The 68,670-nt window shown below is 33.7% G+C and overlaps 3 protein-coding genes and 1 pseudogene across 4 annotated transcripts; 2 read left to right on the top strand and 2 right to left on the bottom strand.

Moving 5' to 3' along the window:
• Positions 1-12,896: 12,896 nt before the first annotated feature.
• On the top strand, positions 12,897-13,002 carry LOC137808876 (small nucleolar RNA R71; annotated as a pseudogene).
• Positions 13,003-32,978: 19,976 nt separating this feature from the next.
• On the top strand, positions 32,979-39,178 carry LOC137806630 (actin cross-linking protein (DUF569)). Of its 2 annotated transcripts, XM_068606842.2 has the most exons (4): positions 32,979-33,574; positions 36,385-36,975; positions 37,472-37,763; positions 38,662-39,178. In XM_068606842.2, the coding sequence occupies exons 2-4, from the start codon at positions 36,403-36,405 to the stop codon at positions 38,694-38,696; spliced, it is 900 nt and encodes a 299-aa protein (XP_068462943.2). In that variant the 5' UTR covers positions 32,979-33,574; positions 36,385-36,402; the 3' UTR covers positions 38,697-39,178. The 2 variants fall into 2 exon arrangements, with proteins under 2 accessions (XP_068462943.2, XP_090156356.1); XM_090300230.1 differs by lacking the exon at positions 32,979-33,574 and having other exon boundaries at positions 36,083-36,975.
• Positions 39,179-39,670: 492 nt separating this feature from the next.
• CRR28 (Tetratricopeptide repeat (TPR)-like superfamily protein) lies at positions 39,671-41,825 on the bottom strand. Its single transcript, XM_068606841.2, has one exon. The coding sequence runs from the start codon at positions 41,696-41,698 to the stop codon at positions 39,866-39,868; it is 1,833 nt and encodes a 610-aa protein (XP_068462942.1). The 5' UTR covers positions 41,699-41,825; the 3' UTR covers positions 39,671-39,865.
• Positions 41,826-42,574: 749 nt separating this feature from the next.
• On the bottom strand, positions 42,575-44,318 carry LOC137806628 (toll/interleukin-1 receptor-like protein). The gene is made up of 2 exons (XM_068606840.2): positions 43,709-44,318; positions 42,575-43,497 (listed from the first exon to the last, which is right to left on the bottom strand). Exons 1-2 carry the CDS (start codon positions 44,221-44,223, stop codon positions 43,095-43,097), a joined length of 918 nt encoding a protein of 305 aa, XP_068462941.1. The 5' UTR covers positions 44,224-44,318; the 3' UTR covers positions 42,575-43,094.
• Between the last annotated feature and the right edge of the window lie 24,352 nt (positions 44,319-68,670).

The following is a 68,670-nucleotide window of genomic DNA, read 5'->3' as shown; positions in this document are numbered from 1 at the left end:
AAAAACTAAGTCTTCAAGAAAAAATTAGAAGAACTATTAAAAAGAAATGTAAAAAAAAAAATATATGATAATATAAAAGAAACTTTTTTCATGAAGAAAATAATGAAAAGAGACAGAGTAGTAATTCCTATAATAAATTATTCTAGGTTAGAATATGACTAAGAATGTGTACTATTTATAATACAATGAATGACTAAAAGTACAACCACAAGGGAGGCGTGAATTGGTTGAAAAGTGACTTTTATAATTTTAAAGATTTTTTAAAACCAACAACAAAAATAATTCAAGATCATAAGAGCAAGATGAAAAAGAAAGACACACCATTTTATTATGCTTCAATTTTTTCTTAATCTATACCCAATTAATCCAAACAACCTTAGCTATATTTTTAACTAAAATATTGAATTATTCAATTACAAGTGTTCTTATGTAACTAACAAAAAATACAAAACATTCCTTCAACATTCAAGAAGCTTTGGATAAGATAATGAAAATACTCAATTATCTAAAGTTCACACACCAAACACCAATGTCAGATTAACAAATCAAAATTCAAGAAAAATGGACAAATATCAATTGGAATGTCAAAAATTTACAATTGAAGAACCCATGATAAACCCTTCTTGATGAATCTTGAGCATACAAGTTATAATTTGTAAAAATACACTCATAATATCTCTTTAGAACATAAAAAGCTCTTCAATTGTATTATTGGATGAGAGAAAGCTTCCTTTTTAAAAGAGATTTGAGATAAATGATCAAAATAATCAATTATTGTTGATGATTATCCATTATTATGTTCCTTCATCAAATTTGAGAAACCAAATTTTGAAAACACATAATTGATTATTTTCAAATCTTGTGAAAACATTTTTGAAATAAAATAATCAATTATTTCTTAACAATTGATTATTTATGAGATCAGTAAAACAATTTTGGCTCATCTACACATAATCGATTATAAACTTATCATAACAGATTAAATGTTCTTGAAAGATGGAAAAACAGTTTTAAATCAAGTTTTATCTCAAAAACATCTTATAAAGTATATTATTCTTTACAATTTGATCATATTACTATAATAATCATTGGAGATAGGAGATCAAGTTGCAGGCAACATCAAAATCACCATGCTTTGCCAATAATAGCATTTTAGGTGGTAGTTTAAGTCCCACATGTTTAAATAAGGATTGAATGCTCATGGTTAAGAGTTAAAAACAGGAAACTATGAGTTTGTTAAACTCACGCATTAAATATAAATCAAATTTGAGCTTTGAAAAGCTTTTTATGTTTCTCTTGTGAGAGTGTTGTTTTCTTAGTTGAGTTTTCCTAAGTGAACTTTCATTTACTTGCCATCTTAGAGCTACCAAGAAGTGCGTTAAGAGACCCTCAATGGTCTTAACTCCATATATTATGTTTATTTAGTAAGGTAAACACCGCCATATCTTATCATTTTTCGATTTAATTTTCTTACGTTCACTATCTTCCACTGCTAATTGCCATTCCATATCTTACATCTTGTATGTGTTATTTTATAGCTCTCGTCTCGTGTTTTTCCATCCCTCAAAGTTTGCCCAAAACTACCTTATAGAGCACATTTCAACCAAACTCTCCCACACTTCTACCTTTAAAGTTCAACCTAGAAACCAATCAAGAAACACTAAAGTTTCTCTAAGAACACTTGCAGCCACCTCCAATTCAACCATATATTTTGGCCACCTAAAACTTTCTACAATTCAAACCAAGCCTCCCTAGACTGTCTTACTTCTGGTAAACAAAACCCTACCATTAGAACATCAAAACTACAAGCAACACCAACCAAGAACCTTTTGTGAAATTATGATTCCACAAACCCTCTTTAGAAATCCTCCAATATCCTTTTTAAAGAACACATCAAAACCTTTAACAACCCTTTCAAGATATCTTAGTCATCAATCCCAAGCCTACTGTACACCAATCACACCATAACCTAGTAAAAAACAACTAAGATACAAGCAAAAAAAAAAAACTTAATCTTGAAAGTTTAGTTTGTCTTGAATATTTTTCACTTGTAGTTTGTTTTTTATACTTTTTGACAATATTTTGTGAGTCTTTTTCAATTTTCTATTACAATTGATGTTTTGAATTATATTATTCATAACTACAATAAATAAAGTAGTTTTCCATTATGATTTCTTAATTTAGAAGACTTTCCAATTGCATAATTTGAAAATAACTCAAAAATCAATGCAACTTCATTATTACTTGAATTTGGGAAATAAAAGCAAAAAATGCTTACATGAAGAAGCTAGCTAACATGAACCTCCAGAAAACCTTTATATCCAAATGAATAACTGGATAGAAAAATGGAGCTTTTGGAGGTTGAAGAAGATATAAATAAGAAAGGAAAAATGGATATTTTAAAATATTTGGGTATAAGAGGAAAATGTAGGGGGTGCAGGAAGTAAAATCCATGTGAAAACAAATCTGGGAGGGGATTGTTCGGCTTATGGTCTTTATTGGTTTAGATTTGGAAAATTGCTTCTTTTTGTGGTTTCCATACTTTCATCATTTTTTAAGAAATGTATACTTTTCAATGGCAAAAAATTCCAAAAAACTCATTTTTTTATATATAAATTTTACAAATATGTGTGTGCACACCTTGCTCATGCTTGCCTTGTGACATGATTTAGGCGCCTAATTAAAACCCTTTTGCATATGAATTTTCCTACCAATTTTCTTGTAAATTGGTCAAGCCTTTCACCTATAAATTGAGGTGCTTGACTCATGTTTTAGTATATCAAAGTGTTATGCTGCCAAATTCCAAGCCTGAGCACTCTCTTGTCTAGCCCCTCTAGGATAGACACCTTTGGTCTCTTGTCTCATTTCTTCAAGTGATTTGGCTGAACAAATTACTCTCCCCAAACTTCACGACAACTCCAAGGAATCTAGGACTCCAAAGAGCTCTCCTTGACTCATCACTTCCATTATCTTCTGCCAACTCCAACCAATCTCCAAGAAAAATCCAATCGAATGAAGAGGATGTTATCATTTGGTATCTAGAGCTTTGGTTCATCAAGAGCTAAATGTCTTCTTCTCCTTTTGTTTGTTCATATTTTCATGTTGTTCATTGATGTTCTTGAGTGTCTTGAATTGTTTCAATTCCCTTTTATTACCATTTAATGATGTTCATTTCTATTCGATTCAAATGTTTAATTGTTCTTTAAACGTTCGTATGAGTTTTTAGGATTTTCATTGAGTAAATCGTGGTTCTTTTACATTTTGTTTGAGTTTTATTGTAATTTTATTGGTGCAAGTTGTGTTAATTTGAGTAATTTTAATTTTGAAATCAAGTTCAAGTACTGTTTAGTCACGTTCTTCCAAAATTGTCATCAAATTTGTGTAGTACTTGTTTTAATTGATTTTGTTGTTTGTTTTAATTTGATTCTTAATTCTATTCTGAATTTGAGCTTTGGTTCATTTTAATTTTTACATATTTGAGTTCTATACTTGTTAGTTCCATACAAGTTCCAGTTTCATCCAATTCTATTGTCTCTTGAGTTTTGAAATCTGTTTTTGAATTCAATTAAGTTTCCTCTGTTTTTCAGAATTTTGTGCTGGCTGAAAATGTTTATTATGATTTCAGCTTTTGATAAAAAAAATGAAACTCTAGAATTAAGTACTTTGATGTGTTGAGAAAAATTGAAAAAAAATAATTACATCAAAATTCAAAAGAGAAAAAAAAAATGAAAAATAAAAATTGAACAATGCAAAATAATTGTCTCCAAAAATTTGAATTAAGCAATGAGTTTAAAGAAAATATTGCAATTAATTGATGCACTATTTTTGTGAAATTTCAATGCCAATATTCCTTTTATTCATTGAAATTTTCTTGGTTAAAATTCCAAAGGTTCAATTCAAATATATATTTCAACATAAATCTAGCAAGCTTATGAAAATTTCTTACTAAAATTTTGTAGTGTCTTTGGAATTAATGATTACTATCAACCTATGCCTAAGAGAACTAAAGAGAAAGTCCACAAACTGAAACTAGGGTTGACTTACCTTATTTTTATAAAAAGGAAAAGATTGAAGTCTATCCAGATTGGGAAATGAAAGTAGAACAACTTTTTTCTTGCCATCAAGTGAGTGAAGAAAGGAAAGTACCCCTACCAACTTTAAGTTTTTAATCAAATGTTATCTATTTGTGGAATGCCCTAGAGAGAGAGAGAGAGACGTCTCCATAAGGACCTTCCTATTGTTGAAGATGTGAGCTTTGATGTATCAAATCTACATGAAGTCTGAAGCTGTGCAGCTTTCTAGGTTTGGATTTAGATTAGGGTGTTTAGAATCTTTGTAAGATCAGTCCTTGAAAGCCTACACAAAGCTTGATTAAATCTGTTTTAAACAACTAAGTTCCAAGCAAAGGAAAAACAATCGATTGATTTGTTGAAATAACTGGTTGTTTGTCACTTAGCTGGCTAGAAGTTTTGAAACTGCTTTTTGAATCAGTTGTGTAACTGCTTGACTCATTCAACCGGTTAAATCGTGGCTTCAACATCACATCCCTTAGGAATCCATTTCATAAAACCTTTAGGAACATAATATTTTCTAATTTTGCAGAATCTAACAGAGTGGCCTTTCTTCATGCAGTAAAAGCATGTAACAACCGGTTGTTTCGTCTTAACAATCGATTGTTTTTCTGATTTTCTCAAAAAACTTTTTGAAAACCTATCTTGCTTGTTCTGTGGATTGAAGCCTAAACCAGCCTTTCCAAAAAACACAGCTTTGAGATGCTAGAACATTCTCAAAGTTTGACTTTCCTTTTGAAAGCTTGTCCACAGTTTCAACAAGATAGTGAACCTTTTTCTCAAGATTTTCACAATTTGTGCAATTGAGAGTATCACACTTGCAAGAGGCATTTTTGAAATCTTTTTCCAGTTTTTCAAAATCACTTTTTGCTTTTCTCAGTTCCTCTTCAAGTGATCTAACTTTCTTTTCAAGCCCATTGTTAAGATCTTTCAATCGGTTGTTTGAAAGAACCAATCTATTAGCTTCATCATGTGTTTCTTGAAAAGCTTCAAGCAATTCACTATAGTTTTGTTCATTTAAGGAAGCACATGAACTTACCTCACTTGAACTGCATGAATCATCATCACCATCCTCAGCAACTAAGCATATGTTGGCTTTTTCATCTTCACTTGATGAAGAACTTGATGATGACACTTCATTTTCATCCCAAGCTATGTAGGCTCTTTTTGTTTTGCCTTTCTTCTCCTTGTAGCTTGTCTTTTTTCTCTTTACTCTTGTTGGGACAATCAGCCTTTATGTGACCTTGCTCACCACAACCAAAAAAAGTATAGTTATTTGAATTAAATTCATTGGGTTTCTTGTTTCCATACCTATCCTTGTTGTTGTCTTTGTTGCGGCTTCTCTTGAGGAATTTGCTGAATTTTCTTGACAACAAACTTAGATTTTCCTCATCACTATCATCACTTGAATCTTGCTTTCCCTTATGTTTGGATGCTTTCAAGGCTATGCTCCTTGTGTGCTTGTCTTCACTTTCTTGAACATTGAGTCTATTCATCTCTAGCTCATGTTCCCTAAGCTTTCCAAACAAAGAGGCAACACTTAATGATGTTAGATCTTTAGATTCGGAAATAGCAGTTACCTTTGGTTGCCAAGCTCTATCAAGACATTTCAAGATCTTGATGTTTAACTCTTCTTTGTCAAACGTCTTGTCTAGGCTCATAAGGTGATTTATGATGTGTGTAAACCTTTTCTGCACTTCAGCTATGCTTTCACCTTTAAGCATTCTAAACATCTCATACTCTTGGATGAGAGCATGCTTTCTAGCTCTTTTCACCTCATTTGTTCCTTCATGAGTGACTTCCAAAGTATCCCACATTTCCTTTGATGACTTGCATTGTGAGACCCTGAAAAACTCATCAGAATTTAAAGCAGAGGTTATAATATTTTTGTCAATGCAATCGAATTTGGCCTTTTTACTTTCTGCATCAGTCCATTGAGACCATGGCTTCTCAATGACAGAACCATCTTTTTCAAACTTTGGGATAAAAGGACCATTTTCAATTGCATCCCAAATTCCTTTGTCAAGAGATTCCATAAATATTTTCATCCTAACTTTCCAAAACTGGTAATTCAAACCACAAAACAAGGGTGGTCTGTTTATTGAGGCACCTTCCCCAAAAGGTAGTCTATCAGCCATTTTGAAAGATTTTAGGATCAACTTGAATGACTTACAAGAACCAAGCTCTGATACCAATTGTTATAAAAGATGGCTTTAAACTAGAGGGGGGGTGAATGGTTTAAAGGGGTTTTCGCAAACTTTTCAAAGCTAGAATGAACTTATTTCAGAAACCAATTGATTCAGCAATTCAGTTAGCCAAAACAGCAAGCAAAACTGTAATACCAGAAAAAACAATCGGTTGTTTATACCAGCAAACAACAAACAAACTGAAATTAAAGAGTTAGGGATAGAAAGATTGTACACAACTGTTTATACTGGTTCACTCCAATCCAGAGCTACATCCAGTCTTCTCAGAAACCCTGAGGAAATCCACTAAGCAATCACCACTTGATCACTTACACCACAACCAAGAGAATGACATTGAACACCCCAAGAAACACACTCTCTTGGCCAACACTAAGATTGCTGATCTTGAACACTTCAAGAACACACAGCCAATCTCAGCAACACATACAAACAGAATTGTTCAGCAGTTTACACAGATTACACTTGTTACAGATGAATATCTGAAATCAATACAAGAGAATCCTATTCAGCACCTTGATCAATCTCTCAACTCTTTGCAATCTCAGAATACTTTGAAAAACTCTTCTTAGATCAAAACTATGTTTCAAGATTCTTAATATATCAAAACTATTTTTCAGAATATATCTAAGAATATAGTTTGTTATCAAATCTTAACAAACTCTTAATTGCATTTAAAATAGATTGGTCAAAGCATTTAATGACTGGAGCGTATTCAGTTAAAGCATTTAAAGCTCAGTCAAAGAAAACAATTTTTCTGTTATGGTTTTAAAACAAACAATCGATTGTTTCTTTGAATCAATCGGTTGTTTTGTTACATAACAAAAACACCATTCAAAAACAGTTTTCAAACTTTCTCAAAACACCTAAGTGTAAACAATCGGTTGTTTCGACAAAACAATCGGTTGTTTCAACTTAGTTTGAAAAACATTTTGCTTTGATAAAATTGAGATGCTAATTGCTTTGAGATTTAATCTAAGTGTTGATTACAACATAGAACTACCCCAGAACAAGGCTAAAAAAGCACAACAGCATCAAGCACAGCAGAGGCTTCATCATCCTTCAAAGGGTTTGGATTCTTCAAAACATTGAACACCACTTGGTTCAACAGGAAGGACAAATTGGACTTCCACTTTTCAGAGGCATAGAACATCAAATAAATTTAGTGCCCTGAGCTAGTCTACCAAATGGACTGACATATAGAACTAATCCTGAAGAGACTAAGGAGATAGAATCCTAGGTTCATGAATTGTTGTTGAAGGGTTGGGTCCAAAAAAACCTAAGTTCTCGTGTTGTACCTATTTTGTTGGTGCCTAAGAAAGATGGAAAATGGAAAATGTGGTTGTAGCGCCATTAATTATATCATTATCATCTATAGAAATCCAATTCCTAAGCCTTTCCTACCAATGAAAAAGAAAACAAGCGCATATAAACATTTTCAAGATCACCTGATTGAAAACCCATTGTTCCTACCAATTCATAAAATGTATCCAAATGTGAATATGGATCCTCATGTTCCATTGCTGTAAATTGATAGGCACTGATGAGAGTGAGAAAATCGGGATTGATTTCCAAGGCCTTGGCAGTAGTAGGTATTGCAATACTAGAAAAATGTCTTGGTCCTTGGTACATGACATAATCTCCAAGTGTCCTCCTAGGAGGTGGTGCTTGTTGCTTTCTTCCTAAAGCATATTAGTGGAGAAAAAAAAAACAGAGTACTTTTTTTTTCTTAAAAAATAAAATAAATTAAATTAAATTAAAAAAAAATTGAAATATAAACAAAATAAGTAAAATAAAATAAAAATAACACAAAAAAATATAAAACACTAAAACGACGTTAAGAGAAAAATAACAAATATATTCAAAAAAAAAAAATATAGATAAAATAAAAACTAGAAACAGAATAAAAGAAAACAATAAAAAACAAAAAATAACATACTTAAAAATAAAAAAAAATAAATACTAAAAATAAAATAAAATAAAGCTAAAAAAACCCTGAAAACTATAATCTAAACTAACTAATATTCTAACTAACTTGCTTACGTAGAAATAAAACTTAAGACTAATAATAAAATATAATTAAAACAAATAAATAACAGTTACGTAAATCTAAATCAAACTACGTAAACTAATCCTAAAAAAAACTAAAATAACATATAATAAAACAAAATCAAAATCAAAACAAAATCAAAACAAAATAAAATAAAAATAAACTAAATTACATAACGTAAAGAAAAGAATATAAAAACAATAACCTTTTAAAAAAAAACAGTAAATCTATACTAAAATCAAAATCAAATCTAATTTTAATAAAATAAACAAAATCAAAACAAATAATAATAATAAAAAAAATATTTACAATATTTAGGAAATTATACTCAACAAATCAAATCTGTTCCCGGCAACGGCGCCAAAAACTTGTTGACTTTTTACGGCAAGTGCACCGCGTTTGTCAAAAGTAATAATTGTCCCTAAGGACGGATATCGATCCCACAAAGAACAGTGAATTATTGAGTACAATAATCGCTAAATATAAAAACAAAACAATTAAAAGAGTTTTGAATTAATTGTGTTGGCACTGATCAATAAGAAAACAAACAAAGAATTAGTTGTTTCAATTGGAAAAATAAGGATTAGTTTCATCTCTCTCACTCTCAAGTATTTTGATTAGCATGTCAATATTAAGTTCTTTGATTGAAATTGATGCCCGTATAAAAATCATTTATATCGATTCCTCGCATATAAAATCCTTAAGAATGTCCCCTAACTATCGATCCCTCGCATAATTATAAGAACAACTTAGAACGAAGCTCAGACGTTTAATAGCAATTAACATTTTAAGTCTATTCCTAGCACTCAAATATGTTAAGTATTGTTGTTTAGGTCCGAACCCTAAAAATACCTCCCGGTCAGATTTAAGATTCTCAATTTGTCACGGAAAATTAAAAGTAAAACAACAATACCAATAATCAATCAAGAACTGAATATTAATATATAAAATATCACCTCAATACATAAGAGTTTGAGCAGATTACTCCCAATCCCAAAGGGTAGAATTAGCCACGCATACTTCTATCACCTTCCATTCTCCCAATTGGGTTACAATTCACTCTATGGTGTTTTCCTCTCAATCTGGCACCCTAAGGTTGAGCCTCTAGCCCTCTATTTATCCTAGTTTTCTAGGGTTAGGTTGTTTCCTATGTCGCGCTAATGGGCTAAATGATAAAACATAAAAAAGGCCCAATCTTTCTTTGCATCTTTTTCCATTCTGGGACCTTCTATCTTTATCTTTTTAGCTCAAATCATTCATCTTTAATCCAAATCTTCAATCTTCCTAAGAAATCTGCAATTAACACCAAATTTGAGAATAAAATACTCTTATTCAAATAAAGATCATAAAAAATGTAAAAAGGTATAAATTCATAAATTAGGAATTATTTTATATGTAAATTAGCAATAAATCCTCATAAGTGCCTATATTTTAATATGAAATATTACTGAAATTAGACACTTATCACTCTCCCCAACTTAGAATCTTGCTTGTCCTCAAGCAAAGTAAATGAATATATTTGAATTTAAATATCAAACAGCTTAATTCACTAAACAACAGATCAAATTAGAAACTTATGATGCTTCCAAATTCAAATATAGATAATTATAGACACAATCAATTTCCAGGATCAAATCAAAACAAATAAATGACAATTCATCAAGGAATATCTTCTCATATTCTCACGGGTAAGTGTTTGTTTCTCTCTATTTTCACTGAATCATAACAAATCACAGTTGCTTTTCATTTCATCTTCAAATCACAAACATATTAGAAACATGAATCTTGAGGTCTTTTCCAGGGTTGTAATGAGGTTGGGCTTCCAAAAAATATTGGTTTTTCTTAGATAACAAAATGCACATATTAAAGAAGAAGAACATATCTACAATTCAATTATAGAGAATATATATGTTATCTAATTACCACTTTCTTTCGATGTCACCTTTTCCCTCATTTTCTTTTTGACTTTTCATGATTTTCATGAAATTTTTCTATCTTTCTTTTCTATTTATTTTTCTTCTTCTGTTCCTTTTTTTTTCTTTTCAATAATAGGAAAAGATTCTTCCTATTTTCAACTTTTTGACTTTCACAATCAGAACCAACATTCCCTTTTCTATAAGTATTGCATTTATGTTCTCCTTCCTTAAACATGCTAAAGGGTAGGAAATTATATCAATAAAAGTTAAGGTGCAATATTAACAAAAAAATTCTTGGCCCAAAGGGGATAAAAAAAAATGGAATTCTAATATAAAGGTTGGCTTTTTGGCCCTGGCTCCTAATTAACACAAACAAATGCCTCAAACATCTTCATGCTCTTTTATAATGCAACAAAAATAAAAATTAAGCAACCACAACTGTCAATTCATCAGTAAAACTCTCAAACTGTTTAAGGTTCACACACTCACTTGGTTTAATTGGTCTAATTCCTTTTTGTCTTGTCATTATCTGTCCTAATCAATCATCCTGTTAAATTTATGTATCATACTTTTAACTACATTTGAATAAGGATTCAATCTAATTTTCTTTTCTAACCTGTGTCTAATTCATCTCACTATTTAATATTTAAACACAAGTTCTTTTTTCCACAATTCAAAATTAATATTCTAGTTCTTTTTTATTTGAGAAAAATAAACTAGAAAGCAAACAAATTAAAACTGGAAATTTATTCAAGAAAGAAAATTCAAAACCTAAAACTAACAAACTATAAAAAAAACAACAAATTTATTCAAAATACAAAATAAGCAATTAAAACAAACTAAAAAAAAGCAAATAAACAAAAAACAAAATAACCGAAAAATAAAATAAAATAAATAAAAACTAAACAGAAAATAAAATTTAAATAATTGAAAAGAAAAGAGAATTAGATAGATAGAACCATATTTTTGCTCAATCCTCTCTTCTTAAGAAGTCATCCAGCTTTTTGTTAAAATCTTTATCTATAATCTTGCTTCATTTGCTGGATCTGCCCCCTTGACTAATAGAACCTGTCCTCAGGTCAAAATACATAACCTGCAAAATGATTAGGAGGCATACAAGATTTTTTTTATATTTTTTTTTTTTTGAAAAATAAAATAAACAAAGATAACAACATAAAACTAAAATGTGGACTGGGTTGCCTCCCAGTAAGCGCTCGTTTAACGTCATCTAGCTTGACGCCTGTTTATTTCAAGATGGACAACTCTCTTTGTTGCATCATTCTGTACACATTCTTCTCCTGCATTAAAATTTTTATGACCATAAAAAAGATTTAAAGTTACCTCCTCATCTTGAGTTCTAACTTGAAGTTCTCCTTTGTCGACATCAACTATGATTCTAGCAGTCTTCATAAAGGGTCTTCCAAGTATCAAGGGAACCTCCTCATCTTCTTTCATGTCCATCACAACAAAATCCACAGGGAATGTGAATTTATCCACCTTGACGAGAACATCTTCAACCACACCATATGGATACTTGGTTACTTGATCAGCTAGCTTTAAAGTCATCTTGGTGGGTTTAATCTCCAAATCCCCTATTTTCTTCAGCATTGCCAAAGGAATTATATTTACGCTTGCTCCCAAATCCAATAAAGCATTGGCTACTAATAAAGCACCTATAGACACGGGAAGGTTAAAACTCCCTGGGTCCTTGAATTTTTTAGGCAAGCCTTTTTGAATAATGACATTGTATCCATCCTCCAGCTCTATATTTCTTTCTTCAATATAACTCCTATTCTTTCGAAATCTTTCAAATGTTGAATCTTGCTTCAAATTTCCTGCAAAATAATTTTTAGGGAGCAATTTATCAAAGAATTTTCTTTCCTTCTCTTTTTTTGAAGGAGAATGAGGATATGATAAATCTTTTTCAAGAACTCCTCTCTCCTTATTTTCACTTTTCCTCTTTATTTTTTCCTCCTCACTTCTCTCTTTCTCATCTCTCTTCCCCTTTGTCTCATCTTTTTCTTCTTGTTCAGCAACTACATTATCGCAATGCTCTTTTGAATTGGTTTGGCTATTGACTGAAAACTGGCCATTTTGTTCCTCTGGAATTTGTGCAATTTGTTTGGTCAGTTGTCCCATCTGGATCTTTATGCTCCTAATCATGGCCATGCTATTGTCCTGCGCTTTCACAATATTGTCCTGCGCGCTCACAATCTTTGTCAGAGCGTCTTCAACTTTATTCATTCTTTCAAGCATGGATGGATCCTCAACTTCAGGTGAATTGTTCTGATAAAAACAGTGACCATTAGGATGAACATCTCCACAAAAATCACACCTGATTGACTGACTTTGGCTTTGAGATGAATGAACAACATATAATTGTTGGGGCAATTTAGCCATTTGTGCAGTTAGTTGCTCAATCTGCTGTGTCAGAATCTTATTTTTAGCCAAGAGTGCATCTTCTAACAACCCTTTATTATGAAGATCTTGTCCATCATGTTGGGCTTTATAATCAGTTGATGCCAATGCATCAATAATTATTGTCGCTTGTTCTACATCAAGGGCCATCATTGTGCCATCAGCTGCAACATCTAGGAGCATCTTTATGTCAGATCTGAGACCATTCAGGAATATGCTCAGTTGAGCAATATCTTCAAACCCATGATTTGGGCATTTTCTCAATATCATCTTAAATCTTTCCCATGTATCACAAAAGACTTCATTTGCTCCTTGTCTGAACATAGAGATTTCAGACTTTGCTTTGATGTAGCGAGAAATTGGAAAAAATCTTTGCAAAAAATTTTCCTCTACATCCTTCCAGCTAGTGAGGCTCTGATTTGGAAGTGATTTGAGCCATTCCTTAGCCTTTCCTGCCAATGAAAAAGAAAACAAGCGCATATAAACATTTTCAAGATCACCTGATTGAAAACCCATTGTTCCTACCAATTCATAAAATGTATCCAAATGTGAATATGGATCCTCATGTTCCATTGCTGTAAATTGATAGGCACTGATGAGAGTGAGAAAATCGGGATTGATTTCCAAGGCCTTGGCAGTAGTAGGTATTGCAATACTAGAAAAATGTCTTGGTCCTTGGTACATGACATAATCTCCAAGTGTCCTCCTAGGAGGTGGTGCTTGTTGTTCTGTCATGTTGCTTTCTTCCTAAAGCATATTAGTGGAGAAAAAAAAAACAGAGTACTTTTTTTCTTAAAAAATAAATTAAATTAAATTAAATTAAAAAAAAATTGAAATATAAACAAAATAAGTAAAATAAAATAAAAATAACACAAAAAAAAATAAAACACTAAAACGACGTTAAGAGAAAAATAACAAATATATTCAAAAAAAAAAAATATAGATAAAATAAAAACTAGAAACAGAATAAAAGAAAACAATAAAAAACAAAAAATAACATACTTAAAAAAAAAAAAATACTAAAAATAAAATAAAATAAAGCTAAAAAAACCCTGAAAACTATAATCTAAACTAACTAATATTCTAACTAACTTGCTTACGTAGAAATAAAACTTAAGACTAATAATAAAATATAATTAAAACAAATAAATAACAGTTACGTAAATCTAAATCAAACTACGTAAACTAATCCTAAAAAAAACTAAAATAACATATAATAAAACAAAATCAAAATCAAAACAAAATCAAAACAAAATAAAATAAAAATAAACTAAATTACATAACGTAAAGAAAAGAATATAAAAACAATAACCTTTTAAAAAAAAACAGTAAATCTATACTAAAATCAAAATCAAATCTAATTTTAATAAAATAAACAAAATCAAAACAAATAATAATAATAAAAAAAAATATTTACAATATTTAGGAAATTATACTCAACAAATCAAATCTGTTCCCCGGCAACGGCGCCAAAAACTTGTTGACTTTTTACGGCAAGTGCACCGCGTTTGTCAAAAGTAATAATTGTCCCTAAGGACGGATATCGATCCCACAAAGAACAGTGAATTATTGAGTACAATAATCGCTAAATATAAAAACAAAACAATTAAAAGAGTTTTGAATTAATTGTGTTGGCACTGATCAATAAGAAAACAAACAAAGAATTAGTTGTTTCAATTGGAAAAATAAGGATTAGTTTCATCTCTCTCACTCTCAAGTATTTTGATTAGCATGTCAATATTAAGTTCTTTGATTGAAATTGATGCCCGTATAAAAATCATTTATATCGATTCCTCGCATATAAAATCCTTAAGAATGTCCCCTAACTATCGATCCCTCGCATAATTATAAGAACAACTTAGAACGAAGCTCAGACGTTTAATAGCAATTAACATTTTAAGTCTATTCCTAGCACTCAAATATGTTAAGTATTGTTGTTTAGGTCCAAACCCTAAAAATACCTCCCGATCAGATTTAAGATTCTCAATTTGTCACGGAAAATTAAAAGTAAAACAACAATACCAATAATCAATCAAGAACTGAATATTAATATATAAAATATCACCTCAATACATAAGAGTTTGAGCAGATTACTCCTAATCCCAAAGGGTAGAATTAGCCACGCATACTTCTATCACCTTCCATTCTCCCAATTGGGTTACAATTCACTCTATGGTGTTTTCCTCTCAATCTGGCACCCTAAGGTTGAGCCTCTAGCCCTCTATTTATCCTAGTTTTCTAGGGTTAGGTTGTTTCCTATGTCGCGCTAATGGGCTAAATGATAAAACATAAAAAAGGCCCAATCTTTCTTTGCATCTTTTTCCATTCTGGGACCTTCTATCTTTATCTTTTTAGCTCAAATCATTCATCTTTAATCCAAATCTTCAATCTTCCTAAGAAATCTGCAATTAACACCAAATTTGAGAATAAAATACTCTATTCAAATAAAGATCATAAAAAATGTAAAAAGGTATAAATTCATAAATTAGGAATTATTTTATATGTAAATTAGCAATAAATCCTCATAAGTGCCTATATTTTAATATGAAATATTACTGAAATTAGACACTTATTACATGAGGTTCGGGCATAGATCGAATGAGCTCTCTGGGCCAGGCAACGAATGTCTGAAATGCATCGGCCACAGTGGTTACCTCATCTGAAGGTAGTGGAACACGAGCATCAGGAAATCGTACTTTTTCAATTGTTACCTTCGCCACATCAGGGGAGAGAGGAACGTTATGTAAGGTGGTGGCGTTTGTATAGACTTTTCCAAGTGCCACCACCCGAGGAAGTTTGCCGCCCACTACCAGTAGCTCACAATCCTCTGTCTGCCCATTGATATCATCCCCTGATGTTGGAGGAGCCGCACAACTCCCCTTTGTGCTCTTGGGAGTGGGACTAACAAGGGGTTCAATCGGCTCAGCACAAACTTGTTGCGATAGAAACTCTTGTCGCATTCGATCATTCTCCTTTTTCATCTCCAGCCATATCAAATCAGTCTCCTTTCTCATCTCCTCCATTATTTCTTCACGTAACTTACTCTTCATTTGAGTTTTCTTCTTGGAGGAGGAGGATGGCTGTCGTTTTGAAACTCCAAAATAAAGTTTAATTCCGACCCCTTGTCCAGCGGCACGAACACGACCAGAGTGTTCAGGTCGTCCAATTGCTTCAACCAGGATATCGTGACGACCTTCAGCAACAAATTTACCGTCGGATTCCAAGGAATCCTGCAAGAGTACACAAAAATCATATTTTCAATCATTAATATAATTAATGCTTTAAAAAAATTGAAAATAACAAAAATAACTTACAATTTTTTTCGATTATAACCCCGGATTGCTCAAAACTTGGTGCACCCGACTTCTTAATTCGGGCCCTCTTCCATTTTACATGGCGAAAAGGTGGTGATGGAGGAGAAGTGACCCCTGTTTCCACATTCTCAGACAACGTCCCCTGTTGAGATTTCTCCTTTTCCACCATCAGTGTTTGCTCAAGTTTTCTATACCCCGAACGAGACATAACGTGCGGGGTAAGATTCTTCGAAGCTATCTCTTGAGCTTTCTTCCGACGATCCTGTCATAATTGAAATAAAAAAACTGAAGTAAATAAGATAAACTTATTAATGTTATATAAACAAAAAAGTTACTTCACTTACCATCCAAGCCTCATTTTCACGGCTTTCTCTAAAAAGACGTCATGTCTCTTCATCAATATGTTTGTCCTTTAAACATGGATTTTCGTCTTTAAGGTCGCCAAAAATGTATCTCGAAGTCAGTCTTGACATAAAGGTACGAAATTTAAGTGCGATATTGGATAATATCTTTGATCGAAGCGGTTCCACATCAGGAATGTCAAAGTTTGCCTGGAAAATAACATCATCAAATTAAAATTAATTAATCAATTTTAAAAAGCATTATATGATAACAATAATAATGTAAAGCTTACCAGAACATCCTCCCATAGCATGTTCCGATCAACCTCTGAAACCTCATCCCATGAATTAATCAAAATGGAGAGCCTCTCACGAGAAACAACTCCAAGATAGCTCATAAACTCATCTGCCTTAGGACCAAAAGCCACTCCAGTGTTGACGTCAATGTCAACATGTGTCTTCTCACCAGCAGCACGTCTCAATGCAAGACGCTTCAATCTAGTAGGTCCTCTACTGCCTCGTCCAGATCGAGGTCTGCCTGGAGTCTGGTCGTCATCCTTGTCTTTGTTAAAAAAATTAGGTAACAAACATTAGTTAATGTGAATCGAATTAAAATCATATAAAAATAATACAAAAAATTCTAAATGTTTATTTACATGTTGCATGTGGGTTGAATGTTTATATGTAAATTCTTTCACTGTGGTCTTTACGGGTTGCATGTACATCATCAACTACATCGTCATCTTTATTAGTTATCATTGGTGTGAATGAACGAGTTTCGCCATATTCAATATCATCTATGGCTTCCCCTTGTTTTTTCCCGTGTAAAACGACATACCAATGTTCTGACGTAGGATCTTTCACATAGAAAACCTGAGATGCTTGTTGAACCATTATAAATGGCTCATCTCGATACCCTATCTTTCGAAAGTCCACTAGTGTGAATCCTGATTCATCAATTTTAACCCCACTTTTATTGTCAACCAATTTACACTTGAAAACTGGAACGGAAAACTTAGTGTAGTCAATCTCCCATATCTCTTCTATAAACCCATAGTATGCCATTGATCCAAGTACTGGATTTGTATCTTTCGAAGTCGAAAACTGCATTGACTCGGCTTCAAGAGTAACACCAGAATTTTGAATTGTACTCTTTTCATCCATGGACTTCGTGTAAAATATACAATTATTCACTTCGTACGCTGTACATGAGATGACATCAAACTTCAATCCAGCAACCAACCAAGTCAAGGTCTCTGATGCCGTTGAATCCTTGAACACCTCGTCTTTAAACCAAGGCATGAAAGTTCTATTATGTTCCATCAACACCCATTTCTCTGCTTGTCTTGGGTTATTTGCCTTCACAATGGCTTTATGAGCTTCTATGTAAGGTACAACTTCATCTGTGTTATTCAATATGTACAAATGTGCTTGCAAGACTTCTGATCGAGATTTGCTTACAATATTCACACCACGTAAACATTTACTTGTAGAACGCCTGTGGTGCCATGAATTAGCTGGAACACCTATTGGATTTTCTTTTGTCATGTACTCTGAACAAAATTCAATAATTTCTTCAGCTATGTACCTTTCAATCATTGAAGCCTCTGGACGATAATGATTTTTCACATAACCTTTCAAAATTTTCATATACCGCTCAACAGGATACATCCATCTTAAGTACACTGGTCCACACAATCTAACCTCTCTTACCAGATGCACCACTAGATGAACCATGATGTCAAAAAAAGACGGAGGAAAAAATATTTCCAATTCACACAAGATAACAACAATTTCATTTTGAAGTTCATCTAGTTTTGAGGGATCAATGACTTTACAACAGATGGAAGAGAAGAATGAGCACAAACGGGTTATGGTGTGTCTAACATTTTTTGGTAAGATCCCACGGATAGCTACCGGCAACAACTGTTGCATCAAGATGTGACAATCATGAGACTTCAACCCAATTAACTTCAAATCTTGCATTGACACTTGGCTCTTCACATTTGAGGAATGTCCTTGTGGCACTTTCACACCCTTTAGACATTGACAAAAACTAATTTTTTCATCTTTTGACATTGTGTAACAGGCTGGGGGCAAATATGTACGCTTACCCATTTCTATGGGTGCCAACTCGCCGCGTATGTTCATCTCAATCAAATCTAAACGAGCATTTAGACCATCCTTCGTCTTCCCGTTAATGTTAAGAAGTGTACCAATTAAGCTATCACACACATTCTTCTCAACATGCATTACATCTATACAATGTCTGACTTCTAACCTCGACCAGTACGGAAGATCAAAGAAGATTGATTTCTTCTTCCAAATATTTGTCACAGATGACTTTTTTTTGGACTTACCGAAGGTGTGGTCTATGTTATTTACCTTTTGGTAAACCTCAACACCGGTTAATGGAGTTGGTGGACCACTACCCTCTTGGTGTCCATTAAAGGCTTTTTTCAACCTCCGGTAGGGATGATGACTTCTAAGAAACCTCTGATGCCGAAGATATACTGTTTTCCTTCCATGTTTCAATTTTTGAGAAGCAGTGTCTTCTTCGCATATTGGACACGCTTTGTGACCCTTAACACTATAACCTGATAAGTTACCATATGCCGGAAAGTCATTGATGGTGCAAAATAACATGGCATGAAGCTTGAAAGTTTCATTAGCAAATCCGTCAAATACTTCGACACCCTAGTCCCACATTAACTTCAAATCTTCAATTAGGGGACTTAGATAAACATCAATATCATTCCCTGGTTGTTTCGGACCGGATATCATCATAGACAACATCATGTATTTTCGCTTCATGCACAATCCAGGAGGTAAGTTGTAAATAACTAGTAATACAGGCCATGAACTGTGATTTGTACTCATATTACCAAACGGATTCATTCCGTCTGTAGTTAAACCAAGTCGGATATTTCTTCATTCTTTACCAAATTCTGGAAAGTCATCATCAAATTTCTTCCATTGAATAGAATCAGCTGGATGTCGGTACATGCCATCGCATTTCCTCTCATCTGCATGCCATCTAAGATTCTTAGCATCGTCTGGGTTTGCAAACAAACGCTTCATCCTTGGAATGATGGGAAGATACCACATAACCTTCAATGGGGTTCCATGCTTTTCCATGTCATCAATAGAATCATCATCTTTTTGTTTCAACTTATAACGTGATAACCCACACCTCGGACAACTTTTCAACAATTCAAAATCTTTCCGGTATAATATACAATCATTAGGACATGCATGTATCTTTTTGTACTTCATACCCATTGGACAAAGAATCTTTTTGGCCTCGTAATTACGATTAGGTAGACTATTTCCCTCTAGAAGCATATCCTTCAACAGCTGGAGCAATTCCGTGAAGCTTTTATCAGTCCATCCGTTTATTGCCTTCAAATTCATCAATCTTAACACCGCCGACAACCGTGTGAAGTTAGTTGATCCAGGATACAAAGGAGTTTCTGCATCTTTTGACATACTTTCATATCCATGCGCTTTTGCAAAACACTCAGCTCCCACATCACGAATCATGTCCTCCAATCGACCATCATCTCCATCATCGTGTACTGCTTCATCCATGGTAGAACCCACATATTCCTTAGTTACGAAAACACGTGGTAAATTTAATAATTCACCATGCCATGTCCAAGTTGTATAAGATCGAAGAAACCCATCACACAGCAGGTGTTCCCTCATGATATTCACATCCAGTATCCTTCCATTCAAACAGTTAACGCACGGACACCTGATCTTTGCTCCATCATGACCACTAATAATCACGTTACGCTGCGCAAATTGTATAAATTCCTCTACTCCCCTTTCGTACTCATCACTTATACGAACAACATTAATCCAACTTCGATCCATTATATATTATGGAATATAGTTAGGATTTTCTAATAATTAGTATTCTATTCAATCTCACACATTTGCCGAGGGTCGAACACCCCCGGACTCAATCCAAACACAATATTTCTATTCTAAAAGTAACAATAACTAACATATCATAAAACTTTTATTAAAATGTAATTAACAACTAACTAAATATATAATATAAATTTAAGAAAATAGAAATTATATAATACAAAAATTCAAAATACACACAAATATATAAATTATTAGTTATTAGTTATAAATTCCAAGTTGTATTAGTTATTAATTAAATATATATTATAATACAGAAAAATAACAATTCAAAATATTAAATATAAATTCAAAATATTAAATATAAATTCAAAATATTAAATATAAATTAAATACAACACCAACCTTTAGGTTGATGGTGATCGGAGTGGCAGAGGCACAAGACGAAGACGAGGACGAAGACGAAGACGAAGGCGCAGGCGGTGGCGGAAGTTTTCGACTATGACAGTGGCAGTGGCGGAGCAGAAAAGACCGACGAACCCAATAGAACAGTAACCACCTATATGACAAAAACGAGTTAGGAAACGAAATGACAATGCCAAGGAAGTGAATAATGACAATGACAAAAACGAAAACGAAAACAAACGTTGAAGCGGAGAGAGCTGAAACTTACAATGCAAAGGGAGAGCTGAAACAGAACGTTGAAACGAAGAGCGGAGAAGAAGAAAGTGAAAGTGAAAACTAGTGGCGCGCTTCAATTTTTAGGGTAAAATTGATTTACAAATGCGGTTCTAGGGTAAGACCGCATTTGTAAATCAATTTAATTACAAAAATGCCACCGCATTTTTTACAAATGCGTTTAAGCGCAAAGTCGCACTAAATAAAGGGTCGTTGTTTTCATATTTTGTACTAGTGACTGCAACCATTAATGGTCAAAACTATCACTTTCAACCTCGAGACACCAAACGGTCACGTTTAGACTCTTCTGGAAGGTTTTCCCTCGAGCCTAGGGGGCAAGTGTACCGGTCAAGGCCGACCAAACCACGTCACTCGGTATTGAAGGCCGCCCGCAAAGAATTAATGCATCAAGATAAAATAAGGAGTTACGCGACAAATCAGGTAATGCCATTTTAGAAAAAAATACTCATTAAATGCAACTCATAAATGAGATAACACATTACAAACACTATAAATAATGATTATACAAGAATAAGGTACACTTTTATCAATATATTACACACTTTCATACAAAACACTTACTTGATCGTCGGAGAACCTTTTGTAGGTCACTCTCAACCAAGGACTAAGGAAGGAATATGAGAAGAGAAGCAAAGGAGGAGCGACCAAATGAGAAGTACAATTGTTCAGCCGATAGCATGTACTATCTAGATCTTATACAAGTATAAGTCAAAATAACTTAAATTAAATATATATGTAAAAACTCTCTTACTATTATTTATAGTCAATTTTTTTAAAAAAATCAATATATATATATATATATTTGTATTGTCAATTCAATTTTACAAATTAAACTAACTCTCTTATGCATAAAGAAAAATTGAGCAATTTGTTTATATTTGTTCTTGTATGGGTTGGGAAAGTCTCATATCAAACTCTTGGGTACTAAATCTTGATTTTCAGATCACGATATAAGTGAGGATATCTGCAAATAATTTTTTGATGCTCGATATTTGACAATTAGGGTGATAAATATTATTAAATGTGTATTTTTTCTTGATCATGATTCATATATTTATAAGGTCATGTAGACCATCATATTGGTGAATATAGATTTGCATGAATAGTTAATCTCATACTATCACAAACACTTCATGCACCTTAATTATGTTAATTTGGCTTCTTAAATAATTATTTGAGTATAATAGTTAAGATGTGCTTGATTATTATTTCGGAGTTGATTTCAATAGTGGGTTCCATTAGTGTGGGAGCCATGTATAATACAATATTATATCTCAAAAGTCTTAACCGCTTCTTTTTGTAAAAAAAAAATATGATATTTTAATTTTGGTTCAAAAGAAAGTATATTGATGAATTTCTAGCATGAGCAGTGAGTTAGTTTAATTTGTAAAATTGAATTGATTATGAAAAAAAAATAAAGGGGTCGATGTTATTGGTGATTTTTTTCAAAAATAATAATGGTAAGAAAAAGTTGTTGTTGATATTTGAAGCATCACTAAATATTTGAGTTATTTTGAATAGAGATATATATTCAACAAATATTGACGAGAAAATTAAAGATATATAACGTGGAGATCGTGATATTAGGTAATTTCGCTTAATTAGCCTAAAAGTGCTTTATACACCATTAATAAGATATCAAATATTAATACCCAAAAGTTTTTAATCATTTAAGAAAATAAAATAAGTCAAATTTCGTACGTAATTTAACATTAATCTTTGTTTACAAATCATGTTATGTATATTGACATTTTAAATGCTCTCTCACGAAATATGTTCATAAACACCTATTATAACGTAACTATTTTTCTATACAAAAGTCTTAATCAACACGAATTATTGATTAGAAACCTACTATAAGTTTGAATAATACAAGCTGTGAAAATCAAATTTTACTAAAACTACTTTTTAAAAAAAATAATAATTATAAATTATTTCTCATACATTTTATTATTATTGGTGAGAATATATATTGAAAATTTATAACTGAGTTATTATTACAAATAATATGAATAATAAAATAGAAACCAATCAGAAACAACGAAAAATTAGTCACATATGGCATAACTTTGGGACAAATTCGACGTGTTTTCTTAGGTTATCTTTTCCATCATATTCCTCCTCTTTCATTTTTTTTTTCTTTTCATTTTCTTTTTCTCGAACATATTTACTAATGAAAAGGTCCCTTTGACGATTACACGATCCACTTTCTGAAATTTCTACGAACAACGTTGAATAATATAGAAATTCCTAGTTTCAATGTTTTCCCTCGTACAACACATCATTATTTTCCATATGTTAACCAGATTTTAGAGTATTCTTCTAATATTCTAACAAAAATAAATTTATGATCATATTTGTTGTGATGATGATTATCATGAACTCTTGAGCATATGTTAGTATTCTTACACATTGGTGGAAGAGGAAACAAAAACCATGGTGGTTTTGTTCTTTGAATGATTTAATCATGAGAGTTTCTTGGAGAATGAGTGATGAGGTATTTATTTAATATTTACTATGATTATTTTGTTTGGCTTGATATGATTTCTGATTAAATTGGTTTAACATGCTTCATTCTTCGAGGTATAAAAAAAATTATACTCATATATGGTAGTTTACAAAGATCTATTAATTTTGTGATTTCATAGATTATTATTCGATTCTTTTACCAAAGAAAAATGAAGAAAAAAAAAGTATTTTATCATAGTAGAAATCAAATTATATATTTTATCATATGTAGAAAACTTTCGTACATTAATTTCCTCTTCTTCGTTTATTTCATTACATAGATTGTAGTATTTTTCTTAGCAATTTATTTTTTCAGCAATGGTGTATCTACAATGATTTTAATACATCTTTCATTCGTATGTAATGGAATGAAAACCTTAACATATTCTTCTATTCTTAAATTTGTTTATAAATATAGTTCTGGAAAAACTAATAACATTGTATAAATTACAGTTTTCTAGGAGGATATTTTCAAATAAAAAATATCCAATAAGAGATCCTATAGAGCTAATATATTGACATATATAAGAATGTAAATATTAAAAACTACTTAAATTTAAAAAATATTTATACTTATTTATATATATTATCACTAGTGCAGAAATGTAAAACAAATGCGGTTATTTTAAATTTACAAATGCGGTCATAGAACCGCATTTGATCAGCATGCATTCATAAATCACATTTATAAATGCGGTTATTTTAAGTAACCGCATTTGTATATTATTCTGAATGAGGGATGTGGGTTTGGGGTTTAGGATTTATGAATGCGGTCTTGGTAAAAACCGCATTCATAAATCACTATTTACAAATGCGGTCTTGGTAAATGACCGCATTTGTAAATAGTGTTTTTTTTTAAAGTGCAGTTTGTTTTGTGCAGAAACCATATATTTTAATAACCTGCATAATGATCAAACCCAGCCAGACAAATACAGAAATATAGTAATCAATTGAAATCATCAAAATGTACATTTACAAGTGATCAAATTACATATAATAAAACCACTATTGTTTACCTATGCTAGAGTTATAAAAATTAATGAAATATGTGGACCAAGAATCTCTAACATATGAAATACCTTCCTCATTCATTGGTGTTTCTTCTGTGAATAACTGCATTGCAAAGTTGACATAAATTAGTTTTTAGATATATATATGTTCAAGAATTATAAAAATGATTTAACATATATAGTACCTCTTTCCAACCAGTTTTAACACCTAGTCTTATAATGGTAATCATCCATTGCATAATGTAATAGCCACACTCATAGCTTCCTGGTTGTTTATTACACTATAATTCAATAAAAAGTAATATGTTAGTATATTGATAAACAATGATAATAGAGAAAGAAAAAAATTACAAACCTTTACTCTTATGTAGTTCAAATTATTTGAACTGGATCGACCTTTTAGGATGTTATATCCACGCCATGAACTGGTTAATACAAAAAACCTCGTTAGTAGATGGTTAATTAGTAACATACAAAGTTAAGTTTATACTATACTTACGTATCAATGATATCCTTAAATTTTGTGGGAATCTTCTTGTGTAGGGAACAGAACCACACAACAGTCTTATCAACCATTGATAAGACAAGTAACTGCCAATGATGCCTATATAATCAATGAAAAGAGTTAGTAAATATTTAAAAGATGAAATAATAATAATTGATGACATATAATTATACTTACTCATTAATATAAGGGCATAAAAAAAATTGTTTTCCCTCTTTTTCCAGGGTGTTAGTGATGTATGTTTGAGTCTCAGTTGAGTTTGGTCCAACGGGATTAGTATATGCAAGATCTAAGAATCCATACATATTTTCCTTCCCCTCAGTGATACAGACTCTATGCAAAAACCTACAAGTTTTTAGTTAAAGCATAATCGATAATAATTTAACATAAAGTAAATTGAATAATAGGTAAAGATACTTACATCATAAAAAATTGAATTATACTTATATTGAGCTCCTGTTTCCCAGATATAAATTCTGGTAAATCTGTGTTGTAAATCATCAGTGGCAGTTCAGTGTTTATTTGAAAAAATGTATTATCCCACGGAACTGGAAAAGGATCATTGCCAATCTGACTAGCAATGAGACGTAGGGAAGCTGTAGGATCGTCAACTGGAACCTCACGCTTCTTTTCCGGACTTGGTGGCTGAAAAGGTTTCTACAAGATAAACAACATTTGTATTAAATTATATGTAATATATAAATATAAATAAAAAATAATATAATGAAACGAAATTATTACATGAGGTTCGGGCATAGATCGAATGAGCTCTCTGGGCCAGGCAACGAATGTCTGAAATGCATCGGCCACAGTGGTTACCTCATCTGAAGGTAGTGGAACACGAGCATCAGGAAATCGTACTTTTTCAATTGTTACCTTCGCCACATCAGGGGAGAGAGGAATGTTATGTAAGGTGGTGGCGTTTTTATAGACTTTTCCAAGTGCCACCACCCGAGGAAGTTTGTCGCCCACTACCAGTAACTCACAATCCTCTGTCTGCCCATTGATATCATCCCCTGATGTTGGAGGAGCCGCACAACTCCCCTTTGTGCTCTTGGGAGTGGGACTAACAAGGGGTTCAATCGGCTCAGCACAAACTTGTTGCGATAGAAACTCTTATCACATTCGATCATTCTCCTTTTTCATCTCCAGCCACATCAAATCAGTCTCCTTTCTCATCTCCTCCATTATTTCTTCACGTAACTTAGTCTTCAGTTGAGTTTCGTTCTTGGAGGAGGAGGATGGCTGTCGTTCTGAAACTCCAAAATAAAGTTTAATTCCGACCCCTTGTCCAGCTGCACGAACACGACCAGAGTGTTCAGGTCGTCCAATTGCTTCAACCAGGATATCGTGACGACCTTCAGCAACAAATTTACCGTCGGATTCCAAGGAATCCTACAGGAGTACACAAAAATCATATTTTCAATCATTAATATAATTAATGCTTTAAAAAAAATGAAAATAATAAAAATAACTTACAATTTTTTCAATTATAACCCCGGATTGCTCAGAACTTGGTGCACCCGAATTTTTAATTCGGGCCCTCTTCCATTTTACATGGCGAAAAGGTGGTGATGGAGGAGAAGTGACCCCTGTTTCCACATTCTCAGACAACGTCCCCTGTTGAGATTTCTCCTTTTCCACCTTCAGTGTTTGCTCAAGTTTTCGATACCTCGAACGAGATATAACGTGCGGGGTAAGATTCTTCAAAGCTATCTCTTGAGCTTTCTTCCGACGATCCTGTCATAATTGAAATAAACAAACTGAAGTAAATAAGATAAACTTATTAATGTTATATAAACAAAAAAGTTACTTCACTTACCATCCAAGCCTCATTTTCACGGCTTTCTCTAAAAAGACGCCATGTCTCTTCATCAATATGTTGGTACTTTAAACATGGATTTTTGTCTTTAAGGTCGCCAAAAATGTATCTCGAAGTCAGTCTTGACTTAAAGGTACGAAATTTTAGTCCGATATTGGATATAATCTTTGATCGAAGCGGTTCCACATCAGGAATTTCAAAGTTTGCCTACAAAATAACATCAGCAAATTAAAATTAATCAATGAATATTAAAAAGCATTATATCAAAATGTAAAGCTTACCAGAACATCCTCCCAGATCATGTTCCGGTCGACCTCTGACACCTCATCCCATGAATTAATCAGAATGGAGAGCCTTTCACGAGAAACAACTCCATAGCTCATAAACTCATCTGCCTTAGGACCAAAAGCCACTCCAGTGTTGACGTCAATGTCAACACGTGTCTTCTCACCAGCAGCAAATCTCAATGTGAGACGTTTCAATCTAGTAGGTCCTCTGCTGCCTCGTCCGGATCGAGGTTTGATTGGGGTCTGATCGTCATTCATGTCTCTGTTAAAAAAATTAGGTAACAAACATTAGTTAATCTGCATCGAATTAAAATCTTATAAAAATAATACATAAAAATGTAAATAAAAAATGCTTATTTACAAGTTGCATGGAGGTTGAAAGTTCATATGTAAATTCCTTCACTGTGGTCTTTACGGGTTGCATGTACATCATCAACTACATCGTCATCTTTATTAATTATCTTTGGTGTGAATGAACAGGGGTCACCATTTTCAATATCATTTATGGTCTCCCCTTGTTTTTTGCCGTGTAAAACGACATACCAATGTTCTGACGTAGGATCTTTCACGTAGAAAACTTGAGATGCTTGTTGAACCATTATAAATGGCTCATCTCGATACCCTATCTTTCGAAAGTCCACTAGAGTGAATCCTGAATCATCAATTTTAACCCCACTTTTATTGTCAACCCATTTACACTTGAAAACTGGAACGGAAAACTTAGTGTAGTCAATCTCCCATATCTCTTCTATAAACCCATAGTATGCCATTGATCCAAGTACTGGATTTGTATCTTTCGAAGTCGAAAACTGCATTGACTCGGCTTCAAGAGTAACACCAGAATTTTGAACTTACTCTTTTCATCCATGGACTTCGTGTAAAATATACAATTATTCACTTCGTACGCTGTACATGAGATGACATCAAACTTCAATCCAGCAGCCAACCAGGTCAAAGTCTCTGATGCCGTTGAATCCTTGAACACCTCGTCTTTAAACCAAGGCATGAAAGTTCTATTATGTTCCATCAAGACCCATTTCTCTGCTTGTCTTGGGTTATTTGCCTTCACAATGACTTTATGAGCTTCTATGTATGGTACAACTTCATCTGTGTTATTCAATATGTACAAATGTGCTTGCAAGACTTCTGATCGAGATTTGCTTACAATATTCACACCACGTAAACATTTACTTGTAAAACGCCTGTGGTGCCATGAATTAGCTGGAACACCTATTGGATTTGCTTTTGTCATGTACTCTGAACAAAATTCAATACTTTCTTCAGCTATGTACCTTTCAATCATTGAAGCCTCTGGACGATAATGATTTTTCACATAACCTTTCAAAATTTTCATATACCGCTCAACAGGATACATCCATCTTAAGTACACTGGTCCACACAATCTAACCTCTCTTACCAGATGCACAACTAGATGAACCATGATGTCAAAAAAAGACGGAGGAAAAAACATCTCCAATTCACACAAGATAACAATAATTTCATTTTGAAGTTCATCTAGTTTTGAGGGATCAATGACTTTACAACAGATGGAAGAGAAGAATGAGCACAAACGGGTTATGGTATGTCTAACATTTTTTGGTAAGATCCCACGGATAGCTACCGGCAACAACTGTTGCATCAAGATGTGACAATCATGAGACTTCAACCCAATTAACTTCAAATCTTGCATTGACACTAGGCTCTTCACATTTGAGGAATGTCCTTGTGGCACTTTCGCACCTTTTAGACATTGACAAAAACTAATTTTTTCATCTTTTGACATTGTGTAACAGGCTGGGGGCAAATATGTACGCTTACCCATTTCTATGGGTGCCAACTCGTCGCGTATGTTCATCTCAATCAAATCTAAACGAGCATTTAGACCATCCTTCGTCTTCCCGTTAATGTTAAGAAGTGTACCAATTAAGCTATCACACACATTCTTCTCAACATGCATTACATCCATACAATGTCTGACTTCTAACCTCGACCAGTACGGAAGATCAAAGAAGATTGATTTCTTCTTCCAAATATTTGTCACAGATGACTTTTTTTTGACTTACCGAAGGTGTGGTCTATGTTATTTACCTTTTCGTAAACCTCAACACCGGTTAGTGGAGTTGGTGGACCACTACCCTCTTGGTGTCCATTAAAGGCTTTTTTCAACCTCCGGTAAGGATGATGACTTCTAAGAAACCTCTGATGCCGAAGATATACTGTTTTCCTTCCATGTTTCAATTGTTGAGAGAAGCAGTGTCTTCTTCGCATATTGGACACGCTTTGTGACCCTTAACACTATAACCTGATAAGTTACCATATGCCGGAAAGTCATTGATGGTGCAAAATAACATGGCATGAAGCTTGAAAGTTTCATTAGCAAATCCGTCAAATACTTCGACACCCTGGTCCCACATTAACTTCAAATCTTCAATTAGGGGACTTAGATAAACATCAATATCATTCCCTGGTTGTTTCGGACCGGATATCATCATAGACAACATCATGTATTTTCGCTTCATGCACAATCCAGGAGGTAAGTTGTAAATAACTAGTAATACAGGCCATGAACTGTGATTTGTACTCATATTACCAAACGGATTCATTCCGTCTGTAGCTAAACCAAGTCGGATATTTCTTGATTCTTTACCAAATTCTGGAAAGTCATCATCAAATTTCTTCCATTGAATAGAATCAGTTGGATGTCGGTACATGCCATCGCATTTCCTCTCATCTGCATGTCATCTAAGATTCTTAGCATCGTCTGGGTTTGCAAACAAACGCTTCATCCTTGGAATGATGGGAAGATACCACATAACCTTCATTGGGGGTCCATGCTTTTCCATGTCATCAATATAATCATCATCTTTTTGTTTCAACTTATAACGTGATAACCCACACCTCGGACAACTTTTCAACAATTCAAAATCTTTCCGGTATAATATACAATCATTAGGACATGCATGTATCTTTTTGTACTCCATACCCATTGGACAAAGAATCTTTTTGGCCTCGTAATTACGATTAGGTAGACTATTTCCCTCTAGAAGCATATCCTTCAACAGCTGGAGCAATTCCGTGAAGCTTTTATCAGTCCATCCGTTTATTGCCTTCAAATTCATCAATCTTAACACCGCCGACAACCGTGTGAAGTTAGTTGATCCAGGATACAAAGGAGTCTCTGCATCTTTTGACATACTTTCATATCCATGCGCTTTTGCAAAACACTCAGCTCCCACATCACGAATCATGTCCTCCAATCGATCATCATCTCCATCCTCATGTACTGCTTCATCCATGGTAGAACCCCCATATTCTTCAGTTACAGAAACACGTGGTAAATTTAATAATTCACCATGCCATGTCCAAGTTGTATAAGATCGAAGAAACCCATCACATAACAGGTGTTCCCTCATGATATTCACATCCAGTATCCTTCCATTCAAACAGTTAACGCATGGACACCTGATCTTTGCTCCATCATGACCACTAATAATCGCGTTACGCTGCGCAAATTGTATAAATTCCTCTACTCCCCTTTCGTACTCATCACTTATACGAACAACATTAATCCAACCTCGATCCATTATATATTCTGGAATAGTTAGGATTTTCTAATAATTAGTATTCTATTCTATCTCACACATTTGTCGAGGGTCGAACACCCCCGGACTCAATCCAAACACGATAATTCTATTCTAAAAGTAACAATAACTAACATAACATAAAACTTTTATTAGAATGTAATTAACAACTAACTAAATATATATAATATAAATTTAAGAAAATACAAATTATATAATACAAATTTATATATAATAATATATAAATTAATTGTTTCCGTAACTAATTTATTAAATTATATATAAATTATAATAAACAAAAATTCAAAATACACATAAATATATAAATTATTAGTTATTAGTTATAAATTCCAAGTTGTATTAGTTATTAATTAAATATATATTATAATACAAAAAAATAAAAATTCAAAATACTAAATAAAAATTCAAAATATTAAATATAAATTCAAAATATTAAATAAATATTAAATACAAAACCAACCTTTCCGTCGTCAAGAAGATTGATGGTGATCGGAGTGGAAGACAATGGCGAAGGCGACGACGGAAGCTGTGGCGGTGGCGGAGCAGGAAAACAACACCGAACACTAATGGAACAGTAAACTAAGTGCCACAAACGAAGTAAGGAAACGAAAATGACAATGGCAACGAAGTGAATAATGAATGATACGAAAACGAAAACGAAAACGAATGAGTGATGAAACTTACAAAACGCAGAGAGAAGAAACTGAACTGAGCGGAAAACGTTGAAACGAAGAGCGGAGAAGAGGAAAGTGAAAGTGAAAGTGAAACTAGTGGCGCGCTTCAAATTTTTAGGGTAAAATTGTTTTACAAATGCGGTTGTAGGGTAAGACCGCATTTGTAAATCATTCTGAATTGAATTACAAATACGGTCTTACTCTACAACCGCATTTGTAAAAAAATTTAATTTCAAAAATGCCACCGTGTTTTTTACAAATGCGTTTAAGCACTAAGCCGCACTAAATAAAGGGTCGTTGTTTTACATTTCTGCACTAGTGTATTTATATATATATATATATATATACTTATTTGTATTTACTTATATATTATGAAATTTTATATTTTTTTATATTTTTAGTTAATTTGAAATTTTTAACTTAAATAATATTATTTTAACATAATCTCGTTGCTTAATGAAAGGCTAAACTTTATGAAGATGTAGAAACAATCAAAATGAATGTTACTAGAACAACTTAATCTCAAACTCACTTTTTTCTTGATTTTCTTAGAACATTCTTTATTAAACTTCCATTTGATTTCATTTTTCATTTTCAAACTCCCAAATTTTACAAGTCCAACTTGCTCCGTCAACCAAGAGTCTTTTCTACGTCGTGGCCTCTACGCAATTAATATAATATACCACTATTTAAAAAGGCTACATTAACTATACACAAAAACACACGCTTATTACCTTCTCAATTTTCAATATTACTTCCTTTCCAAACACAACACAACCCTCTTTTTTCTTTGGATAAACAAACTCTATCTCCTCCTAAAGTTTTCTAAAAATGGTTACATGTGTTATTTATCATTATTTTCTTACACATCGATCCTTAATTTCATTTGTACACATAATCTATTCATTATTTGGTTTATATAATGTTTAACCATCCAAAAATACAATCCAACCACTTAATATTAAATAAGAGTGATAGTTTGACGGTCATAAATTAAAATTCATATACTATACAATACAATAATATATTCACTATCCATATTTTTTATATAACATTACAACCTTCAATACTATTATTTTAATAATTTTTTCATATAATTTAATTTTAAACTTACCTTTTATCATATATTTATTTTTAAACCTTTCACAGTAAAATTAGCTTGAACACTTCTCTTAAATAGCGTGTTCGTGTCGAACACACGTATCAGACACCGACACTCGTATGACACTCGTAGGATATGTATCGATGAAATGTCGAATTCAAAAAATATTTATTAGATTTGTGACAATTTTAGCACAGGTCTAATACAAATTTAAAAAGGAGAAATACACTAATTCTCTAAAAACTCAAATTTATTGTATAAATTTTTATTATAATTATAAAAATAAGAAATAAATCTTTTTGAACTAGTATGAAAAATCTTTCTACTAAAAAAACTAAAACATACTTACTCCACATAAATCTTTATTGTCAATTTATGTAATTTATAATTATATAATATATAGATCTGTGTCGACTTTTTTATATTTTAGAAATTATACGTATTTTCGTGTTCAGTATCAACTCCTCCATGATGTGCGGACTATATTTAACTTGTTATATTATTAAAATAGTTTGTTATATTATTAAAATAGTTATTAAGTGGGAGTATTTTATTTGGGTGAGTGTGAAAGGAAAAACAACTTCATATAAGAAGCACTAGGGGGGGCAGTGGGAGGCACAGCAGATGGAGTATTTCAACAAAGCCAAGGCCGTGAAGCTACGGAGCCACCTCGGGAAGTACCTAGTGGCCGACGACGACCACCACAAACTGCGTCAGAGCAAAAACGGCTCAACCAGAAATTCAATATAGTTGGTGGAGCTGGTGAAAGGGAAGAGCCACCACGTGCGTCTCAGAAACTCCAACGGCCGTTACCTAACCGCGACGGAGGCGCCCTTTCTGTTAGGCGTGACGGGGAATAAGGTGGTGCAGGGGAGTTTGGGGGATGGTTGGAATGGGAAATTGGAGTGGGAACCCATAACGGAAGGGTTGCACGTGAAACTGAGAAGCTGGTGCGGGAAGTACCTTAGAGGGAATGGTGGAACGTTACCGTGGAGAAACTCGATCACGCACGATGACCCTTACGCTTCCACCACCCACGATTGGATCTTGTGGGCTGTGGAGCCTCTGGAGTTTCCCGACAAACTGCTTTCTTCGCCGGAGACTCATTTTCCGTCGTCGTTGGAGTCGGAGGATGAGCTTCGCGGTTCGGAAGAACCGGGTTCGTCACTGTTGCAGGTACCAATTCTAGGCTTTTTTGATAAACTTACATGAGTTGATACTAAAATTCCTTTTTATTTTTTATTAAGAAGTAAATTTAAAAGATAGGCTCATAAATAAAATTTATATCTATGTATTATAAAAAAAATCTTATACTTGGCTTCCAATATTTCTTATAATCTAAACTTTTTTTGTAATAAATTATTTTACAGGTTTAAAAATAAAAGTACTTATCTTTTTGTGAATGGTTTGAAAACACTTGTTTATTAGTATCTTTCATGAATTAATATCACATTGAATTGTCTTAGGTTGCAACGTGCTTGGATTGAACTCCTATGTCTGTTGTTGAAAACTTAAAGAAGAAGAGAAAATAGAATCGTACTGCCATAAATGAAAATGGACATAATATTTAGAGACCATATTACAAAAGTAAAAGGATTTTTTTTTATTAGAATGGGTAACAAGTCACTCTATAATTTTTAAGAGTACTAATATATTGAAACCCTATAATAGTAACATACATTTAAGGCGGCAAATGTCACAGAGTAAGATTGTGCGCGAATGAGCAGCGCGAACTTTAAAATAGGATACAAAAGAATATATTATATCGGTTCTTAGAAATAATCGATGTAATATTTTTTTTTTACTCAGAATGACCCATATTACACCGGTTAAGCCATCTAACCGATGTAATATATGACCCATATTAAAAAAAATTAATTTTTTTCAGAAAGAGTGGGTGAGTCATAAACGTCACATAGGTAACCACTTACCGACACACGGGTAACGAGTTTTGTGCGTGTGCCAGTATATGTGGAGGAACATGTGGTTGGGTAACCAGTTCTGATAGGATTATTACATCAGTTAAGCCATCTAACCGATGTAATATATGATTTTTATTAAAAAAAATTGATTTTTTTTCATGAAGAGTGGGTGACCATAAACGTCACATAAGTATCCACTTATAGACACATGGGTAACCAGTTTTGCGCGTGCCAGTATATGTGGAGGAACTTGTGGTTGGATAGTTCTGATAGGGTTATTACACCAGTTAAGTCATCTAACCAATGTAATATATGGTTCTCATTAAAAAATATTAATTTTTTTTTCATGAAAAGTTGGTGGCCATAAACATCACATAAGGAACCACTTACACACACGTGTAACCAGTTTTGCGTGTGCTACAGGTCATATACTATAATATAGAGTCAGTGTTACATCCTCACAAAATATCACGTTTTTAAAGTGTTATCAAATAATTTTTAATAAAAGACATTATTCTATTATTAATACTTTAAGAATGTTGCTTTCAGGAAGTCAAAAGTTTTATTGAAAGGAGACCAATATAAAAATAAGACTCAAAAAAGAATATTTAAGTTTTCACAAGCTTGATATATAAAAAAAATTAATATCTTTCTTAACAAAAGAAACATATTCAACATAAAAGAGGTACTAGCTAATACACATGTATACTTACAAGCAAAATAAAGAAGGTAAAAACATAATAGTAACATCCTTTCTCAAAAGTAGCAAAACCACATACACTCTGATAAAAAAAAATCAGATACAATTTACTTTAAATTGCCATAAAAAAAAAAGCAAGCCATAAAGTATAATAAGAAAAAACAGATTACGAACTCATAAGCCAAAGAAAAATAAACAGCTCCTTAAAACCATTACATTATAAACTTTTTTGTACGTATTGCTATATCAGAGATAATGTTTATGTTCAAATAAAAATAAAAATAATCTACTTAACTAGAGTAATAAATGTAAAAACGATCAAATCATTATAAGGGATGCAATTTATTTTGTATGGTATAAATAAAAATGTCATTTTAGCAAATTGGAAATTATTTATTGTATTCTTAATCTTTCAAACAGATTAAACATAAAATGAAAGGACAGTCATAAGTAAAATGAGATTGGAGTCAGTGTTTTGTCCTTCTTTTAATGAGGATGTTTTGTCCTTTCTTCAACATAAATTTTCACATGAAGTTAAGACATTTTACATTCACTTTATTAAAGTTTTAGAACAATACAATTCTAACAGCGTTATGGGTTTTCATGAGATGCGAAATAAATAAATAAAAAAGTACATTTTCTAGGTGACAGGCAGAGAAGTGAATAAAATATATGAAAAATTTTAAATTTTTATTCCTCCAACTGGCTTCTGCAAATCACCGCTGGTTCACGCGGAGCTTCAGCAGAAATGCACCAACGGCGAACTTTCATTTCGCTCGCGTTTCTCGTTTTATTACACCTGCCACCCACAATCTGCTCTTCACTGTTACCCAATCTGCATCATTCATTAATAAAAAATACTTTTTTTTCTTTCCTTAAACAAAATAAACTATAAATTTTTCATCATTTGAAAGAGGAAAATAATAGAATGGCAACTTGTTCCAGTATACTCTTTCTTTATCTAAAATTTTAACTTTTATATAAAATGACAAAAATAATTTTTTTATATCATAAATGAAGAATTATATAATAGAACAAGTTGTCCATATATATTGCTCCTTAAAAAAATACTAATTACTTTTTCTATTTTTTATAAAAGATAATTCTTTATAAAAAAATTACTGTAAAGGGAAATCATGAATGTCCCTTTTAAAATCGCACCGCTTGAAAACGGGTAATTTTTTTTTTCAACTATCTATTTTCTTATATATATATATTCTAAGCCCAAAGCAAGCCCAAGCAAACAAAATTATTTGCATTTGATCTGTGATCCAAAAAAACACCAACCAGTCAACGACCGTGTTCCTCCGATAGATAGTAGAAAATCGAATTATTCGATTAACCGGTCGACCATTGCTATGCAGAGCACAAGTTCCGACACCATGTTCCGCTCCGGCATGGAGCTCTTCCACCGCGCGAAGGTGGTGCGGCTGCGCAGCCACCACGACAAGTACCTCCTGGCGGACGAGGACGAGGAATCGGTGACCCAGGACCGAAACGGATCCTCCAGGAACGCCAAGTGGACAGTGGAGCTCATTCCGGAGTTCGACAACCTCTTACGGCTCAAGAGCTGTTACGGCAAGTATTTGACGGCCTCGAACCAGCCGTTGCTACTGGGCGTGACGGGGCGCAAGGTGGTGCAGAGCGTGCCGCGGCAGCTGGATTCCTCCGTGGAGTGGGAGCCCGTGCGGGACGGCGCGCAGGTGAAGCTGAAGACCCGTTACGGGAACTTTCTGAGGGCCAATGGGGGGCTCCCTCCTTGGAGGAACTCCGTGACGCACGATATCCCGCATAGGACCGCCACACAGGATTGGATCTTGTGGGATGTTGATGTGTTGGAGATCCACGTCGAGTCTCCTGCTCCTCCTCCTATTCCTCACTCTGATTCCCTCGATTTCGATTCCTATACTCCCTCTGCTGTTTCCATCAAATCCACTGCTTTCTCCAGACAAGAGGTATGTGTGTATTTAAGTCTTTTCCTTTTTCACACTTTTGCAAATTGATGCATCTGATTGATTGTTCAATGTTAATTATTGCTTGAAATTAACTGGACTATAAAGATTTTATTTTTAGTGTAATAGGATCATGTTATTGTATAATTGAAAATTGTTAATTGATACTGTACATAGTTTTATAAGTGTACTCTGTTTTAGGCTGATATTAATAAAATCGGTACCAATAACATGATGGCAAAGGAACCACTGTTAGTTATGATATGCAAATAGTTGACTTTGCTTCTGAAATTATCTTGAAATTTGAATTTTAGTATAAAAATTGAATGCATTCTATGAAGTGATGAGATTTTAGTTGGACCGAAAATGTGTTTTGTTGAAATGTAAGTTCTAAAGACTAAAATCCAATTTTGAGGGACAAAGTCATGGAAAGTGTGATTCATAAATTAGTAGTGTATGAAGGTTAGACTGTTAATGTTTTGTTTGGATGGGTTTGCAGTCGACGGATTCAAATGTGGGTTCGCCACCGAAGTTGGAGGGGAGGACTATATACTACCATGTTGCAGAGGATAATGGGGACGTGGATGATGAGAATGTGCAGGGTTATTCTTTGACTTTCAAAGGAAATGGGGTTGAGCAGTTGACTCGGAAGTTTGTGGAAGAGACGGGGCTTGAGGGAGTTATTGTGTGCACTCGAAGTCCTTTGAATGGAAAACTCTACCCTCTTCGCTTGCAGCTTCCTCCCAACAATGTCACCATGCAGGTTGTTTTGGTTCTTCCCTCGTCTAAAGGTGAGTCTCCCCCTTGTCAAATGTCTTTCTTCTCAAGTACTGTACTTGTTTTGTTACACAACTTGATGAACTTGACTGTGCTTTATGGGAATTCATTAAACTGTTTCTGCTAAAATTTAGGATATAAAAATAGAAAACTGATTCCTAGATTATTGCGCTGAAGTGACATGCCACGGTTGTAGCTGTTTTCTAGATTTGTTATTATTTTGAAGTAGAGCAAAATATTAGACAGTTTTTTGTTCTGAAGTTTAGAAAACGTAATTTGCTATTCAAATTTGATTAAACCAGAGTTTTATTAGCTATTCTTTCACTCTCTCTCTTGTTCTCTCTTTCCAGCCAAATTTGTGTGCGCTAACCTTATATTGGATCCTATAAATTATGATGGATGTTGAGCAAAACAAAAGAAGTATTAAGTTGAAGAATTGAGGATTATGTTGATGGCTTCAGTCATTATAATTCTCTCATGAACTTGAAAATTCTCTATGGTTGTTTATATCAAGTATTCAAGTTGCTGTTTTGCTTTACATATTTTGCTCTACTTCATAGAAAAATCAACTACTTCTTAAGGACTTGGTTATTGTTTCATTTCAAGGAAAAATTCAGTTATAGTTCCTCAAATTTCATAAAAGTTATTCAACGAATATTAGCATTTTCTATTTTATGTTATTTGGTCATGGCTAAGAAGTAAGGAAGTTGCATCTGTACCACTCATATAGCATGTTCACGCAAATTCTAAGAAATCATAACATTCCTGCGATGTTGGTTCGGTTGTTTAAATTGCACATAAGACTTCAATTACACTATTTGGCTTCTTCTTCCTCACGTTTTTAGGTTAGAGTTTTCTTATATGTTATCATGCTGAACTAACTAACATTTGCTTCTTCTTCTGGTGTTTCAGTGGCAAGAGACTTTGAGGAGCAAGGTCTACTATGACAAGCTAGATTATTGTTGGAGTCTTGAATCTACTGAAATGCAAGGCCTATTTACGTTGTGATCCAAAGCGTGTTTCAAATTTTATGTGATAACATTTAAGAATTTGTTGCAAAACTTCACCTATTTCAAGTGATTCCCTGCATTCAGAAGGAAGAATTCGTGGAGGTCCAATTGTACCTTAAAGTTGCCTTGGGAAACTCATGTCAGTCTTATCCACTATTAATTGGTGTCCAATAGTCTGTAGAATGTCGACGATTCTTATGTAAATGGAAGTCTTTGTTGGGCTTCTTATTTATTAGTGCTAGCTTTAATCTTAGTCTATTGATGTGGATTCAGATATTTTGTTGTATCTCATTTTTTTGTTATTTTTCTCTTTTTCATGTTTTTAAGTCCATTTGTATAGCCAACTTTTCAGAAAAGTATAGGTAAATTATTTTTAGTCATATAATTTCAAGAATTAGTAACATTTTTTCTCACATATACATTTTGCCTCAGATGTTTGTATATTTTACTGCATGTAATGAAAGAAAGATTGGAAAGAGGAACAAGATTAAGTGAAATTTCCAGTTTCACCTGGTAGATCTTTGCTTTGTAAAATCAGTATCATATTGACGCGATAAGTTTATTATTTGTCAACATGATCCAGTGATCATTATGCTCTTTGGAATCATATGTTCTGTTCTTGAAAGAGGTGAACCACTTTTAAATATATCTCACATAATTTCTAGGTAAAATATTCCAAATGGAGCTAGTACGTGTGATCCATGTAGTCCTGTTACTGAGGCTTTTGCTTTGAATCATTCTTGGAGATGTTACAATTTCCCAGCTGAAAAATAAGAATCTCGAAGAAACAGGATGCATACAAGTACTAGTACTTTAACAAACTAACATGGAGTGATAAGTTAGCTGAGATGGAAAGCTGATAGAGGGAATTGATTACGTTTCAGTGGCATCAAATAGAAGTTGTTTGAAGATAGTTGTTATGTATGTTGGATTTATTCATGTAACATAAGATCATCATTTTCTTTATTTCTCATTGAACTTCAGAACTCCGGAAAGTGTGTTGTGTAGGAGCGTTTAAAGAATGAATTCAATCGTTGTAGTCCTAGAATGTCATTTGGTAACCTGGGATTTTCAAATATACATATTACCTTGAACACGAGCATGAATCACCAATAATCCATACAAGAACAACTTCCGTCTTTAAAGTGATGGAATCGGGCTCGATCTCTTACTATTATCTCCACATTGTATATCCTGGAGATTAACTTAGTAACCCTGTGGCAATCATTGCACACCCTAAGATTCTTGAACACTCTAACTGCCATGCCTGGTCTTGAGTTCAAGATCCCAAATGCTATGGCAAGTCTCTCACTATGCAATCTTAGAGTGTTATGTTTACCATCATTAGCCTCATCAACCATTGTTGCTCCTGAGAAGTCGGGTAAATAACCTATTGATTGTAACTTCTCCTCAATTTCATTGACAAACTTGTATACATTTTCACTTTGTGGATGGGTGGTGTCCCCAGCAAAAAATTCATGAACCCCTCCATCTATCTCTATTAAACTACACCCAGGCTCTTTAGTCACACCCTTATCAGTCATTAGTTTTCTAAGCAACCCTACATCATTCCACCTACAAGCAGAAGCATATACTTTTGACAAAAGCACATAAACACCACTACACACACTCCCCTCTGATTCAAAGACTTGCCTCACCATTTCTTCACTTAGCTCAACACTTGCATGTTGCTTGCAACAAGCATCCAAAAGACTCCTCCAAATTACAGCATCTGGTTTGATTGGCATTTCTGAGACCACGTTTAGAGCCTCGTCGATCCGCCCAGCTCGAGCAAAAAGGTCAACAAGACAACCATAATGCTCCAATCTTGGTTCCACATTGTACTCCTTAGTCATCATGTCAAAATGCACAATACCCTCTTCAACCATGCCTCTATGGTTACATGCAGATAAAACACCAACAAAAGTGATTGAATTGGGAACGATTTTGTCTACCTTGACCATTCTGACATAATGGTCCAACGCAGCTTCAGCCTTACCATGCATTGCTAAGCCCATGATAATTGAATTCCATGAATTTACATCTCTTGCAGGCATGCTTTCAAAAACTTGCTTTGCAATTTCTAACTCCCCACATTTGCAATACATATCCACCAAACAAGTGTTGACCAAAACATCATCCACAATATTCTTGTCACACTTTTTCAAAATATAAGCATGTGCCCACAAACCCAAAGACAAAGAACCCAAACCAGCACAAGCACTAAAAACACTCTGCATCGTATACCCATCAGGGTCATGCTCCTTCTGCATCTCTCCAAACATTTTCAAAGCAGTGTCAAACTTTCCACCCTTTGCGTAAGAATCAATCATGATATTCCAGGAAACCTCATTTCTCTTATTCATCTTATAAAATATTTTCTCTGCCAAGTCCAAACGACCACATGTCGCATAAAAATGAATCAAACTGTTACAAACGTGTGTATCTAACTCAAACCCATGTTTCAAAGCGTGCGCATGCACCTGTTTTCCCTCACAAAGAGAAAACGTGTAAGCGCATGCCTTCAGAACAAAAGGGAAAGTGTGGTTATCGGGAACTGCGGTTTCCTCTTCCCCCGTCACCATTGCTTTGTAAAGCTCCATGGCCTTGTGTTTGTGGTTGGTGTTGGTGCTTCGCGCGTAGGCTCTTATGAGTGTGTTCCACATGAAGGAATTGGGGTTCGAAAAGTGGTGAAACACACGAGTAGCGTAGTTGAGATCAGCCACAGAGGAGTAAAGAAGAATTCTTGTATAGAGAAAAAGAGCTTGTGGGTGATTGGTGTGAACTGTGCGTAGCGTATGAGCGTGAATTTGCTTGAGTTGAGGCAAGGTGGTGGGTTGGTTCAACAAGTGGATGAGGTGTGTGTGGCTCAAGTGTTGGCTTTGGTCGTTGTTGGTGGCGGTTGTGGAGAAAAGCACAGGAGGGGGGCTTGTGGACATGGTGAAGGACCCAATCAAGTATATTACTATGAGGGATGTCTTTGGAAAAATTAGTGTAAAGAGATCAACAATGTTTCCATATCAACCCTTATCTTCTTCTTCACTACATGAAACGGATAAGGAGAAAACTAAGGTATAAGAAGAAAGATAATGATGGCCTTAGTTCAATTTTATTCTACTTATATTGTTTCTACCACTAAATATGCTACGGGTAATAATTAGCTAAAGATAGTGCTTGCTATCTAATTTAACTATTATTATTTTTGTAAATAATTTTTATTTAATATTTTCTTGAAATAATAGTGAACCAAACCAAACCAAAGTACACATTTTATTATCTGATTTGACGATTTTTAATTCAAAATCAAAACAAACCTTATAAGACAAACACCTCCAATGAAGGTTGGTATAAAATATTGTGAAGATATGATGAGAATGCAACTACAAAAATACATCATTCTTTGACATTCTTAGCAGCAACTTGAGTTGGTCATAAATGACACCTTACTTTAGAATTGGATCAATGTTCTAATTCAAAAACTCACCAAGACTTAGCACCAACCAAGACTCATATGGAAGTCCATATATTGTCAAATGGAATCAAAACACAAGGAATGAAGAACAAGAATTGAAAACTGGACAGAAATGAAAAACTAAGCTACTGAACCGAACCAAAATAAAGAAACAAAGCTGGAAAAACAGAATTAAACGGTGCAAATGAAAGGAAAGACTAGGAAATTAAAAATTGCCGAATGAAATTGAAAGAACATGAAGGAAGAAGAACACTTATAGAAGAAGCTTGCTGGATTTTAAGAATTGGAAGACACTTCACGCCACTTGGTTCCTTGACCCAAGATAAGTGATGGAATGCCGCCACTTGAAGCTCACCATAGCTCACAAGATAAGGCAAAGGAAGAAGAAGACTCAAGACTCACAATTTCTCTCCAAATTTGAGTATAGTCTCTCTACTATAAAATTCCAATCTGAAAAATACAAAGAGAAGCACCTTATTTATAGCCTATGAGGTGCTGAAAATGCAAGCTAAATGACTCACAAATGTAATGAAATTCGGCGCCAATCTAGACAATGAAGGAAGTGTGACTTTCCTTCCTAGTTTGGCACCTCCTAATCTCCTATCTACACTCTCCCTAGACTCCCTTACTACTTACACCTTTTTTATTACATCCAGACCCCTATTCTACAAAAGAAATAAGAAGAGCCATCTTATTATACTCTTGTTCCAAAGCTCTTGCCATGCTCCTAGTAATTCGTTGGGCTTGGGCTCCTTGATGGGCTTGGCCCCTTGTTGGGCTTGGACTTTATGGGCTTGAGCATCCTCTACTTGGTTTCCATCAAGATCTAATGTTACAGGATGATAAAAATCTGAAATGTGCATCTATATGCCACGGAAGCCCATCCTACGGTTGCATTGCTCTCTCTGAAGCTGCATAACATGCCTCCTTGTAGCTATTAGATCCTCCATGTCTTTTGTATTAATGGTTCGCATCCACTTGTCCTGTTTAAGCTGCAGTATACGCTCATAGGTCTCCATAACCTCCTTCCAAACGCTTGAATCATCTGTCTGCATCGCCTTCTCCAATTTCACTTCTCCCAATTGCTGCAATGTCGTGATCAGCTCTTCCATGTCCCTCAGATCATCCGTTCTCAGTGACTTTTCTAGCTTCTGCTGTGCCATTTCCTTGTACATGCCAATGCGTCTTTCCAGCCCCCCACCTCTCATACACTCCAGCTTTTCCAATATATCCCTACCGATTATCTCTACTAGTTCAGACTCCACACTGTGCTCATCAATTTCAACAAAGTAATGCAGTTAAAACAATGAACATCGCATCAAGATCCAGATATTGTTACAAAATCAAAATACTTTTTAGATTAGTCCTTCTCGTTCAAGCTTCACAACTAATAATCATCATATAACATTCTTAAAGTGTACAAATAAGGGTTGTTTAATCATTTCAAGCTACCCAGAAACAAGATGTGATGTTTTACCTAGTGGTGGAGCAATCCCACCCAGAGATATTGGCCACTTCAGTGAGTGCAAGCCGCCACGTTTGAACCCTATTGATGTCGGCAAGGAAACGTTTTTGGTGCAATTCAAAAGCCTGTGCATAGGTACCGGTTTGATGGCGAACATGGGATGGGTCAACATGGTAGAAAACAGGCACTATAATTTGGCCATTGTTCCTCTTACAGTGGGTGATTTTGACGAGCTCATCCAAGCACCAGCGTGAAGAAGCATAGTTTTGGGAGAAAACAACGACGGAGACCTTTGCATCGTGGATTGCCTTAAGAAGTGAGGGTGAAATCTCATCGCCTCGTTCCAAATCGTTGTCAATGTAAGTTTTGACTTGAAGCCTTCTTAATGCAGCGTAAAGATGGCTAGTGAAAGCGTAACGTGTGTCCTCGCCCCTAAAGCTAAGGAAAACTTGATGCCCTTGTTGAGGGGTCTTGGAGACCAAAGAAGAAGGAGGAGGAGGAGGAACAAATGATGCCATGTGTTCCATGAGTGTACCTACAGATTATAGAATGATCAAAATCTGCGTTTCAATAAACTATCGTTTATGTATTTAAGCGTGGAATTTGAGTGGATGCTTCCTTTTTTCTTAACTTTCTTTCGTGGGGACATAGTTGATTCTAAAACGAGGGAGAGCCCAAAATAATTCAAAGTTTTACGCTGGAAAGTCAACTCAGCTACTTCATCTCCGCGTTCATGAGTTGCCCTATAGTTAAAGTCAACTCAAAGTTTCTTCACTTTTGCAAATTTCATTTCGATAAGGATGGAAAAACGATAATAAAACCGCGTGACGCGTTGGGCCGAAATCATGCATGCATTTGGTGGACGTTGACTGCTATGGTGTTGGTTTTGCATTATGGTTTCATCTGAGTTTTAGAACTACTAAGAGCATATTGTGCAAAGAGTATTCAAATATTGAGAACTAATTAAAAAGAAAAATGCAGCTGAAATGTGAATTTCATTTGGAGAGATTAAATAATTTTAAAATTGTATTGTGTTGTGATAATAAACTGATATTTTTCATTTTGCGATCAAATTATACCATTTTTCTTGTCCAAAAAAGTTGATAGCTTGAGCATAAACCATGTGTTACTGTGGATTTCATGATTATCTTTAGTCTGCCTTAATCCCTTACTTTCTTCTATTCACTAACAAAAAAGAGTTTGATTTTTATTGAGGGTCAAAATCTGTGTACAAACCCAAAATTCTGTTTATTATAAACCGTTATGAATGGAAATCATCCGTCAATATTTGACTTGTAGAAATCATTATTAGCGAATTTTTTTCACTAAATAAATTGCCAATAACATAATTGGTTGGTAGTTTAACCACATGGATAAGATCATGATAACTAGCTATAAGTAAAGTACCCACATAATGCTCCTAAATTATATCCACACATATTGAAGGATAAATATTCTGTTATGGACAAATCCTTAGGTAAATTACTCACATATATGAAAAAGGCTTGAAATCATCTAAAATATTAAAAAAAAAACACCAAACTACAACAGTGACGGTGATGAAGGGCGGTTGCAGCGGTGGCAACAACAAAACAATGAGGCCGCGATGGTGGCAGCGTCGACAGTGAGAGAACAGAGGCAAAATGAAAGCAACGAGAACCTTTATCAATTAACCGAATGGAATGAGCAATACGCAATGAGCAATGAGAGAAAAAACAATAAGTGTGAAGAAAGAACTTACAAAGGAAGATGAAGAACACAAAGTATAATGAAGAGGAAGAGGAAGCCGCAAAGAAGACAAAAGGAAGTACACAAGAACGGAATGAAAGCGTATGTGGTGCACTTTGATTTAGAGTAAAAAATCGTTGTATAATTTTCACTCAAAGACGATGGTTGTGGGATTGAACTGTCGTCTTTTCACACACTTATTGGAATATATTGGTCCCTCACACAACCATCGTTTATTCACCCACTTTAATTTCAAAAATATCACCGCATTTTGATGGACAACGTTTGACAAAAACCGGTGTATATTTACTGTCGTAAATAAAAAAATTTACACTAATGATGTCTAACTACATACTTAAAAAAGATAAAAATGAAATGATAAAATTAACTAAAAAAGCGTAAAGTAAAGATATTTTATCAAAAAAGAAAGGATCTAGCATCACACCAGATAACATGGTAGGTAAATATAGTAAGATAACCCACCAAAAAGAGATGGGTCTATACAATTAGACCTTATCTTTTAATAAGTCCTTTTATATGAATTTTGATTTTTTTTTTAATTTGTAATTTGTTAGAGTAAAAGTTCAACATCTTAATATTATTTTTGATTAAATGCTTAAACTAATAAGGTATGAAGTTGCATCTTATAAGACAAAGATCAGATCATATTAGGACATCTTTTGTCAGACGATAAAAAGATTTTTTATCAACCACAACTTCTGTCAATTGAAAATTGAAGAACAAATGAAAGAGCATTAATCATATCTTTCACTTCATCTGATTTGTGTTGATGAATGTCAGAAGAAAAGAGCATCATAAATGCCAACCAAACCATCTGATATATAAAGTGAAAGAGCATCAGATGATAAGCTAAATACATACTCTAAGCTGACACACAGTCACAAAATATTCCTAAAGCTTGAGTCTATATCACAAAGATTGTTTCCTCTGTCCCTAAGACTCACGCCTAGCAACAACATTCAAACAACTCTTGGGACATGAGTTAAAGATGCAATTACGACCAACTTTCCTAACTCGACTATTTTCAATTCTGGCCCAACTACTTGACCTGTACAATGTGCACTTTTTCCATGGGACGATAGAAAAGGTTATGCTGCTGAGAGAAGTGTGTACTGTTAGTCATCCAAGATGTTGCATAAAGAATAAGAGCATTTAAAGTTGTATGGAGTGCATTAAATGTAACGTCATCTTGAAGCTCGTTAGATGCAAGGTGGACATTAAAGAAAAATTGAAGTTGTTCAATAGATATAAACAGTCTCTCAACGACTGTCTTCTCCCAGTTCCTATATAAAGCTTTCGATCAAGAAGAAAAAGAGAAGAACAAAGGTTGTACTATGCCAAAACGTTGTTCAATTATAGAGAAATAATCAAAACTTTAGAAAAAGGATCCTAGAGTTTATCGAAGGAACGCTGGTAGAATATATGGATCCAGAAGAACATAAAAAAAAAACACTAAGGGTGTTTATACAGCTACCTAGGAGATTAAGCTTACCATTATATTTGTCAAAAGATGTAATCCTTCCTTAGAGAGAAAAGACTTGATATGAACTAAGAGAGAAAGCTTAAACTTGTGTATTCATTGTCAGACGCAATTCTCTCTATAGATAGACCCAATGATCATATGATCATTGAAACCTTTATACTTTAGCCAGGAGTGGTTGTTTGGAAAATAATACTCAAGGAATTATCCACGATTGACTAAATGCCCAAAGAATACTCATTGAGCCATGAGTGGATTGGGAAAGAATACTTATTGAGTTAGGAGTGACATGGAAAAGAATACTTGTTGAGACATGACTTGGGAAAGAATACTTGTTGAGACATGACTTAGGAAAGAATACTTGTTGAGACATAAGTGACTTGGGAAAGAATATTCAATTAAGTCAGGAGTGACTTGGGAAAAAATACTTAAGGGGTTATCTAGGAGTGGTTACGAGCCTTAAGAATAGTGTATTGTATATCGTAGCATTAGTCTACCTATTTGAACTTGACTTGGTTAGTCAAGAATTGGATGTTAGTCTGTTGTGTGTATTTTTTACCCCTTGTCTCCTTTAGTTTGCATGTTATTATCATCTTCACTAACCCAAGAAGGAGAGTTATTGTGAGAGTATGAACCTAAATGCTTTTAAACTTCTTCTAACTAATGTTTTGAATTTGTACTTGTAATGTTTGACCAGACTTAGAAATAGTAATCTAATCACTTGAGAATCATTGATCAAGTAACTCAGATGAGTTGTATAATCATTGTTTTTCTTAACCTTTTAATCGAAGAAGCTGAGCTCTAAATAAGTTTAAAAAATATTTTCATTTGACCAAATTTCTCATTGTTTGTTGAGAATGTATCATTTGTATTACATCAAATATAACATATTGAAAGTATTTTATGAAAATATACTTCATCATGTGAGTCTATTTTTACAAAGTTTTGCATCTCAAACTTGCACTAATTGTGATCCATCAAATGCAAGAATTACAATATGATTATGTGTTAGAGTTAATGAGAAAATGTCACATACAAATGATTTAGTGAAGTTAGCTTATTGTGTCTGACATTATATATTAAACGAAAGGATTATTGTTTAATGAACTAAATCATCATCTAAATATCATTTTTATAAAGAAATATGCAAAAAAAATTAAAAAATTAATTTAATTAAATCTCAATTCAACTTTTTCTTTATGTGATCTCGTGATTTCTAAAAAAACAATAAAATATGATATGAAAAGTAACATGAAGTGTGATATTTTAAAGAAAGAAGAAGAAAAACTTATAAAACCATATTTTTTAAGGACAATTTCAATCTTTTTAACATAAAAAATTATTTACAGAAAAAGAAAGTTAGAGAAAGAAGGCTCGAGAGAAGGTTAGATGATATAAAGGTTAACTAATGTGTATATTTTCTTTCATATTATGTTATGGTGCCATATTGATATTAAAGCCAAATATCATTGGATTCACTTCGAAGTATTAAAATTAAAACCTTATTTGAATGATTCCGTGAACCTTTTCTTAAATTTATGTATCATTACAAAATAAAAAGTTAATACTAATGAGTAAAAATTGGTTCTGATTAATTAATAACAAATTCTAAAATTATAGATATTAATTCATTAACATCATTTTAGAATGTCGACTCTAAATATCGTCAAGATAACATTAACTTAATTATCACTAAAATTTAAATTAAACTTTAATTAAATTAGTTTAGTATTTGTTTCTCCAACACTAATATTTTTTTTTTAAATTAGTATCATTTAACTAACGTTAATATAACTTATTTTTAATATTTATTTAAATTTATATTGATCACTAAATTAAAATTATTTTATTATTCATTTAGTTTTGTTTCCACTTAGTTTACACTATTTTAATTTATTTTTAATACTAATTTAAATTAAATAGCTTAAATAAATATTAAACTAAATAAAATGGCTAACATTTTATATTTATAACCTTTTGAATCGAAACTTGAATTAAATAGGATATCTACTCTTAGGCCATGGCTTTTTTTCCCTATCAATAATACCTATATGAAACATGCCAAATATTGTGACTTATGAAAGTTGTTATTCATTATTATTTCTCCTATCAAAATTGTCGTTAGATATTTTTTCAATCTTACTTATCTAAAAACATGAGACCATCAAAACGACAGGGCCTTTTCATAAAATAAAAAGTTATTCTCAAAGTTTTAAAAGTTGTGTTAATGTTGATGTAGATACAAAATGAGCACATGTGGAAGCAATAAGCATATAAAAGAAAATAGAGTAAAATAAAATAATGATATCGAGAATTTTTAACGTGCAAAAATCTTATCATCTTGAAAAGTAAAAACCCTAGTCCAGAAAATGTCTCTACTCTGAAAGTGAGATTAAAATATTTGTTTCTCTCACTCTATGGAGGTAACATTTAATCTCACCCAACAAAGGATGAAATAAGATGTTTCTCTAACCTCTCACTCGGATTTCTAATTTCACACTATGGTGAATATCAAATCTCTCATTTACTCTCTACACTACAAAAAAATCATTAAATATAAACTAATTTTATATTCAAAATAATTAGTTACTATTGACTAAACTATAAACCATTTTATAAACTAAAAAAATTACTGGTATTTAAAGTAATTTTTATTATTAATAAAAATTTATAAAGTAATTTCTAAATTTGTATCCACCCATTACCTACCAATGTTTTAACTACTAACTACTTTATATTCTAAATTAGTCTTTTAAAAACTAATTTAGAATATAAAATATTAGTAGCTGCTAATTTAAATACCCATTGAGAAACCATTTTATAAATTTTTTATTAATAATAGAAATCACTTTACATACTAATAAAATTTTAGCCTCTAAAATAATATCTAATTTAAATAATATAGTGATTAATTATTTTTTTTGTTTAAATTTTGTTTTTATTTAATGATTTTCTTGTAGTGTTATGTTGCTCTATTCACTTGCTTGAATTTCTCTTCCTCATAAGTTCCATTTATATAGAAAAGGAGATGAACTTTCTTCATAAAGAGATCATGGATAATTAATGTTTGTCACATTTTTAAGATATATTGAAAATACTATCTTTAAATTTCTAAGTTGAACTTCATAGTATTAAAGAAAGATATAATTTCAAAACTTTAGAATGTCTATTATTAAATATATTCAATTGATCAATTACCAATATTTATTGGTCATGATCTACCATTAATTAAGGATTTATAACAATTTTTGTTATTGTCATGCACCAGAAAAAGGAAAAGATCACTCATTTGTTGTAAGAAAATGAACAAGGATAAGTTTATGTCTTGTGTTTCTTGTTGAATAGAAATTTTACTTCTGAATAAGATTTGTAACTTCATCGACAAAAATGGAACAAAATTTTGATAAACTCATTCTTTCTATTTCTTCGAAAACTTTCTAAGATTTCTTATTAAAATATAGACAAAAATACGATATCAAACAATAATTTATGCAAAAACAACCTAAGGTTTTCGCTACCAAATTTAGAATATAAATAATTGGTAGTTAAAACTTTGGTAGCTAAATTAGATACTGTATTGTCACGATACTGCCAAGAATTGGGCCGATTAGATTTGCCAGGCATCGGCCGATTGGGCCTAATAGGAATCAGGCCAAGGAGGCCTGATAGGAAGAAAAGGCAGGCCTAAGCCCAATCCGACAGTCTTAAAGAAATAAACATCGTAAAACGGCTTCGCCAAATCTAATAAATACTCTGATTCGCTGGCGCAATATCCCTGATTATATTGCTTGAATACTCTGATTTACTTGCACAATATCCCTGATTATATCGCTTGAATACTCTGATTTAATTGCACAATATCCCTAATTATATCACTTAAATACCCTGATTTGCTTGCACAAATATTCCTGATTATGTTGCATAACTGCTTTCATTATATGACAGAAAATGTTCCGATATATTCAGATTTTAGGAAAGGTTACCATAATATGACACATTAATGCCCGAGAAAGCCAGGGTCCAAAGGCACAGCTCATGAGGCCTTATAAATAGACAACCACCCCAAAGGAGTATCTCAACTTGCTTTTTTACATTATATACACTAGATATACAGAATTTTATGTTCTTACTGACTTGAGCGTCGAAGTGTAATTACAGGAGGAGCCCCCACACGTTCTCTGGAAGCTGGTCCACTAAAGCTTGAAGGGAGGCCACCAGGAGCTCATCTGGATTTCGACCGACCTCAAGCCCACAGTGGGGCCCGATAAAATGGTTCCCCCAACCATTCCCGTTATATCAGAAAGATACAAATCATGAGGACCAAACAGACGCCAACATCTGAAGCCGAAGAGGTTGTCACATTACAACAGGTAATGGAGACAATGCGTACGTTACAACGCAAAAACGAGGAATCAAGAAGACAAGTTAAGGAGTTCCAAGCCGCTCAGGAACTCCTCCGGGAGGAGTCTGCGGCAGAACAACAAAGGCTAAGGGACGAGGCCGAAGCCTCCAGACGGCTGATGGAGGATGCCATTCGGGCACACGAGGAGTTGCAGAGAGTTAACGAGGTTCTAAGGAGGACATTCCAAGGGAGGACGGTTGCAGGACCCGCAGACCAAGCTCAAGGGAGATGGCGGAGGGACCCCCGTCCTTTCTCTCAGGCCATTATGGAAGAACCAATTCCCCCGCACTACATGATACAAAAAATGCTCGCTTTCTCAGGCCTGGAAGACCCCGAGACTCACCCCAAAGGCTTTTCAAGCCCAAATGTTGATCTCGAGGGGCTCAGACGCGGTCAGATGTAAGTTGTTGCAGGCCATCTTTACTGGAACGGCTATGCGATGGTTCACCGGGATCCCGGACGGAGCGATAAGCTCATTCCAGGAGTTTTCCCAGCTATTAGAGGAGCAGTTCGCGACCAACATCATCATACCACTGAGGATTGCCGACCTTTTTGACATCAAGCAAAAAGAGGATGACCGCTAAAGGAGTACCTAAACCGTTTTTGAAGTATCAGTATGCCTCCAGAATCCTCAGGATGAGATGGTGGTGGACACGTTCGTAAAAGGTTTGCGAGCGAATCCTTTCAGTGACTCCCTACTCAGAGAGAGACTGATGTCAATGATGGAAATCAGGGAGCGAGTCTCAGTTCACACAATAACTGAAGAGGCCATCCGACGAAAGAAGCCGAGGGAACGACAAGACGAAGGGAGATACCAGGAGCGGATTCGAGATGCTCAGTCGAGATCGACTGAGACAACTGTCAAGCAGTCGGATGATAGGTGGAGCTCCCCTATCCCAGAAGATCGGTTTGCTAAAGCTTGAAGGTAGCAACTAACGCCTCATCCAGTTGGCTGACCGAGCACCAGAAGGGAGACCAAGAAGAGCTCATTCGTAATCCGACTGGCTTTGAGAAGGCGAGAACAAGTTAGATGGGGGAATCATCCCGAGAACATGGAATGCTTCGAGGCTTCGCTTATACTTTAGCTAAGTGTAATTTGTTCCCCATGTTCCCCATTTTGCAGGACGACACTATTTTCCCTTGAGTTTTTTTAAAATTTCCTCAAGAGGTTTTTAATGAGGTAGAACTTTAATAAAACTGCAATTTTGAATACTTTGTTACATGCCTATGTGATTTCTGATATATTCTCATGATGCTTAAAAATATATTCTCGGACGACTGTGTCCGATAAAAAACAACTCAAAATTGGGAGTTGTGACTTATGCGGACGACCGAATCCGATAAAAAACAACTCAGAATAGGGAGTTGTGACATTCTCGGACGACCGTGTTCGATCAAAAACAACTCAGAATTGGGAGTTGTGACATTCTCAGACAACCGTGTTCGATAAAAAACAACTTAGAATAGGGAGTTGTGATGTGACATAACTCAGACGACCGAATTCGATCAAAAACAACTCAGAACAGGGAGTTGTGACATTCTCGGACGACCGTGTTCGATAAAAAAACAACTCAGAATAGGGAGTTGTGACATAACTCGGATGACCTAATCCGACAAAAACAACTCAGAATAGGGAGTTGTGACATACTCGGATGACTAACTCCGATAAAAAACAACTCAGAACAGGGAGTTGTGACATACTCGGATGGCCAAGTCCGATCAGAAACAACTCAGAACAGAGAGTTGTGATTTTCTCCCATGATCAAATCCGATAAAAAATAACCCAGAATAGGGAGTCGTGATTTTATCACACAATCAAATCCGATAAAAAATAACCCGAAATAGAGAGTTGCGATTTTATCACACAATCGAAGTCCGAGCAAAACAACTCAAAATAAGGAATTGTAGCATCTTCGGACCAAGAAGACCAATTTAGTAACGCTAGGGTCTCCCAAGCTTACGAAAATAAAGTAGAATTTAAATCGTCCCTGCAGTTTAAAATACATAGAAAATGATTGTTAAATCACACATCTTTAACGAGTTTGCCATCCACGACGGCATAACAGGGATTCACATCGAGAAAATCTATTTTAGGATGATTGACACATGCCTACTCCATAACAGCTTCAAAACCGACGGCATACGATTTGGTTATATAATTCTTCAAAGATTCAGAGGTATTCGCCCACTCAGCCTCCCTATGGACGATCTTCCCTTTCAGCTCGTGGATCTCGTCCTCGTGGATCCTCACATCCTTTTTCAGCTTGTGAATCTGGAGAAACAAATCGGTCTTCTCCTGAGTCCAACGACCCTCCTCGTTCCGAAGATGGTCTATCTCCACAACCTCGGTCTGAAGGCGGTTGATCTCCGGTTGAAGCTCGCCCACTTGGCGCTAAAGCATTTCGATCTGCTCCAGATTTTTTTGAGTCTTAACATTTTCAATACTCTCCAATGTAGTGGCTTGAGCAAGAAGACCTTCGGCATCGCCACCCAGGCGTCACAATGCTTGAAATTCCAAAATTTCCCGCCCAAATATATGAAAGGAAAGATACCGAGTAGAAACTAGCCCATAAAGGTTGGAGCTCAAGTCATTAAGGTATGCTAGGTATTGGGCCGACGAAGCTTCTTAGGCATTAGGCCGATGGTGAAGACCTGACCAGATGCTCCAAGCCTTTACGCCTTGTGAACTCTGCTCAAGGCTGGGGGGCTGTGTACTGTCTCGATACTGCCAGGAATTGGGCCGATTGGACTCGCTAGGCATTGGGCTGATGGTGATGACCTGTCCAGATGCTCCAAGCCTTTACGCATCGCGAACTCTGCTCAAGGCTGGGGAGCTGTGTACCATCCCGATACTGCCAGGAATTGGGCCGATTAGGTTTGTCAGGTATCGGCCGATTGGGCCTAATAGGAATCAGGTCGAGGAGTCCTGATAGGAAGAAAAGGCAGGCCTAAGCCCAATCTGACAGTCTTAGCGAAATAAACATCGTAAAACGGCTTCGCCAAATTTAATAAATACTCTGATTCGCTGGCGCAATATCCCTGATTATATCGCTTGAATACTCTGATTTGCTTGCACAATATCCCTGATTATATCACCTAAATACCCTGATTTGCTTGCACAAATATTCCTGATTATGTTGCATAACTACTTTGATTATATGACAGAAAATGTTTCGATATATTCAGATTTTAGGAAAGGTTACCATAATATGACACATTAATGCCCGGGAAAGCCAGGGTCCAAAGGCACAACCCATGAGGCCTTATAAATAGACGATCACCCCAGAGAGTATCTCAACTTGCAACATAATCTGATTTAATAGCACAATATCCCTAATTATATCACCTAAATACCCTGATTTGCTTGCACAAATATTCCTGATTATGTTGCATAACTACTTTGATTATATGACAGAAAATGTTTCGATATATTCAGATTTTAGGAAAGGTTACCATAATATGACACATTAATGCCCGGGAAAGCCAGGGTCCAAAGGCACAACCCATGAGGCCTTATAAATAGACGACCACCCCCAAGGAGTATCTCAACTTGCTTTTTTACATTATATACACTAGATATACAAAATTTTATGCTCTTACTGACTTGAGCGGCGGAGTGTAATAACAGGAGGAGCCCCCACACGTTCTCTGGAAGATGATCCACTAAAACTTGGAGGGAGGCGACCAGGAGCTCATCCAAATTCCGACCGACCTTGAGCTGGCGAGAACAGATACCAATTTAGAAACTATTTAACAACAATAGAAACTAATTTAGAAACCATTTTTTTTAGTTTCTAAAATGGTTTCTAATTTAGTTACTATTGCAACTAATTATTTTGGTATCTAAAAATTGGTTTCTATATGATGATTTTCTTGTAGTGAGAGGCTATTAATCCGTTTTTACTTTAAAAAAAAAATCTTATTGAAAACCCTATATTTTAAATGTGTTAAAATTTAAAGATATTCTAGAACTAGTTTTCAAAATTGAATATTTTTAAAACATATAAAAAAAATGTATATTCAATAAAAGGAGGTGGATATCAATTGTTTAACTAGAATCGCGTGATTAATGGGTAGGGTTTATGGTTTTATATTCCTGTTGGGTCCATGTATTGGACTAGCCAATTGAGCCCAAAATGGTTTTAGTCATATCGGATAAACTCAGGGACAACACATCTTCCACCCATAATTTCAACTTATATCTCATGAATTTTAAATTTTCAACTTTAGTTTCTGGTTTAGGATGCTTATTTTTAGTTTCAGATTATATAATTGAGAGATCCTTGGATTAGACAATTCGAAATTCAAAATTCGAAACGTGAAACGTTAATGTTCTTTTATTCTAAAATATTTTGAAATACAAAATTTACTGAAATATATATATTTGTATTTTAGATTGTATATAATAGAATATAAATTTGCAATTCAGATTCTAGATTCTGTAATTTAAAATAAAAAATATATTTTGAATTGTATAATATATAATATAATTTTTTTATTATAGAATGTATATTATCAAATATAAATATGTATTTTATATTGCACATTCTATAATAAAAAAAATATATTTTAAAATATATATTCCTGAATATAAAATAAAATATATTTTTTAAATTATACAGTCTAAAATATATTTTTAAATTAAAAATATATTGCATAATATTTTAATATATTTAAGATTTTACAATCTGTAATATATTTTCTATTTTTTTCTTTTTAAATGTGAAGTAGAGGCAGTTTTGTCTTTCACTACCCCCATTGAGGTGCATCTTCAAAGCATAATGCATTAGTCTAAACTAAGACATAAAAATATATTGTTTAATCCAAAGTAAGGAAGACCCAAAACAAAACTAAAACTTGGGTATTTCATGGGGCTAAATTTTTATAATAAAAAATTGAAATTGTTTTTTCTTAATTCTAATGCTAAATTTAATTTATATTTTTTGGGAAAAAAACTAGAGGTATTTTATCAAAGAATGGTTAAATTGGAATAATCTTACACTAGTTGATGTACTTGTTTAATATTAAAACAAATTTAATTTGAATCTTAGATAAATTTTAAGTATAAAAACATAGCAGTGGTAATAATGAATTTGGATTGAAACATAAACTTTTATTAAAATATGAAATATTTAAATTAGGAGAATCATGATGTCATAGTTATTTTAATAAATATAATTATTTACATTTAAAAAACAAATAGAGGACACCCAATATTCCTACTTGGCAAACTTAAACAAAACAAAAAAAAAGAGGATGTTTTATTTGTGTAGCATAGCAAGTACAATTATTTGTTATTTTTTAAAAATGGAAACTAAAGAGATTTATATTAATGCAAATAGAAAGCATAATATGATGCATTTGAAGTTGTTGTTGAAAGGTGATGATGATTGGTGGTGCTGCGTCTCTTTCTTATCACTCCACCTGTCGTATCCTCAACCACCCACTTAATCGCTCTTTTTTAGCATTATCCTCTTTTCAATTACTCTATTTCTTATGCTTCCAAACTCTGTTTTTCATATTGCTTTATCTTTCTAAAATAATAAACATAGAGAGTGAGTTGAAATAATATATTTCTGTGACATAATTTTTTATATGATATTTTATTTTATATTAAGTACAACAGATATTGACAAATTATTAAATCTTATCATTGATGGTTATTAATTGTATTCGACACAATTTTTCAAACTCCCAATTCAGGTAGAATGTGAATTCAACATTCGAAGTATAAAAAAAAAAAATTGTAAAATAAAAATTAATTTTAAAAATAAAAATAATTAGTTGTTATAGTGATTAAATTAGAAATTGTCATAAAGACAAAAAATTTTAGTTTTTAAATTAATTTTTATTATTTATTAAATGATTTTTAAATTGATATTTAATTAGCAATTAAGTTTTTGCTATCAAATTTAGAATCTAAATAATTAGTAGTTAAAACTTAGGTAGCTAATTAGATATCAATTTAGAAACTATTTAATAATAATAGAAACTATTTAACAATAATAAAAATTAATTTAAATTTTTTTTTTAATTTCAGTTTCTAATTTAGTTATTATAGTAACTAATTATTTTTTATTTTAAAATTAGTTTTTATTTTATAATTTTATTTAGAGTGGATAATTTGATAAAGATAAAAAGTTGAAATAACTTTTTAAGTAATCTAAAAATTTGTTTGTGTAGTTCAATGTTTGAGGTCAAAAGAACCTACCGGTGCTAATTTTGATATGTATAACATAAACCTATACAATTTTATTTTTTTTGTCTATATAGCTCCTTATTTAAAAAAAAAAATCAACCTTACAATAATATCTTTGTTGCAAAATTCGAGGATTTAATGGATTAGTTCGCACCAATAAAGATATGTTTAGGCTTATTTAACATTTATTTGCATAATAATAATTTACTAAATTTATTACACCGTGAGTGCACAACCAAAAGAACTAAGAAAGATATTATTTTAGGTTGAATTAAGCTTCGTGGTGTGGGTTGTGGCAGCCCGGGAATTCCATGACTAAAGCTCATTTGAATGCTTCTTTCTGCACCTCCGTCACGTCTTTTAGCCACCCCTATAAACTTTAAAACTTCTAAATTATCATTCAGTAAAAAGATAAAAATGGAAGGTAATGTTTTACTATTTGCTGCTAAATGAAGAAGGTGACCGGGTGGCGGTGATTGTTGTGGTGGTGTTGATGGTGGTTGACGATAATTCGTTCGTGGTGGTAGTGTTGATGGTGGTTAGTGGCAATTTCGTGGTGGTGTCATTCTCAAGTGAGTTTTTCGACTCCGTTTCATGCGTGCTCTTAATTTTTTATATTTTGGATTGGCTAATCGTCGGATTATATATAATCCATAAGTTTCAATGTTAAGGAATCATGTTTTGGATTTCGTAACACGAAACTTAATTATGGATTCAGAATAACATTCTGGATTATTCAATCCATAATACACCATTGTGTTTCATATTAAATAATTTGGAAAGTTAATATGGATCCAGAACTAAGTTTCGTGTTACATAACACGAAACCCAAGCACTGAATTAAAACTTCCAAATTAGGAAATTCATACATATACCAGATCCAGAAATGAACCAAAACTCATGTTTCTGGAATGCGTAATCTGGTAGTAATATTTAAGTTATAAATGACTTATGGATTACCCAATCCAGAAGTCATTTTATGGATTACCCAATCCGGAAGTCATTTTATAACTTAAAATATGACTTACGGATTATCCAATCCGGAAGTTTTTTTTAAGTTAGCAAATGACTTATGGATTACCCAATCCAGAAGGTATTTTTTAATTATCAAATAAGTTATGTATTATCAAATTGGGAAGCTATTTTTTAGTTTTAAATGACTTATGGATTACCCAATCTGAAAGTTATTTTTGAGTTATCAAATGACTTGTGGATTACCTAATTCGGAAAGGAAATTTAATGTTGTTTTTAATTTGCATAATTGTATGAATTTGAATGAAAATTAGAATAAAATGGAAATTTATGTTTTATTAATGAAGGTGAAAGTATGGACATGGAGGTTGGATTGTTTACAAAAAGATCCAATGAAGTAGAAATGATGTGTAGTATGGAAGAATTAATGAATTATGGTACCCATTTTACAACAGATGAGGTGAATAACATTTCATTTTGATTCATGTTTACTACATTATAATTTAAAGAAATTTGTAATATTGTTAGAATAATTTTGTGTAGGGGTTTCCTTCGCGAGAAGAATTACTTGAATGGGTTCGTAGGGTTGGTTGTGGACTTGGTTTTGTTATTGTCATTATTAGGTCTGGCACATGTGTCTTGTTAGGCTGTGAAAGGGGGGGTAGGTACAAAAAGTACAAGGATGGTTTGGATGTTATTGTAACTAGTACTCGAAAATGTCATTGTCCCTTTAAATTGCGAGGTGAACCTATTGGAAATGGTCAAGGTTGGGTACTTAGGTAATATATGGTACTCATAATCATGATTTGTATGATACATTAGTTGGCCATCCATATGCGGGCAGATTAAAAGGGAATGAACATTCCATGCTTGTTGATATGATTAAAAGCATGGTTAAGACGGATAACATACTACATACTTTAAAGAAGAATAATGAGGATAATATGACAACAATAAAACAAGTATATAATGCAATATATCCGTACAAGAGATCAGTTAGAGGACCAAGAACTGAATTACAACAGTTAATGATGTTGTTAGACCGTGACAACTATCTTCACTGAAGTATGTGTCATGAGTCTTCCAATGTTGCTAATGATATTTTTTGGACTCATCTTGATGCTGTGAAACTTTTGAATGCATTTAATATTTCATTTTTTTATGGATACAACTTACAAAACGAACAAATATCGATTTCCTTTGCTTGAGATTGTTGGTGTGACTTGTACAGGGTTGTCCTTCTCTGTTGGGTTTGCGTTCTTATCTAGCGATGAAGAAAAGAACATCATATGAGCACTACAAAAATTTAGAGGGTCACCTTTGACATTGCATGTGGGGCTTGAAGTCATTGTTTGTGATAGAGGTCTTGCTTTGATGAATGTCATCAATATTGTGTTTCCTAAAGCAACAAATCTTCTTTGACGGTTTCACATCAATAAGAATGTCAAAGCAAAATGTAAAATGTTCGTAGATTCTGTTGAGGCTTGGCAAATTGTGATGGATTCGTGGAGGACTTTCATTGACTGTACAAAGATCGCTAAATTTGATGGGTTTGTTAAAATGTTTGAGACTATTTGTTCACCGTGGCCATTAGTTGTTGAATATGTGAAGAACACATGGATTATTCCGCATAAAGAAAAGTTTGTGAAGTGTTGGACAAATTCGTTAATGCATTTGGGAAATACAACATTAAACAGGTATGTCTATAAATGTTGGATGTAGTTTATATCAAAATATGCTTTTACTTTCTTTAAAACGTGTATAACGTCTAATTGTTTTATGTTTTATACTTATATAGGGTTGAATCAGCTTATTGGTCTTTGAAACGAGTATTACAAAATAGCATGGGAGACATGTGCTCGTGTTGGGATGCTATAAAACACGTTATTATACTTCAACAGAACGAAATCAAGACATCCTTTTAGATGAGTCTACATGTCATAGGACACACATTCAATGAGAACTTGTATAAAATGTTGGTTGACATTGTATCTAAACATGCTTTGATTCGCATTGTTAAAGAGTTTGATTGGGTCAATGTTGTGGATTTTTATAGTGAACGTTGTGGATGTGTACTTAGACGGACTCACAAATTACCATGTGCTTGTGAGTTAGCCATATATGTTATGAGTGTCATTTCACTCAATGAAGTTCATGTTATGTGAACTTTTTCAGATTTATCTAAATTGGATTCATCATGTGAGTTGTTAATTCAACAAGAATGGGATGTCATTCTATCCTGGTTCAAACATATTGATATTTGTGGAAAAATGACAATTAAGAATAAGTTGCGTGAAATTGCCTACCTGGACATGACAATAATATGAGCACCACTTAATGCAATTAAGACAAAAGGATCCCATAAGAGTAAAACAAACAAATTTCATAAGTCTAACAACACAAACTTTCATATTTTGAGCATGTAGATTGCATCCATTTTGTACATGATAGCTCATCATCTTTGAAGACCCCTAAGGGAAAGGTTAAGGTGACAACCAACACCAATGCAGTTCCCATGCTTGATCAATTTCATATGAAATGTCACCCTTATATTTTGGATGTAATAAATGTCAAAGTTGATGGACATTGTGGGTTTCATGTTATTGCCTTATTGTTAGGGATGTGTGAAGAGTCGTGGTCACTCCTTAAAATGGATTTATTCAAAAAAAATATCTCAGTGGCGTGAAGAATACGTGACATAGTTAGGTGGTTATCAACGAGTAGAAGATATCAAGAGGTCTCTACTGGTGGATGGGTTGTTAGTGGTAAGTGAATATTCGTAACAGTCATGTGCATTGGTTAATTAAACTTGTATGCTAAGTAATTGACATTATTGTATTTTGCAGGCTAGTGTTGAGAAATGGATGACAATACTGGATATGGGATACTTAATAGCAAGCAGATACAATGTTATCTTAGTTTTTTTGTTGTTGAAACAAAACATTGCCATTTTTCATTGCGTATTGCACCCTTACCAATGTTAGTCTACATCGATGACTATGTATTGACTATGTGTACTTTGTGCAGGTATTATTTCTACTCAACACATTACTTATATTTCATTGTTTGCTAATTTCCATTTGTGGTGCAAGTAAAAATGCATGATGATTGTCCCATACTTACCGCTAATATTTAGGGTGTACGCATTGTAACCCAGAGGCAAAGTTATGGTCATCATATTACCTTAGTGAGATGCAATCTTTTACCCAATTAAATCAGTATTAATCTAACATATGTAAATCATGGAGACGATTGATGTAAACATAATTTATTACTTGTGTTGTGATTCATAATTTATTACTTGAGTTGTGATTCATAATTTGTTCACGTTTATGTCAGGTGAAAATAAATAGCAAACACTAACATAAATTAATTAAACCAAATTGTACACATACGAAGTTACTATTACTACAATCATGTAATAAAATAAAAACAACAACAAAGTCCACGAACATTATGTGATAATCTTGTGTACACCGCTCTGTCATATGTGATGCTCCAAGCTAACTGCAACATTGCGTTCATACTCTCATATGCTTCAATGCCTTCAGTGACCTGATGACAATCTATCATGTGCTAGAGGATAGTGACAATGCCTCCAACTACTCTTATAGATGTGTTAGTGTTGTTCCTCATGCGTATCCATCACACTTACGTAGATTGTTGAATAAAAACAAGTACGACAAAATTACAGAGGTGACACTTTTATCTGCAAATATATTGCATCCAACCAGATGCAACAAGTAAGCCTTGACAACACACTCCCAAGCCTCATGAGCGCCATAATCCTCATATATATCTTGGAGTCAACTCATTCGTGTTAGAATGGATGGCTTTAAACTAGAGGGGGTGAATTGTTTAAAGAGGGTTTTCACAAACTTTTAAGTCAAGAATGAAATTATCTCAAGAAACAATTGATAAAAAATCCAGTTTGCCAAATCAAAAAGTAAAAACAGCAGCACCAGAAAAACAATCGGTTGTTTAGACCAGTAAAAAATATTAAAACTGAATTTAAAGAGATTAAGGATAGAGAGATTGCACACAGATGTTTATACTGGTTCACTCTAAATCTAGAAGTACATCTAGTCTTCTCAGAAACCCCTGAGGAAATCCACTAAGCAATCACACCTAGATCACTTACACCACAACCAAGAAAGTGACATTGATCCCCTCAAGACACACACTTCTCTTGGCCAACACACCAACACTAAGAATGCTGATCTTGATCCCCTCAAGAACACACATCAATCCTCAGCAAACACACAGAAGCAGATGTTTTACACAATACAAGAATTACACTTGTTACAGAAGTAAATCTGAAATCAATACAAGCAAAATTCCTATGTCACACACTATGATCAAACTCATTCTCTAAGCAATCTCAATTCTTTGAAAAACTCAAAAACTTGTGTTCAAAAACTTATTTCTCAAATCTGTTTTTCTGAATTTATTCAAAGATGTTTGTTATCAAATCTTAACAAACTTATTCATTGCATTTAAAGATTGGTCAAAGCATTTAAAATTGGAGCGTAATCAGTTAAAAACATTTAATGCTCAGTCAAAGCTAAAACAGTTTTTCTGTTATGGTACCAAAACAAACAATTGGTTGTTTCGTCGAATCAATCGGTTGTTTTGGTTTTAACAGCTCAACCATTTGAAAAACAGTTTTCAATCTTTTCTAAAAACATCTAAGTATAAAACAATTGGTTGTTTCGACAAAACAATCGGTTGTTTTTCACTTAGTTTGAAAAACACTTTTCTTTTAAAAAGATTGAGAATGCCTATGCTTTGGATTCAATCAAAGAGTGGATTACAACACTCAAACTACCCCAGATCCTAACTAAGACAGCTCAGCAACAACAAGCACAGCCAAGCCTTCAACATCCTTCAAAGGGTTTGGATTCTTCAAAGCTTGAACACCACTTGGTTCAACAATCTCCCCCTATTTGATGAAGACAAATCCCTGATGCTTGTGTTGTACCTAATTGAATCTGAAGCAGTTCCTGCAAGATACAGTTTTAAGCAAAGCATAGAACTTCTGATATTTGGTTAGCACAGAAACAAATACATAAATTCAGAGCATAATATCAGAGTAAACAATAAACAAAATATTGCAAACTGTTTTGCAGAAAAACATAAAAACTGAAATCAAACACACAAACAACATAAATCTCCCCCTATTTGTCTTTACAAATAGACAAAAAGAAGAGATAAAACAAGATAATTGTTTTGATTACATCAGAATTAAAGCAGCAACAACAGAAAGAAAGATAATTGAAAAACAAATATAACCACCAAAAGCAATCGGTTGTTTCGATACATCAACCAATTATTTTTCTTCATTCATCATCATCATCAGTAAACTGAAGATCAAATATTTGGTTCTGGACAGCCTCGATTTGTTCATCTAGAGTCATGAAGCGTGCATCCATGTTGTCAAACCTGTTGTCAAACCTCTGGAAATTGCTGACACAGAGATCATGGAGATTTCTTTGATTCTCCGCAAAGCTATCAAGCCTATTAACCATAAGTCTCTCAAAAGGAGACGTGGTTTGCATCCTTTCTTCTTGATTTCCAGCACCAGCACTTGGTCCAACATCTTGATGTTCTTTAGGTAGATCTTCATATTGAAAATCCATACCAACAGGTTCATCTTGTTCATGACCAGCAACAGCACTAGATGAGGCTCCAAAGTCACCATCTTTGCTAACCCATTTTGCTGAGTGATCCATTGTTCAACTCTTTAGTTGACTTGACCAACTCAGATGTTTCATCTTCTAGATTCACTTCAAAATAGAGTAGAAATTTAGATACCAAAACAGCATATGGATAGTGATAGTCACTTAACCTCATAGCCTTTTGCATGTGCTCTTTGATGATGTGGATCCAATTGATTTTGACCTTCTTCATGATGTAGAAGATGTATACCAGATCTTCCTCAGTAAGCACTGAATGATTGCTCCCCCTTGGAGTTAGAATCCAAGTCACAATGAGGGCTAGCAACCTTTCATCAAGGTTTAGGCCTCCAACCGAGCACGTCCCAACTTGAGCATTTTGGTTCTTCAAGCAACTCTTGTAGTATTGGATTTTGTTGAAATCTTCCACTACTCCAAGGTTCCCCTTGTTGATTCTGAGACCAGAGAACTTAAGACCAACAACAGCAACCCATACCTCATGGTTATCTCCATTTCTACACCTTTTACATGAGAAACTAGGTTGTTTCCCTCAAACTTGAGATTTGTGTAGAACACCCTTATTAAATCTGGGTAGATGTTTCCCTTCATCTCCAGGAACTTTATGAGAGATTGATCTTTGAGCAGCCTCCTTACATTGTCAAGCTTTTGACTTTTCAGCTAATCAAAGCACACAACCTTGGGGTTGTTTATCTTTTTTATGCTTGTTTCAAACCTATATCTCTCTATAAGATCATTGTCTCCAGAAAACCATCCTTCTAGCCTTCCTCCAGACCTTACAACTCTGGTTTTGACTCTCTTTGAGGTGGGAGGAGTTGAGTTCATGATGGAAGAGAGGAAAATAGAGAAAAGCTCACTCACAGATTTTTCAAGAGATGTTGCAATTGGTTGTTCTTGTGGAAGAGATCAACTGCAACAAATTTTATAGCAGTAATAGAAATAAAAAGCATTAAATGACAAGTGTGGGTACCATATTTTCAGAGAAAGAGGACTTGACCCTGCCCTGCACAGAAAAAAATGTCAGAAAAAGCTGAAAATCACATGGTCTTCACATGTGATCTTTGACTAGTCATTAAGGCTCTTGAATTTCCAAGATTTTGGAATATATTCATTTATGACTGTTGTAACTTCCTCTGAACGTGATCAGCTTTCAACATAGGTTCATTGACCAAGGATTCTCTCTTTTAAATTGATCTGCAACGGATAGAAATTCAAAATAGAAATTAAATTGATTTCTTCACAGTGCTGTCAGACTCAAAACAATCGGTTGTTTTTCTGCAGCAGTTAAAACTGCTTTTGAATTTTAACCATGAGCAGAAAGAGTTCAAAGCAAATTAAGTTAAGCATTTTAAAGAAGATATTTAACCATGAGAAAGAACTTTAAAACAAAAATTAAGAACAGAGAAAGGAAGATCTTATCCTTTATATTGTTCTTTCAATGAGCCATGTGCTTTGTGATCAAGAAGCCTCTTTTAACTGTTGAGGGCTTTTGGACAGATGCAGAACATTGATTCAGATTCAATGTTGGTCCTTTTCTTTTCAAGAACTTGATCGGATGACTCAGTCCTTCACACTTCTTTTAGAATTCCTGCACAAGCATGAGTTCAAACAACAAGATTTGGTCCCTTCACAAATGTGGGTCCAATAGGTTTCTTTTTCTCATTTGGAACCTCACATCCTTTAGGAATCCATTTCATGAAGCCCCTGGGAACAGAAAATTTTCTTATTTTGCAGAATCTAACCGAATGGCCCTTTTTCATGCAATAAAAGTATGTAACAACCGGTTGTTTCGATTTAACAATCGGTTGTTTTACTGGCTTTCTTAAATTTTTTTTTGAAAACTTATCTTGTTGATTATGTGGATTGAAACCTAAACCAGCCTTTCCAAAAACACAGCTTTGAGATGCCAAGACATTCTCAAAGTTAGATTTCCCTTTTGAAAGCTTGTCCACAGTGTCAACAAGATAATGAACCTTTTTTTCAAGCTTTTCACAATTTTCGCAAATGAGAGTGTCACACTTGCAAGAAGAATTTTTGAAATGATTTTCCAGATTTTTGAAATCGTTTTTAGATTTTTTAATCTCATCTTCAAGTGATTTCACTCTCTTTTCCAGCCAGCTGTTAAGTTCTTTCAATCATTTGTTTGAAAGAACCAATCGATTAGCTTCATCATGAGTTTCTTGAAAAGCTTCAAGCAATTCACTATAATTTTGTTCATTTAGAGAAGCACATGAACTTACCTCACTTGAGCTGCTGGATTCATCATCATTTTCAGCAACCAAACAAATGTTTGCTTTCTCATCTTCACTTGATGATGATACCTCATTTTCATCCCAAGCTATGTAGGCTATCTTTGTCTTGCCTTTCTTTTCCTTGTAGCTAGGATTTTTCTCCTTGCTCTTGTTTGGACAATCTGCCTTTATAAGACTTTGTTCACCACAACCAAAACAAGTATAGTTATTGGAATTAAAATCATTTGATTTCTTGTTTCCATACCTATCTTTGTTGTTGTCCTTGTTGCGGTTCCTCTTCAAGAATTTGCTGAACTTTCTTGACAGCAAGCTAAGGTTTTCCTCATCACTATCATCACTGGATTCTTGTTTTCCTTTGTGCTTGGAAGCTTTTTAGGCTATGCTCCTTATGTGCTTGTCTTCGCTTTCTTGAACATTGAGTCGATTCATCTCTAACTCATGTTCCCTAAGCTTACCAAACAAAGAAGCCATACTCAAGGATGTTAGATCTTTAGATTCGGAAATAACAGTTACCTTGGGTTGCCATGTTCTATCAAGACATTTCAAGATCTTGATGTTCAGCTCTTCCTTTTCAAAGGTCTTGTCAAGGCTCATGAGATGATTGATGATGTGCGTAAATCTTTTTTGCACTTCAGCAATTGTTTCACCTTTGAGCATCTGAACATCTCATACTCTTGGATTAGAGTATGTTTCCTAGCTATCTTCACCTCATTTGTACCTTCATGAGTTACTTCCAAGGTGTCCCACATTTCCTTTGATGATTTGCATTGAGAGACCCTGAAAAACTCATCAGAATTTAAAGCAGAGGTTATTATATTTTTGGCAATGCAATCGAATTTGGCCTTCTTGCTTTCTGAATCAGTCCATTGAGATCAAGGCTTTTCAATGACAAATCCATCTTTTTCAAACTTTGGGACAAAAGGACCATTTTCAATTGCATCCCAAATTCCTTTGTCAAGTGATTCCATAAAGATTTTCATTCTTACTTTCCAAAATTGGTAGTTCAAACCACAAAACAGAGGTGGTCTGTTGATTGAAGCACCTTCCCCAAAAGGTAGTCTATCAGCCATTTAAAAACAGTTTTAGGATCAACTTGAATACTTTCAAGAACCAAGCTCTTGATGCCAATTGTTAGAATGGATGGCTTTAAACTAGAGGGGAGGGGGGTGAATTGTTTAAAGAGGGTTTTCGCAAACTTTTAAGTCAAGAATGAAATTATCTCAAGAAACAATTGATAAGAAATCCAGTTTGCCAAATCAAAAAGTAAAAACAGCAGCACCAGAAAAACAATCGGTTGTTTATACCAGTAAACAAATATTAAAACTGAATTTAAAGAGATTAAGGATAGAGAGATTGCACACAGATGTTTATACTGGTTCACTCTAAATCTAGAAGTACATCTAGTCTTCTCAGAAACCCCTGAGGAAATCCACTAAGCAATCACACCTAGATCACTTACACCACAACCAAGAAAGTGACATTGATCCCCTCAAGACACACACTTCTCTTGGCCAACACACCAACACTAAGAATGCTGATCTTGATCCCCTCAAGAACACACATCAATCCTCAGCAAACACACAGAAGCAGATGTTTTACACAATACAAGAATTACACTTGTTACAGAAGTAAATCTGAAATCAATACAAGCAAAATTCCTATGTCACACACTATGATCAAACTCATTCTCTAAGCAATCTCAATTCTTTGAAAAACTCAAAAACTTATTTCTCAAATCTGTTTTTCTGAATTTATTCAAAGATGTTTGCTATCAAATCTTAACAAACTTATTCATTGCATTTAAAGATTGGTCAAAGCATTTAAAACTGAAGTGTAATCAGTTAAAAACATTTAATGCTCAGTCAAAGCTAAAACAGTTTTTCTGTTATGGTACCAAAACAAACAATCGGTTGTTTCCTCGAATCAATCGGTTGTTTTGGTTTTAACAGCTCAACCATTTGAAAAACAGTTTTCAATCTTTTCTAAAAACATCTAAGTATAAAACAATCGGTTGTTTCGACAAAACAATCGGTTGTTTTTCACTTAGTTTGAAAAACACTTTTCTTTTAAAAAGATTGAGAATGCCTATGCTTTGGATTACAACACTCAAACTACCTCAGATCCTAACTAAGACAGCTCAGCAACAACAAACACAACCAAGCCTTCAACATCCTTCAAAGGGTTTGGATTCTTCAAAGCTTGAACACCACTTGGTTCAACAATTCGT

Source organism: Phaseolus vulgaris, chromosome 3 (genome assembly GCF_051622355.1).
Source record: "Phaseolus vulgaris cultivar YP4 chromosome 3, ASM5162235v1, whole genome shotgun sequence".
NCBI classification, from domain to species: Eukaryota; Viridiplantae; Streptophyta; class Magnoliopsida; order Fabales; family Fabaceae; genus Phaseolus; species Phaseolus vulgaris.
Note: the sequence above shows the minus strand (reverse complement) of the source record. Positions and strands in the feature narration are given on the sequence as shown.

Coding starts and splice junctions, on each gene's coding strand:
- LOC137806630 (XM_090300230.1), top strand. CDS start 36,379: ATGCAGAGCACAAGTTCCGACACCATGTTCCGCTCCGGCATGGAGCTC. Junction 36,976..37,471: donor CTGCTTTCTCCAGACAAGAG/GTATGTGTGTAT, acceptor ATGGGTTTGCAG/TCGACGGATTCAAATGTGGG. Junction 37,764..38,661: donor GGTTCTTCCCTCGTCTAAAG/GTGAGTCTCCCC, acceptor CTGGTGTTTCAG/TGGCAAGAGACTTTGAGGAG.
- CRR28 (XM_068606841.2), bottom strand. CDS start 41,698: ATGTCCACAAGCCCCCCTCCTGTGCTTTTCTCCACAACCGCCACCAAC.
- LOC137806628 (XM_068606840.2), bottom strand. CDS start 44,223: ATGGAACACATGGCATCATTTGTTCCTCCTCCTCCTCCTTCTTCTTTG. Junction 43,498..43,708: donor TGGGATTGCTCCACCACTAG/GTAAAACATCAC, acceptor TGATGAGCACAG/TGTGGAGTCTGAACTAGTAG.